Here is a 72,089-nt window from a genome sequence, read left to right on the forward strand (position 1 = left end):
ATTTTAGTTTTTGAGTGCTATTTTTGTGATATAAACTTAGAAAAGTGCTATTTTGGAGATTTGCCCTTGTTTTATATCTTAGTTTTTTAACTTTATAATAAAAAATATTGTTTTCAGATAGCAAAACAATATATATAAGAATTCTCTTAATTTTTAAATATATTTTCACAATTTTATTATATTAGTTTATAATTAATGATTTAATTTAACATATAAATTTAATATTATTAAAATAAAATGCGTGTTTTATTATATATAAAATTCATTACAGGTTTTGTGAAAATTAATAAATACTTAGTTAAAAACTAATAATAAATCAGTGACCTATATAAAAGTTTAAAACCTAATAAAATATGACAAATAAGAAAATAAGAATTTTAATATAACATATAGATTTAAATGTTATTAAATCAAAATTCGTTTTTAATTATATATAAAATTCATTACGGATTTTGTGAAAATTAATAAATACTCAGTTAAAAACTAGTAATAAATGAGTGACCTATATAAAAGTTTAAAACCTAATAAAATATGACAAATAAGATAATAAGAATTTTAATGTAACATATAGATTTAAATATTATTAAATCAAAATTTGTTTTTAATTATATATAAAATTGATTACGGATATTTTTTAAATGAATAAATTAGTGATTCAGCTAAAAATTATTAATAAATCAATGACTAAGCTAAAACCTAATAAAAATATGACAAATAAGCAAAATTTACTAAAATCATGAAAAACATGACACATAAGCAAAATCAAAATAATTATATATTTAATTACATATTTTATAGTTATATTATTTAAATTAATAAATTATGGACTCAAATAAAAACTACTAATAAATTAATGACTCCGCTTAAACTTAATTAAAACATGACAAATAAGCAAAATTACATAAAATTATTGAAATCATGACAAATAAGGTAAATCACTTCATAAATAATATTATAGAGATGCATGGAAACAACTCTATTTCCAAATAAATAATGATAGCAGTATGTAGATTCAATAATATAAAATTAAACGTTTAAGTTCCTTACTAACAAAAGGGTTAGGAATTGAACCAATATGTAAACGATTTATTGAACCAGTAAACATCTTATATATTAAAATAGAAGTCACAATCTTAATTCATGTGTGATTTTTTAAAAAATTGACCTAATGGATCTATTCTTATAAAGTCGTGTTACATTTAATTTTTAATCTTATCATTTAAATTTTGGGCTTACCAGAAATTTTTATTGGGCTATCAATAATTGGATTTAAACAATAGGATCCACTGGATTTATATATAGTATAAATTAAATATATATAATTTAATTTTGTAATGCTATATTTCCATATGTTAAATATTTAAATATTTGCCGATATTAACTTTTAAAATTATAAAGATTTTTTTTAAAATAACAAAAATCATATTATCTAACAATGATTAATCTTTACTACCTTAAAGGCTTAAACCAATGAAAACAAATTTTAAACTATATAGTTTATTTTAAAACTTAAGCAAAAACTAAATGTTTAATTATTTACTCGATAATATAAATATATGAAGCGAAAAGTTTAATTTTTTAAAAAAATTCTAAATTTGTGAAATGTTACAATATCTTTAAATATGACAATAAAACAATATTTTACTAATCTTTATATATATATAGTTACGATTTTAATAATGAAATAATAATCCGAAAATATATATATATAAGAAGATACAAATACATGTGAAAGTTTGAAATAATATATTCAGTGAAAAAAATATACAGTAAATTTATGATGTTTTAAAAATTGATAGACACATATTTATTATAATATATACTAATTTAAAATTGAAAACAAAATATTTATATAAAAAGAAATGAAAACAAAAATCTGTGCGGTTGCGCGGATCGAGATCTAGTTCAATATTATTTGGAAAGTAAATGGGTTAACTAACATAAGTTAAATTTCTAGGAAAATGGAGATACAATTAATGGATTTGTAGTCTCAAATCAGTTCTTTGAGAGAAAATATGTATCGGGTTTCTCTAAAACTTTTGGACAAGTAAAACCCTGCAGTGTGTCTGTTACTTTGTCCGAGTTCTAAATAATCAAACACAGGTCGACCCACGTTTGCAATCGTGGACTCGTCCAGGTTAATTTACACATCGCCGTCCAGTTTGTTGACTTTTTCATTTATATATAGTCAGTAAAATCTGTTTCAACTCTTTAATCTCTTTACTGAAACAGAAATTTGAACTTACCAAATGATATAAAAAATTAAAGAGAACAAGAAGAGCAGGGTAACAATTTTATAACATTTCAAACCCATAAACAAGTGTGGACTTAAATAATAGCCCATATTGTTCAAACCCATAAACAAGTGTGGGCAATTCCAGTTTGTAGGCTCGGCTGTTTTCATATTAATTTATGATCGAAAACATATAAAATTTACACCAGAATTACTTTGAATTATTTAAAATATAATTTTTTAAAGTATAATGGATATAAACTAAAAAACAATTCACAAACTTTCTGAATAAAGTTTTTGTCGAGGAATGTAGACATATTTTTCTATAAAAATAACTTCTATTTTTGTTCAAACTTTCCATCAGTAACATAGTTATCTCCAAACACCTAAACCCAAATTGCTATACGGGGTATATATAGATTGTGAGAAACTATGCACATCGCCTTTAGTCCTTTACAGACCTAACCTATAGTATTAATTCAGCAGTAATAAATAAAACCCTTAACTTAGATACAATAAAGATTTCAGAAGTTTTGAGAGGCCATTAATGGAGGAGCACGAGAATCTCGCGTTATTGCTCTTTTACTGTTTTCGTGTTCATATTCACAGATTTCTGAGGTCATCATTATTACTAGTTGCTTGATAGTCTAATCTGAAATTTACTTCAATATTAGTAGTTGGGTCAGATATTTATATCACCCATTGGCAATTGATTGTTTTGTTCAGCATTAACACGAACGTGTTAGTGTTGTCCAAAAAAAAATAACGTGTTCGTAATATCATGATTAACCCAGGTTCTTAGAGTGGGGTTTTTACCGGAAATTAAAAAATTATTTCTTAGTAATTTTTAACTAAAAAAACTAAGAACTGGTTTTTAAAGTCCTTATTTAAGAACGTGTTCTTAGTTTTTTTAGTTAAAATTTAAAAAACAGTTTCTTAACTTCCGATAAGAATCTCATCCTAACAACTCCGGTATAATCATGCTCTAATACTCGTAGTATATTATAGGGAAATTTGATCCAATAACCCAAAAAAAACTAGTATATTTCACCTACTAACCGTATCACTGCTCTTTTTCTTCTTTATCTTCCTATCTCTTTTAGCTTCTTATTAAAAATTTAATATTTCCCCCCCCCCCCCCCAACCCCCCCCCCCAAATAAATTCATTTATCAAATCACTACAAGAAAACATAATCTTAACGAGGGCGGTTTTCCTCGTTATTTCGTCGTAAAAGAGTCTTTACGACGAATTAGCGAGGAAACGCGTTTGCTCGTTACACGTCCGTCGTAACACATATTTCCTCGCTAATTCGTCGTAACTTAGCGAGGAATATATTTCGTCGTAAAGACGAAGTAAAACGATTCGTCGTAAAGACGTCGCTACAATTCCTCGTAAGGACGTCGCTACAATTCCTCGTAAATAACTCGAAAACAGTTCCTCGTAATCTACACGTAAATACCTTGAAAAATTTTCCTCGCAAAATACACGTAACAACCACGAAATGATTTCCTCGTAAAATGGTCGTAAACATTTCCTCGTTATTTCCTCGTAAATAATTCCTCGTAAAATACTCGTAAACTGTTTCTCGTCATTTCCTCGTAAGATTTCCACGTAAAGAGGTCGTACATTAGCTACGAATTTACTTCGTTTTTATTATTTTACAGAATTTTAAAATATAATTAAAAAATAATTAAAATTATTTAATTTAATAATAAATTAAAATTCAAAATAAAAATAAATTCATATGAAAATATTTTATAAATAAATAAGTTTTGAATTTATATAATACAACAACAAAAAAAAAACTAAGGGTCGCCCGCCTTGTTCTTGTGGGTCCTCTCGTAAAGTTCCATAAGAGACGGGAGATGTCCCGTCTCTTTGGCCTAAAAAACAGTTAAGAAAGTTTGAATAAATTAATATAATTATTAAAAAAATTATTTAATAAAATATTTAATTACCATTTCCAAACGGACACCGGCGTGGGGTTTTTGGCCCGTAGTGTGAAGCATCGGCCCGTTCCCGTGCTCATCGACCGTGTTACGGGAGTTAGAGCAAGCCTGGGCGATTCTAATCGAATCAGGAAGGCGCCAATAACGGATGAGGCCATCCCACACGTCCGTGGTGAGCTCAGCGGGTTTGCCACGCTCATACCCCTTCACGATCCAGTCACCCTTCCAGTTGGAGACCGTGTCCAACAAGCGAACTTTCGCTTTCGCGTTAAACTTCTTCCTCACCCTCTCAGTGATCCCCAAAGCCCAATTATATTTTTGCTGTTGGAAAAAATAAATTAACAATTAGTTTTTTAGAAAGTATATATATAAATCATGAAAAAAATAAAATATATATAATTAATTAATAGAAACCTACAGCGTAAATTTTGAACCACGTCTTTCTGACGTAGTGAGGCGTCTTACTCCAGTTTGGATGTGCCATGGAGAAGTAACCCTTGATCGTGTCGGTTACGTCCGATGCAAGACATCCGTCAACCCCCACCTGGAAAATACAAATTTAAAATATAAATTATTTTTTAATGTTATAAAAGATATTTAAACGAATTAAAAAAATTAATGCAACATACCACAACGTTCCGTCCGGTCGGTCTGGGTCGATGACTGGTAAACCTTCTCTGCCTGGCAGACTGAGAATGTCCTCTACTGTGTACTGCGAGTAAGGAGCACTCGGAGGCACCATCAGATCAGGATGAATATCAGCGGCCATCGGAGGTGCCATCGGAGGAGGCACAGGAGGAGGCATCGGAGGAGGCACATGAGGAGCCGATGGTGCACTAGAAGAAGTAGACCCAGAGACTCTCTGAGTGTACTGAGTCTCGGGGACAGTCTCCTGGCCCGAAGAACTGGGAGCGGAAGAAGAGGCCGGGTCTAAACGACTACCCGGCTCACCGAAGATCTCTCTGTAATGGGCAGTAAGTCTTCCTTTTCGAACCTGGAAAAAAAATGAAATTTTTAAAATTAACATCAACAATATATTTTCCAACATTATCCACCTAATCAACACTAAATAACATAAAATTCGCAAACCTATCTAAATTCCTTATACTAACCACCTAATCTATCCTAAACTAACCAAATTAGAGAGGAATCAGAGAGGCTTACCATTGCTACGAAATGGAGAGGAAGTAGAGAGGAAGTAGAGAGGAAAGAAAGAGTGAGCGGTCGGGTGTATATATAAGATTACATATCGTCGCAAATTCGTCGTAAATTTACGACGAAATAGCGAGCAGTTACAAAGGCCCGTGTTTTTTTTTACGAGGAAATGGCGAGGAATCACAAAGGCCCGTGTTTTTCTTTACGTGGACTTTACGACGATTTTGCTTACGTGGAATTAACGTGATTTATGTTTAAATCTTTTTACGTGGTCTTTACGACGATTTCATCCTACGTGGAATTAACGAGTGTTATGTTTAAATCCCTAGAACCCCAAACCCGAAACCCGAAACCCAAACCCCGCCCCAAAAAAACCCAACCCGGAAACCCCAAACCCGAAACCCCAAACCCCATATTCCTTATTTTCTACTTCATATATTCCAAACCCCCATCTTTAATTTTCTACTTCATATATTCCAAACCCCAAACCCGAAACCCGAAACCCCAAACCCGAAACCCGAAACCTGAAACCCCAAACCCCATATTCCTTATTTTCTACTTCATATATTCCAAACCCCCATCTTTAATTTTCTACTTCATATATTCCAAACCCCAAACCCGAAACCCCAAACCCGAAACCCGAAACCCTAACCCCGAAACCCGAAACACCAAACCCGAAACCCGAAACTCGAAACCCCAAACCCGAAACCCCAACCCCGAAACCCCAACCCGAAACCCGAAACCCGAAACCCTAAACCCCAAACCCGAAACCCGAAACCCCAAACCCGAAACCCGAAACCCCATATTCCTTATTTTCTACTTCATATATTCCAAACCCCCATCTTTAATTTTCTACTTCATATATTCCAAACCCCATATTTAATTTTAGGTTTCGTCGTTATTTCCTCGTTGTCTTACGTGGTTTTTACGACGATTTAATCCTACATGGACGTTACGACGATTTCATGCTACGTGGACTTTACGACGATTTCATCCTACGTGGACTTTACGACGATTTCATCCTGCGTGGACTTTACGACGATTTGTGCTTACGTGGAATTAACGAGTGTTATGTTTAAATCCCTAGAATCAGAAACCCGAAACCCGAAACCCCAACCCCCAAACCCCATACCCGAAACCCTAAACCCGAAACCCCAAACCCGAAACCCGAAACCCCAAACCCGAAACCCCAAACCCGAAACCCAAAACCCAAACCCCCATCTTTAATTTTCTACTTCATATATTCCAAACCCCCATCTTTAATTTTCTACTTCATATATCCCTAGAACCCCAAACCCGAAACCTGAAACCCCAAACCCCAAACCCCATATTCCTTATTTTCTACTTCATATATTCCAAACCCCCATCTTTAATTTTCTACTTCATATATTCCAAACCCCATATTTAATTTTAGGTTTCGTCGTTATTTCCTCGTTGTCTTACGTGGTTTTTACGACGATTTAATCCTACGTGGACTTTACGACGATTTTATGCTACGTGGACTTTACGACGATTTCATCCTACGTGGACTTTACGATGATTTAATCATGCGTGGACTTTACGACGATTTGTGCTTACGTGGAATTAACGAGTGTTATGTTTAAATCCCTAAAATCAGAAACCCGAAACCCGAAACCCCAACCCCCAAACCCCATACCCTAAAGCCGAAACCCCAAACCCGAAACCCAAAACCCCAAACCTGAAACCCCAAACCCGAAACCCGAAACCCGAAACCCAAACCCCCATCTTTAATTTTCTACTTCATATATTCCAAACCCCCATCTTTAATTTTCTACTTCATATATATATCCCTAGAACCCCAAACCCCGAAACCCGAAAGCCCAAACCCGAAACTCAAAACCCAAAACCCGAAACCCGAAACCAAAAACCCGAAACCCCATATTCCTTATTTTCTACTTCATATATTCCAAACTCCATCTTTATTTCCATTCCAAACCACAATTCCCACATTTGCTTATTCATAAAACAAACTCCCGGCATTACCTTATTCATAAAACAAACCCCACATTATCTTATTCATAAAACAAACTCCCTCATCTTATTCATAAAACAAATACATCAATCGGATACATCGACATTCTCGTCATCACTAGAAACATCATCATTTTCATTAAACTCGTCTTCAACAGCTTCGTCTGTGGCATCATCGGTAAGATCTTCGTACTCATGATTATGCGGATCAATGAGAAGGATGTCATCAATTTCTTGTTCAGGTTCCTCGACTTCATTTATATGTTCTTCTTGCAATGGTGGTTCTTCTCCACTGATGATTCGTCCTCGAGGTGTAACTTTGATCACTGCTAACCAATTTATACCTGAATCTCTCATCCGAGGGTATGGAAGGAAGCTAACTTGGTCTGCTTGTGAAGCTAAGATGAAAGGCTCGAATTTGTTGTACCTTCTTCCACCATTGACATCAACTACACCGAATTTGTTAGACCGAACACCTCTGTTGACGACGGGGTCGAACCATTCACATTTGAAGAGGACGCATTTCAGCTTCAGTATCCCTGGAAATTCGACTTCCATAATCTCCGTCAAGATCCCGTAGAAATTTGTTTCCCCTTTCACACATATTCCATAGTTACTGGTCGCCCGCTGTCTACCATAGTCATATGTATGAAAAGTATAGCCTCGTGTGAAATACATCTGTGATGTGGTGACCTTTACAAGTGGAGATTGAATTACTTCGTGTAACCACTTAGGATAATCTGCATCGTCGTCGTCATAATCAACCTGCAAAAATAAAGAGAATGTTAATGAAATACAGATAATGTATGAAAAAAAAGTTTTAGTTAATACCTGATTCCGCAACCACTTAATGAAGTGATGATCTTTCCTTTTGTCTACGTCACTTGTGGATATACCAGGAAATGTTTCTTCGACTTGAGAAACAAATAGGCTGTAAAATCACATTTTATAGGAATGAATCTCTCGCAATTATACAATTAATTATACTTATATGTGTTTCGAAGTGTCAATATATGTTACCTTTCAAAATAACGCATCAATGGATCTTCGCAATTGAGTAGAATATAGGTGTGTGCACTATGAGCGTCTTCTTCACTCGACCGCCAAACCTCTTTACACTTCCCACCGAGTCGCCCAATCTGGCTAAAGATGTCTGGAACACCAGCAACTGCATATGTTGGCGCAACACCACCATCATCATATCTTCTTGGAGCTCTTCTCCGTGTACGTACTTTTGACGCAAAGTAGTACGATGTGAAGTGAGAAACTTCTTCCGTCAAACTTCCAGCAATTATAAAACCTTCAACTTTGGCGAGGTTCTTTGCTTTTCCCTTCAAATATTTCATTGCTCGCTCATACTGATACATCCATCCGTAATGTACAGGTCCACGAAGCAATGCCTCATATGGGAGGTGGACAGCTAGATGCTCCATGACGTCAAAAAATCCGGGAGGAAATATCTTCTCCAAGTTGCACAATAAGATGGGAATGTTCTCCTGAAGCTGTTCCACAATTTCTTCTTTAAGAGTGCGTGTGCTCAGATCCCTGAAAAATGCTCCAATGCCTTTTATATTCAAAAAAAAATTAAACACATTGTTAGTCATATATTATTTTGTAAATTATTGTGATATAATACACTACGTACCTGCAAGTGCTTCATGTACGTTTGTTGGAAGTAGCTCCGCAAATGCAAAGGGCAGTAGTCGTTGCATAATTACATGACAATCATGACTCTTCATCCCGGAGAACTTTTGACCCTTTTCAACACATCTAGAGAGATTCGAAACATACCCATCGGGGAACTTCACTTCTGATGCCACCCAGTTGAACAACACCGACTTTTTTTCTGAAGATAATCTGAATATCGGAACGGGAACTTGTCCATTGCTTTTAATATGTAACTCGCTTCTTGAGCAAATATCCGGCAAGTCCAACCTCGATTTTATGTTGTCTTTTGTCTTCCCTGGGACATTCAATATTGTATTCATGATGTTCTCAAAGAAATTCTTCTCTATATGCATCACATCGAGGTTGTGGCGCAGAAGAAGATCCTTCCAATATGGCAATTCCCAAAATATACTCTTCTTGTGCCAGTTGTGATGAACACCGTAAGAATCTGGCATATTACGAGGGACATGCCAATTACCACCCCAACGAACTGTTTCGTTAGCTCCGTAGTAGTCGATTTGCGCTTCAATTTGTTCTCCAGTTAGATATGGAGGAGGAGTGTCTCTCACAACCCTTTTGTGCCTAAACAAATTCTTGTTTCTTCGGTAAGGATGGCCAATGGGAAGAAATCGACGGTGACAATCAAACCAACTTGTCTTCCTACCATTCTTCAGTTGAAACGCATCTGTCGTTCCATTACAATATGGACAAGCTAATCTCCCATGTGTAGTCCATCCAGACAACATCCCATAGGCAGGGAAATCACTTATGGTCCACAAAAGCATCGCTCGCATCGTAAAATTCGTCTTCGTTGAACAGTCATACGTCCTCACCCCTGTTGACCACAAATCCTTCAACTCTTTTATCAGTGGTTGTAGGAAAACATCCAGGGACCTTTTTGGATGGTTCGGACCAGGTATTAATATGGTCAAGAATAGTAACTCCCGTTGCATGCACATTTCCGGTGGCAGGTTGTATGGAGTAAGAAAGACTGGCCACAATGAATATTGTCTCCCTGACATTCCGAACGGACTAAATCCATCTGTGCATAATCCGAGATACACATTCCGGATATTGCTAGCGAAATCTGGATGTACTTTGTTGAAATATTTCCAGGCTCTTGCATCTGATGGATGAGTCATCTCACCATCCGTCTGAGTATGCTCGGCATGCCATCTCATCTTTCCAGCAGTCTGCTCTGATTGATACAATCTTTTCAATCTGTCTGTAATTGGTAGGTACCACATCCTTTGGTACGGTACCCTATTACGTCCCCGTCCTTGCGGCTTGAATCGTGGCTTCTTGCAGAATCGACATTCTTCTAGCTTCTCATCATCTCCCCAATAGATCATGCAGTTGTCGATGCAAACATCTATCATCTCCGAAGGCAACCCAAGACTATAAACCAGTTTCTGAATCTCATAATAAGAATCAGCAGACACATTGTCTTCTGGCAAATACTATTTAAACAAGTCCGCCCATTCGTTCATGCAACTTTCAGGTAGATTGTGATCAGTTTTAATATTCATCATTCTAGCAGCTAACGACAATTTAGAGAGACCTTCTCTACAACCACTGTAAAGTGGTTGATTCGCCGCGTTTAACATTTCGTAAAACTTTTTTGCATCTATATTAGGTTCTTCATCTCCATCATGAGCTACGAATGCATCAGCTACCATATCATGAACCCTATCATAATCTACCATCTCCTCCTGCTGGTAACTATGTTCATTATGCAAATGATGATCAACCGGTTCTTTTTCCTGAAAATTGCTATTACTACTACTAGCTTCATTCTGATCATAATTAAAACCTTCTCCATGTTGAAACCAGATATAGTAATTTGCCGTGAAACCTCTATTTATTAAATGCTTCCAAACATTTTCACGGTTTGCCAGTTTCGAATTGTTGCATTTCCGACAAGGACAGAACATCTTACCACTTTCTTGGGCGAGCGGTGTTGAATCTGCTTGATGCATAAATGTCTCCAGACCCGCAAGGTATTCTTTCGTCACTCTCCCGTTAGCATCTCTATGCATATACATCCACTTCCGCAACTCGTAAATATTCCCGGAGCCAGCCATTTTTTTTTCTTTCACGTTTTTTGTTGTTGGTGTGTTTAAAATGATGTTTAAACATCCATATTTATAGGAAAATTCGAATCTGGTAGTTGTAATTTTGCTATGAATTTACTACGAAAATTAATTAGGTGGGCAAAAAAAACGTGTAACACCTATAAAGTTGGTGGATTCAAAAATTTCCTCGCTAAATACACGTAAACTATTCCCTCGTAAATACCACGCAAAGTTTACGTCGTATTTACGAGGAAATTGTTTTTCCTCGTAAAATACTCGTAAAGTTACATCCACTTTACGACGAAACAGTTTTGTCGTTACGTTACGAGGAAATAACGATGACTTTAGTTTTTCACGTAAATTCGTCGTAAACTCGACGCAAATTTACGAGGATTGTTTTTCCTCGTTAATTTTCGTCGTTAAGCATGTGTTTTCTTGTAGTGAATTAACCCTAATAAATGTGCCTTACAACTTACAACTTGCAACTTACAAGCCTAGTTGGATCAAGTGTAGTACGCAGATCAGCAGATGGAGTTGCATATTTTAGTTATTGGATTTTTGGTTGCGAACTTTTGTGGATGAATCAGTGTTTCTAAATTAATCAAACCAAACTGAAGCGAACCACCTTGTCAGATCGGTCAAATTCTTATTTCAAAGAGCATATGGGTTGGTTTGATTCCACAAACCATCATATACATACATGACCAGCAAACATAGGCTAATCCATTTAACTAATTTAAACAGAGACATAAGATATAATATAGGTTAATAAATAAGAATTGCTTAAACAAACACACGTATATATGATTTCGTTATGCTCAAACATGCATGTCTGTGGCCTAAAACAGAATTGATATGTGATTACGCAAAAAAAAACTTTATAATCCGACTAATGATCATAACTTTGGATTTTGTAGTAGTACCAAGCACCAATTGGTACCACCCACCAGGTGTTTGAAACGAACAAAGTGGCTTCTGATAAAAAAAAGAACAGGTGGTATATTTAGTTACAAATTTTTTATTTATTTTTTGTAACTGTAGTTACAAATTATTTTGTTTGGATGATGAGATAAAAATAATTCTATTCAAACTTCTCATTTCTTTTTTCAGTTGTGTGTACGCAATTAAATTAATAAACATCTTCTGTTCGATTTGAGATCGTTGAAATTTGATATTTATTTTCGAAGTTTCAAAATTTTAAAAGAGCTTCATGTGTCATACATGAATAATTTAGTTAAATAACGTTTTCGAAGTTTTGAATGAGCGTACAACAAATTGTATTTGAGGGAGTGCTTAAACTATTAATAACCAAGTGTCTCGTCTAATTTTGGCTTAGTCGTCTGTCACTTACTAACGACACAATTTTAACTTTTAAAGGATGAAAAACAAGTTTGTTAAACTATATATCATGATAAAAAAAAAAAAATCACAAAAATATATTTGAGATTTTTCTTTGTAAGTTATTTAAGATATAAAACTCAAAATGATGTTTAATAAGTATGTATATAAAGATATTGTATTTTGATAAAAACATCAGTTAGAATGATTAAAAAATTAGAATATTTATATTTTAACTATAACATTAATTTGTATTTTTTGTATATCGATTCGGCCTTTTTGGTCCAAACAATACTTTCGTGATTCACACAGTTTATTCTTTAAGTGTCTGGTTGGATTTTACATATATTGCCTTGTCTTTGACCGAGTATTCCAGCTATTTAAATGTTTCCAGCAGTTAAATAAAGTTCTTAACATTGTTTAGTTGAAGGCTTGAAGCTGATAATGAACCAGAAATTTAGTGGGACTGTAGAACTGAGTAGGTCACTAGATAGAACTAATAATTACAAATATTTAAAAGGATGGATCCTAACCGAAGGTGTAAGAAGCGTTCGCCCACAGTATCAATAGAAAAAACAAAGTCATGAATCATGATGAATAAGAATACACAGAGGAAAAAGAAAAAACAAAGTCATCATGAATAAGTAAATACAGAGGAAGAAGTAAATTTGGTGTAGTAAAATGGTACATTGAAGTTTCTGCCTCACCATTTATTACTCTGTTTCTAATTATTACGAATATCAAATCCCAATGCGCTCGCATTTCTTTTACCGTCCAAGGCCAATATGTTCTCTCCTTTTCTCTGAATAGTGTATCCATTGTAGAAATACATGGAAGTATTGAAAAAATACTCTTGTGGGCCAGTAAGGAAACATTATGGAATAGAAGTATTAGTAATATACTACTACTACGGGTATTGCATTTTCCTCTTTTAACTAGTAATATACTACAACCTAAAAATGAGAAAGGAAGTTTTGATTCTAGTCTGAAATATATAAACGTATGAAATTAGTAACTTTTAAACGAATAGTGCTTTCATTTAATACAATCCTGTTTAAGAGAAATGCTTTCATTATTTTTAGTCTATTTGATGTTGCATACTAGTAATATATTGCCCCCTCCCCCCAACCCCAATTGGGATTTTTTACTGAAACCCCACTATACGAAAGATCTTTCAGTAATTGAAACACGCTAAATGGTAGTTCACTCGAAATAAATTACAGGAAATAAGTATATTTTAATAATGTAGCTACGTTGTCAATTTAATTATGTTATGCTTCTTCGTCTGTATTAGCAATTTCAACAAATCGATGTATACAGAATGCTTCCAGAATAGATCATACAGCCTGAATTTGGGAACAAAAGTATTAAAATTAAAGACTGATATACAATTCGAGATTGGTATTCAAGATATATACCAGCGCACACGGCCAAACTCTTGGTATACAGTTAGTTACAATCTTGTTGCTGAATGCTCATCTTCATCAGGCTTCGACATGTTAATACATCTTAATTAAGGTAGCACATGATGTACGCAAAAAATATGTCGTTAGTAGTTTTGAGCCACATTGAAGACATACTTATTTGACATGTTTGGATACTAGTCCTTAATGAGCACACTTCTAGTGGCTGGTCCACCCCCCCCCCCCCCCCCCCCAATAAACCATCACACCAAAACTTTGGCTCCATACCAAAGCCAAATTTGGTTTTCTGTTACCCCAACAAATGCATACTACAAATAAGTAACACCGTTCAATTTTTTTTTCCAGAAGTAGTATTTATCTATTATAGATGGGTAGATGCTAGGGCTGTTCAATATGGCAAAACCAAACCGTACCGAACCGAACCAAACCGAAATAGATAATATGGTTTGGATTTGGTATATACCATACAAACCGAATGGATATGATTTAAAAAAACCGTAGGATTTGGATATGGTTCGGTATATAACCGATAAAACCGAATAAACCGAATAAAACCGATAAAAAAATAGAAACATGTAAATATGTATATATTTTATAACAATGTATGAAAATCATAAGTTAAGTTTTTTTGCTAATAACTATTACCATATTTTTTACAGTAATAAAATAATCCTGATTTGTAAAACACTTGAACTATAATTAAATAACAATTCATCGCAACCATGCTTCTTATTTTCTTAGTCTTCTTTTGATCTTTTTGCTTTAATTTAGCATTGACTAAATTGAAATAAAGATTATAAATTTGATGATAACAATTAGTGGAAATTCTTCACAATTTTTTTTATCTATAAACGAATAGAGTTTCGTGTTTAATAGAAGAAACATGATTTTGATGAACGCTAAATATGAAAGAATATAATAACTTATTTTTTGTGCTTCGTGCTTCTGTTTTATTTTTATTTTTTATTTTTATTATCAAAATTTGAACTTTGATTTTAATTATAGATTTTATTATTTTATTAGATGATAGAAACATTTTTTTTTATTTTTGTTCTTTTATTTAAACTTATAATATTTTTTAATAAATGAATGTGTTGACAACAAGACTCTAAAATTCATATAATATGATCTCAAAATAAAGAATTATGTTTTTTGGTATAAAACCGGATAAACTGAAAACCGACAGTATATAAGCCGAACCGAACCGAAGTAAATATAGATTTAGAATTGTAGTTATATTTTACTAACCTAAATACCAAAAAACCAAAAAAACCGAACCGAAACCGAACCGATATCCGGATTGAACACTCCTAGTAGATGCATACATAAAATTAAATCTATCTCTATTTTAAAACTATTTATTTTAAAAGGAAAGATAAAGATTGATTGGAGATGTTGTAATTGGGGGTGTTCAATCCGGATATCGGTTCGGTTTAGGTTCGGTTTTTTTTTCGGTTTTCGGTATTTCGGTTAGTAAAATATAACTACCATTCTAAATCCATATTTACTTCGGTTCGGTTCGGTTTATTCGGTTTTATACCAAAAAACATAATTATTTAGTTTGAGATCATATTATATGAATTTTAGAGTCATATTGTCAACACAGTCATTTATTAAAAATATATTACATGTTCAAATAAATGAACAAAAAAGTAAAAATGCTTCTACCATCAAATAAAATAATCAAATCTATAACTAAAATCAAAACTTCAAATTTTGAAAATAAAAATATGAAACAAAACAGAAACGTGAAAGAAAAGTTTTTCCACTCTTCCATATTTAGTGTTCATTAAATTAAAGTCATGCTTTTTCAATCGAACACGAAACTCTGTTTAAATTTTTCATTAATTATTGTCCATCAAATTTATAATCTTCATATTAATTTAGTGAAGACTAAAATAAAGCAAAAAGATCAAAAGAAGACTTAGAAAATAAGATGTCTGAATTGCGATGTATTGTTATTTAATTATAGTTCAAGTGTTTTACAAATTAAGGTTCTTTATTACTATAAAATTATGGTAATAGTTATTAACACAAATTTAACTTATGTAACAAATAGATTTTCATGTATTGTTATAAAATAGATACATATTTACATGTTTCTACTTTTAATCGGTTTTGTTCGGTTTATTCGGTTTAATCGGTTATATATCAAACCATATCCAAATCCTACGGTTTTTATAAAATTATATCCATTCGGTTTATATGGTATATACCAAAACCAAACTATATTGTCTATTTCGGTTCGGTTCGGTACGGTTCGGTTTTGCTATATTGAACCGTCCTGGTTGTAATGGGCTATTTTGAGAAAAAAACGATATATAATGCTTTATTTACAGATATTCACAAGACGTGTGTGATTGTGTGGTTCATATCTACAAAAAAAATATAAACCTAAATATTATCTATCGCCCATTTCGTACATTCATCATTCTTTGACAGTGTCTTACGTGATAGTATAAATTACCTTAAAATTTGTTACTACGATCTTACGTTTCCGCACATCCGTACTCTAAGGATAAATAAACAAAAAGAGTTCACGTGGATTTGTTTTCGGAAGGTTCACGTCATCATTGTAATGAGAGTCACGAGTGCACAAAATCTTTGAAATATCTGTTCTTATTCGATTTTGGCCGATTACAACTAAAAAAATCAACATATAAGCATGTAGTGATATTATATTATAAATTCCAACATAATTATTTGTATATTGGCTGTAGCCAGAAAATTTGTTGCCATGTAGCGTAGTTCCATAAGATATTTCTAAACTGCTTTGATTTAAATATTTGATATAGTCTTTTCTTAACCGAAGCTTTATGCATCGAAGTTCATATTTGTCCTGGAGCATCTTACCTATAACAAGATAACTAAAAGGGAATGCAATTAAGCTTGCGTGTTATGTGTGAAATTCGGAACTCTTCTCAAGACAGTTATCTTTGTACATTTACATTTTACTTGTTAGTTAGCATATGAAACCATCTATCATGCTATAGACTATACAGGTTGCCGAAAAGTTATCCAAGTCGCATAACATAATCGCATACACCATCTACATATAACCTTTCTTGTTGGTAAAAATGTAAAATGTCAAAATACAACTTCTTGACCCAGAAAGAGAGAACATCCAGACACGAGTTTTCTTTGTATTGCAAGTATTTTGTAACGGAAAACGGCCATTTCCTACCCAAAGTATAGTCATATGTTCAATTCATACCCGAAGTATATGACAGTGCCAAAATATACCCCATCTTTTATATATTTTTATTTTCATACCCAATCTATTTGTTTTGTGCAAAAACCTGTCCGTTAAATGTTAAACGTCCGTTAACTCATTTTTTTAATATCAATTATATTAAAACGTTAAAACAAAATTTAGAGGAGGGGGAAATCGAACCTTTACCACATGACAATAGCAAGGTAGCTTAACCACTGAGTTACTATAATATTTATCAATTTTATTACAAACTATCAATACGTATCTTATGAAAACATCTCTTTTTCATTATCTGATACTAATCGAAGATTTTTATCCGCTGTGAAGTCTGAGATTACAAGATTGTGTCCATCGGGTAATTGAAGGAAACCAGACCATAACGCTTTGGATGTTAAGGAGTCGGAGGTTACCAGACTTCAATCGAAGCTTAAACGACGCCGAGACCATCGGTTCCGGAGTCCTAGATGGTGGCGTTGGAGCCGTTAGTGAGGCGGAGGGAGCCGACCCTGACTGGTTGGAACCGGATGCGTAAAGGACGGAGCCGAGACATATGGTGGAGGAGAATAAGAAGAGATGCTTACTGTAATGTTAACTAGAATAAGAAATTTTTACATCTAGAAGCACATTTTGTCTTATCAATTACACTACTGCAAGACACATTATGCTTGTAAAGCACTTTCTAGTGTTAAAAAGACCAAAAACTCCTTAACTGAAAAATTATATACATTAACATTTTTTTACCTTTTTTTTGTCTCTCTCGTTCTTTCAACGTGATTTTATTCAAATTTCATCTTCCAATGATTCTATCACCTTTTTTTTTTCTCCCTAACACAAAAAGAAAAAAAAGACAAACCGAGAGACTACAACTTGTAAAAAAATGAAAAGATGTAGAAAAAGAAGAAGATAGTTTGAACTTTTCATCTTCTAAATCCTAGATTCTCCGAATTTGTCTGATCTTTTAAATCTTTTTAATTGATTCTCGTTTTGTTGGTTTCTTAGTGTGGTTGTGGATTTCAAAATCCAGATCTGCAAAGTTACGATTTCAGAATCCAGATCTGCAAAAGATGTGGACGGATAGCGTGTGGATGGGGGTTGCGTGGATAAGTGGTGTGTGGATAGCTGGAGCGTGGATGGGTTATGCGTGGATGGTTGAACAAATCTCTGGAAACTAGTGGGATTCTTTCCACAAAGAAGATTATCTTTCTTACCTTTCCTACATCGAACACAAACTATAAATTCATGTATTTGATGAAATCTAATCCTCACTTTTTAAAAAATTATGTCCATATTTTCTTTGTCCACAATTCATTCATTTATATTATTTTTTCGTGGATGACTTATCCATCCAATACTATCTACAATATTTTAATTATAAAAACATTTTCTATGTTTTTATTTTTAAATTTCTAAAGTATATATAAATGGATGTCGAAATGTAGAGGATGAAAAGTTAAAATTTATTACATCAAATTTATTTATTTATATTTATTATTATTTGAGATAAAAACAAATAAGTAAATGTGGTTGAAATTAATAACAAAACTCTTATCAAGGGCATTATTGTCCGATCAAATAACAAGTGCCAAGGAAAAATGCCTCAAATGTTGAATATGTCTCTGAATGTAAGACAAACTCAGAATGTCACCATGGGTGTAAACAACTCCTAGAATAATATTGTCAATTATTTCTAATTGTCGCACTAGCGTAATTGTTGAGTTTATTATGTGTGTACTGACTGTGTGTCTGGGTTCGATTGGCCCCTCCTCTAATTTGTTTTAAACGACGTCGTTTTAATATATAATTGATATTGAAACGACGTCGATTGGCCCCTTGCTGTAATGTTAACTAGAATAATGTGTTCAAAAAAAAAAAAATTGATATTGAAAAAAAATACGAGTTAACGGACGTTTAACATTTAACGGAAATAACAGGTTTTCGCACAAAATGAATAGATTGGGTATGAAAATTGAAATTTATAAAAGATGGGGTATGCTTTGGCACTGTCATATACTTCTGATACGAAGGGAACATATAGTCTAGTAAACGGCCGTTTTCCCACAAGTACTTTTACCCCAAAAAGATGAAACTGTAAGATAGTTTGACGTCAGATAGATATGTATTATTATCTGAGTATACATTTTTAATAGTCTAACAAAAATTATATAATCTTATGTCTATTTATAACAATATACGAAGAATATTTAAACTATAGTTTATAAAACGAAAGGTCATTTTACATAACATTCTACCATTGTAGTCGTTACACCTGGTTCAAAGACAAACAAGAGAATCCCAAAGCTAAGATAAGTTAAAAAGCCCAAACCCAATAATATGTTGACACATCGGTTCTAGTTGTTATGGATAGTCAACGTGTCAATATATTATTGGTGATGGCATGATACTTAGTTAAAACTTAAAACTTAAAAGAGTTACATTACATCGATCAGTGGTAATGGTGATTATGGTAATCACGTGAGGCCCGTGACGGCCCATGATGACGGACGAGCGGAGACTCTTGTACGCTACCACGGCGTTTGACGGCGGCTGAGAACACTCCTTCCCATATTTCGGAGAAGGCGCGGATGATGATGCTGTGGTGGTAAGGCTCGTTGAGTGAGAGGAAGCAGTTGAGAAGCTCCCTGAGATCGTCTTTGGAGTAAATCTCGTTCTCGAGAATCATCTGAAGCATAGACTGGCGGAAATCGAGGTAAGGGTCGTCGGAGTCTTTCTCGACGGCGACGGCGGCTGAGGGTGTGGCGGCGGAGGAGGAGGAGGTGTTGTCGGAGAACCAGTGAGTAGTGGAGGGAATGGCGGAGGAGGAAGAGACGGTGGTGGTGGTGGTGGAGGAGGAGTGGCCGTGGCCGTGGCCGTAAGAAGAGGAGTAGAGGCTGGGCTTTTTGGAGGAACGGTTGAAAAAAGAAGACAAGGTTGGGAACTTACAGTTGCTGCAACCGATGTCAACAACAGAGACTGCCTTAAGGACCATCTTCTTCTTGCTTTTCACCGCCATTGTTGTCTCTTTTGTGACTCTGTCTCTCTCTGACTGTAAAGATAAAATAGATTTGAGAGAGAGTGTCTGCTTGGGATTGGTATTAAAGGAAGCATGTGGGGACTGTGATGGTTTAATGAGAAGTAAACTCTTAACATTAATATTTAATTTGGTATTCAGAAACAATTTGAGATTTATTTTGAATTTGTTGAATGTTATATTGTTATTTTAAACATTAGTATAGGTCTATAAATGCATGACAGCATGGGCATTAATTTGACGTTTACTTACTCTACTAATTTTTTAAAAACATATTAGATTTATTGAGTTATTTAATTTATAATAAACTATTTTATCCTGTCAAGTAATTGATAATTTAGTATGTGTCTCAGAAGTCAAATCTATATGGCTGGCCAGCATATACGTCATACATAGTAGATATATCTGATTTTTTCTATAAAAAAGTACAAGATTAGTATGCTTCCAAAAGTGATGTACATTCTCCAATTCGTATAAAATACTGAATTAAAATATTTTGATTATTTTAAAATGTTATTAGTTATAATTTTAACCTAATTTTCCCGTACTTCAAAAGTTTTTAAAACAGATTACATACTCACACACGAGTACGAAGATCAAGTTTTTTGTATGACCACATATTCAACTTGTTTCTCAATTTGGGTAAAAAATGGCAATCCAACATGCAAAGGCAAGGGGAGTGAATGAGATTTAATATTCAGTAGTCCTAGCCGTAAACAGTTAAATCGTTAACATGGATATTAGACGCCGCGAAACAGTCAAATCAGTGACATGGTTCCCAAAAAATTCTTGATTTTGAAGTCTATAGTTCTCGTTTTCTCGAGCTTCTTATAATTCTGATTTGGAAATAGACAAAAAAAAAACAGGATCAAAAAGGATACAGATGTTCAACAATATTAGGTTCATTTCACATGTTTTCCATGTCTACAAACGAAGTAAGTAAATTTTTAGAGCTCTTTTAGAGTAAATTTCATAGCTCTTTTAGAGTAAATTTTTTTTTAATCTCTTTTACACATTAAAACAGTTACACTTGATGTACAAAGGTTTAGATTGAATAAATTTACATTCATTCAAAAAAAAAGAGGATATGCACTACTGAGAACTCTTTCTTGTCGATCTCCGACCCCCGAACCCTCTGGAGTCTGGACTTTTCCAAAATATTTAAATGGGTTAGTGGGCCTTATGAGATTGATAAATCGCCATTAGATTAACCCAGATAATTTGTTACCGCGATCCATTTAAGCCCAAAGGCCGTAGCTTGATACTCACACTATCCTATAAATTACGAGAATAACCTTCAAAAACAAAGTTCGGAGGTTAACGGTTAACCGAAAAACCTGTTCCTCGTGCCCCCCCAAAGATCCGAGTAGCGTATGTGGCAAGAAATAAACCGTTTGTTTTTTTTAATTGCTTTTTCCCTAAACAATTATAAGCATCTCATATATATATAAGACATTGTTCTCTTCCATCTTTTTTCTTCTCTTCGAGTTTCAAAGTTTCTGTTTTTCTTTCTTTGCTTAAATCGGAGAGACACCCTCTCCTTTAATTTAGGTTTGTTATTAACTTAAATATTTATTTTATAATTTCTTGTAGTATACGAAATCCATAACCAATAAACATAGTTTTGTATCATTTGCAGTTTTAATCCTTCTGGGTTCCTCGGGAAAAGAACAAGTCCACACATTCTTCTTCATACGTTCAAGAAGCAATACGAGGACGAGATCTTCCTAACGACTTTGATCTTCTTCAATCGGTTCGTTAACGATTATTATCTGCTAAAAAAATTATCATTTGGGTTTGCTAATCGGTTCTGTTATGTTTGTAATGGAATGTACAAACAGGACATAATTCTGAATTGGTTGAAGATGTTGGGAGATCTCATCATCAGATTCCTTGTGTATGTCCCGCCCTATCTTATCTTGTTATTTATTTGGTTCATCATAATTGGATGTCTTGATAGATTATGTATGTATATATGATTATAAAAATGGTGATATATGATGGCAGATTAATATTAGGGTACACATACCCAGCTTTCGAATGCTTTAAAACGGTGGAGAAGAACAAAGTTGATATCGAGGAACTCAGATTCTGGTGCCAATACTGGTACTTATAAATCGCATCCTTATTATGTTTATAACATTCATATATAAATCCACTGCGCATGTGTTGTAATGATGTTAGTTTGGTGAAAGTTAGATTTCTTTTGATTTTTGGATTGTTTAATTTTGAGAAGTTAGAAGACTGCGAAATTCGGGTCAGGTTGGTGTTGCTTGTTAGAAAATATCTATAATTAATTTCAGATAATATTTCCTACAAAAGTCTATAATATATTTTAAAAGAAATGTCCATTTTGTTTCGAACTATTATATAATATACAACTTAGAAACTAATGGTACATTTCTATTAGAATAATTTTACTGAGACATCAATGTATGGGATGCACATTATAGTTTCAACTCAGTATAAATTTAAAAAATTGTTATTTTACTAAATATTTGTGTTCAAATATTTAGGATACTGTTGGCGCTAATTTCGTCGTTCGAGAGGGTTGGCGATATATTTATCTCATGGTAATAAATATCTTATTCATGTTTACCAAAAAAATATCTTATTCATGCCCTAATTTATAATATATCATTCATTAAATAATTTGCAAATGCAATTATTATTTTGCAGGTTACCGTTATATGGAGAAATGAAAGTGGTCTTCTTCGTATATCTGTGGTATCCCAAAACTAAGGTACTAGACATTTTGCCTTGTTGGATAGTACTTATATTATATAAATGGTTATCCACTAATTATATAACTCGAGAAACAATGGATGAAGGGAACGAGGCATGTGTATGAGACGTTGTTGAAGCCATACATAGCTCAGCATGAGACAGAAATTGACAGAAAGATTATGGAGTTGCGAGCTAGAGCTTGGGACTTTTTCATATTCTATTTCCACAATTTTGCCCAGGCTGCTCAATCCACCTTCATTCAGGCTTTTCAATATGTACTCGCCCAATCGCTCCGGTTCCCTGCTGCAGCCGCAGCTAACCAACCGGTACTAACCCATCGGTTGCCTTAAAATATCGTCTCTCAGTTCACATATGTTAGTACTACTTGATAATGTCTGACCCTTTTGTGTTACTTGTGAAGCCGAACGTGAACGTTAAAACGCAGTCACCGGTGGAGACAGAGAGTGAACCGAACTCACCACCCGCCCCTAGAGCGTTGAACAAATCATTATCAGCGTTGCGATCGCTAGAGAAGCAAACGAGCAGGGGGAGGAAGTGGCCACCACCGACACCACCCCAAACACCAGGCCGAGAAGCAGCCAGAACGTTCAACGGAGAAGGAGTCGACATTCCAGATACAATTCCAGGATCACCCATCACCGATGCCCGAGCCAGGCTTCGACGTTCTAACTCCAGGTCTGAGGCCGCATCATAGTAACGTACATAAACGTGGAGCGCCCTTTCTAATTTGTTATGTATAGGCAAAGAAAAGTGAGTTTTGAAACCGTCTTAAAAACCAAACAGCTGAACTTTGTATGTTCTTGTGGTTTTGTAAATTTAAGCAGAAGTATTAATACAAATATTTGTGTGTCGGTTAACTAAACCTGGTGTGCAGCTCATTTAGCAGATAATAAAGATGCAATTGAATGGTCAAAATTTATAATCAACTAGTGTACCAATATATCTCTCTGGAACTTACATTAACCAGTACTTCTCTACATTGTCACTCGTTACACCACTCCAGCGATAAATGAGATCATAATTTTAATCGTATAATTTATGGTACGCACCTGCCATTGGTCCATACACGTTTCTGTATTTGGTCCCTCCTTAGATTTGATTGGGGCGCCAAGAGTTGTTGAGAAAGAAAAGCATTTGGGATGAGATGCATGTTTGACCTTTTTGCATCATCTCGGGATTGAGTCAATAGCGGTTGGGGATATGTCACCGATTATCGGTGGTGGAGTACTCACATCGGCTATTCCATAGTCCCAATCGATACCAGCTTTAGCATATGAGTTAAGGATTGCAATATATATATATATATATATATATATACATTGAACACCCATAAAGAGAGAAACAGTTTTTGAAAAATCGAAGGATACAGTCTGTTTTCCAAATATCTGTCATGCTAATGTCCGCATTGGAGAGAAGCCAGTAATCCGTATCATCATTCTGCAAAATATAACACATCAAGAGGTAAGCGAGTGTCATGCCAAAATTTCAGGACTTCTATAATTTTTGCTGAGTAATTTTTTAAACTAATCGAGGATGTCTTACTTCGACTTCAGAGGGAGTAATCTTAAGCATTCCACCTACCTGCTCCTCCAAATAGTTAAGATCAGAGGTCTCGCCGGGTTGAGCATTTGCATGGGTTTGAGACAACTGATCCTCAACGGCAGTTCCTGTGTTATCAACAGTTAAGGCTTCTATGTTATGGTTTTCTGTAGATCCCGAGCAAGAAGCAATAGGCAAGCATGGTGGTGGTGGTGGTGGTGCAGCAGGGCCATTTGTGTCTTCAAACTTCTCCTCAAATTCACTGAACATGATGTCAAAGTAAAAGACATGTAAGCAGAAAAGTGTCTTCCTTCTATCATTTGAATTCCTCGACATATATTCATAACGAGAAAGAAAAGTACCTAACAAGGTATACGTCAATAGGACCCATTGTACTTCTGAGGATGATCCTGTATCTCCTTTGAGGGTGGCCAACCGCCTGTCAATGTAGATAAGAAATGATAAATACCAGATGTCTTCCAAAGTTGCTGAAAGAGTCTAACCTCATCTGGATCAGGGACTTCCAAAGTTGTGCCATGAGGAGCTTTGACGGCTATCAGTGTCTGGTTCTGCGGAGGCAGCAACGTGAGAGTTGAGATATAAGTAAACAAGAAAGTTTTGAGATTGGCAGACGACATAAAATAAGATGGACAGACCTGGAAACCGGGTAAACTCTTGATGTCCTCTTCAGTTACAAAAAGCCATCTGAACAATGGGGATAGACTGGTTAAGTCCCCATCATAAGAATAGCATTTAAGTAAAAATTAGCCTATGAAACAATAGATATACGGAGATTTATACTTCTGATTTTTTTCATTTTCGCTCAGATCTCTTAATCTTTGCTCCGTTTCTCTGAAAACAAGTTACTAAACGTCAGCAATGGTTGAGTCGATAATCACAACATCCCAAAACTCTTAAAATGAATGCTATGAAACCTGATTTGGTTATCTAGCGCTTGTTCCTCGAGGGAAAGGTTTTCAATTTCTGCCTGCAAGAAGAAAACAATCAACCGAGGCCAGAATCTAAGTGCATGCCATTTCACTTAAGTGCATAATAAATTTATCAAGTGCATTGTGATATACCGCACCTGTACGTCAGAAACATCAGCATCCACATCGCCAGGCCTCAAAGCATCAACTCCCCTGGTCAAGTTTATTAATCCACAGGTGAGTATAGATGTATTTAAGTGATTGAAGAAGTATCCCAACAAAGACATGGTTCGAACTGCATAAGCATATTAATTATATCATAAAAATCCTCACTTCCAAAGGATTCGGTTCTTCAAAGGCTTTTCAATGAGATCAATCCCCTCCAAAACGTTTGTAATATCATATATACGACGTTTCTGCACCTCCAATGTCTCTGCAGCTTTGTTCAGGTCCAGCATTCCATCTTTGGCTTGTTTGATAAGATTGACGAACTTTTTCGTAAGGAGACCTGCGCAGGTTTACGTCATCAGCATCTTCATATTCACCACACCACCATGGATAAATCTTAGAGATAAATAGGAAACAGTGGTCTAATTAATTACCTAAAGAACTGTCATAACGGCAACTTCCAGAAGGAGTTAGTGTGGCAGGAGAACCTGCAAATTTACCATGAACCCAATCAGCTCTTTGAGCTGCTTGTTCCTCCCCAGGCATGAAGGATAATTCAAACAAGAAAGAGTAGTTCTTTCTTCTTACCAATATTTGAGATGGGTGTTTGGGGAATGGACTGGTTTCCTTTGGCTTTTGACTTGATGTTGACTCTGTCTCCTTTTGCTGAAACCGGAGTTCGGCAGGGACTGCTAGTGAAACCATCAGAACTCGTGAATCCATTACTAGTAGAAGTGGTAGTAGTAGTAACCACATCCATAGTCGACTTTCTCTTCCGTGACTGCAAATATCGTAACTGTTATTAACTTGAAAGAAGTTGGTCCATCCCCAAAACAACAGGCAAAGAGAGATACCATCCAAAAGGTCTAATACACAATTCATCACAAACTTTCACAAGAATGGAATCTACTTCAACCATTGTACATGATAAAAAAAAAAAACCACCAAGCTTCATGTAACATTACTTTGATACTAATTAGCATACGCTCAACACTTTGTGGATAAACCAACATTCACTGGATACTCAACAAGGAGAGCAACTCGCACACAATTTAACAGTTGGGGAAATCAAAATTGCACAATAACAATTGGAATAAAATGGTTGACTAGATTCGCGTGTCAAGTTCGTGTAATTCGATTCGCACACAAATGTACCATCGTGAAGCTAAACTGAGGTTAAAAATTCGACAAAGCTTCGCGAAGTTTCCGCTAGTTAAAATCCAAAATCGAGAAACCCGAGGCGAACTCACAGGAGATCTAAGAACGACGGCGTCCTCCTCCCGATCTACGAGTCCTCCACAGCCATTGACGAGGTTGTTAGCGAGGTGCGAAGGGGTGAATCGGTGGTAGTTATCCGAGGGATGGAACGGCGGTTTCGTTGAGGCGAACGCTAAGTGTCGACGTATTGGTGGCACCACGGGCACAGATGCCGCCGGATGCTGCGGTGGCGGCGGCGGCTGGCGAGAAGAACCAGGGGAAGATCGTACGCCGCCGGACATGGATCGTTTTAAAGCGGAGTTCGATTCGAAGATCCCGGCGGCGACGGCGGAGGAGGAGAGAGAAGGGGGAGGCGAGGGTTTTAGTTAGAGAGAGAGAGAGAGAGAGCAGAAAACGAGGGAAGGGAGGAGTTTTGTGTTGGGGGGGGCATAGAGATGTGGAGGGAAGCCTACACCTCCTCCAGCGAGTGAAGCCTTTTAATTTTCGTTTCTATTTGTGCCCTTCTAATTTTATATTGTTTTCGATTGACCCCACTTACTTTACGTCAATGTCCTTTGTAACGGTATAATCAAATTCTTCTTTTTGGATAGATGGACAGATCTACTTCATTTTGAATCTCATCTATTCTATAAAAGAAAGACACTAAGATAGAATTTGTTCATAATACATGTGCTGAATCTCTTTCCGTTATATACTTATACGTAAATTATACTAGAAAACATAACTCATTGTTTTGAAATTGTATTTTTCTAAGAAAGAAATATTATTAATGATTAGTGGTTGTGCACAGAAGCGTAGTACAGAAGTGTTGATTATTTTGTTACTTGAAAAGAAAATCATAATCCAGTGTCTCCAACGCTGACTGGGATATTATTATTGCAATTCTTCATAGGAGTAGTGTTAGGTATCGTTTTGGGGTTTGTGTTTGTTATCACGAGCGTCGTACATTAAAGCACGTTTGAGGCCAAGAAGATAATGTATATACAGTCGATATAAAGTTAAAGCCCAAAATCGAATTGTACCTCGAGAAACCAAATGCTCCCACAAAAGAGAAGAAAAACATGTGACTAGAGATCAGATTATAAGCCAATGTCAGGACTTAAAAGGCTATGGATCATCATGATTCTTACCTAATTATCCGCGGTGATCACTATAATCAGTGGTACACAGTCATCCTATGCAGATCAGATCTCTAAACTTGGATCCACTTGCCTGTGAAAGTGCAATTTGTTGCTAGATCTATGTGTTGAGTGAGTGCATATATATAAAATATGTATCAGCATATAAAGTAAAGAACACATAGAAATTTGTTAACATGGTTCGTTTCCTAGGGACCACGTCTAGAAACCATTCACTAAAAAATGCCGTAACCTACAATTGCTATATGGTATCCAGCACACACTTGTGCCTACCATTCTTATCTAGATTACAATGGTTTAGAGTAACTACTACTTAATGTCTTTTCCGACGAGTATAGTTCTCTATAAATAAACCACCAACAGATCTCACTATTTGTCTGGTGGGACGCGCCACACACCTGTGTGCCTCTGTCAGGAATACCCTAGGAGCATGCCTTTTTCTTTGACGGCCTCCTGGTATTTATCTGATTGCCAAAACCCTAAACCTAGGACTTTAAGCAATCTTTCCTTTTCTTCTCTTAAGAATAAGAAAGTTCTTCCTCATCTTAAATATGTTGGATCAAATTATAAACCCAATGGTTTTGATAAGATTAGTGAAAAGAAATGATATGGGCTGTGCATTATAAAGCCCAGAATGTCAAGGATGACATTGTGCAAAGTCCCACATCGGGGAACCAAAGCACATGAGAGGAGTATATATATGTCTTAAGGATATGAGGGTGTAAACGGCTGCAGAGGAAAGGATGGCTCCCCACGCGCGCGCCGCCGCCGCCGTCCGGCCGGCCGGCTCGGCGTGGGCGTGGGCTTGGGCTTGGGCTTGGGCTTGGGTCTTGGGTCTGGGTCTTGGTGGATTAAGCCCAAAGTTTTGCCATTCAATACAAGGAAAAAACAACATGATTTTTTATTTAAAACGACAAGTAGTTTGTCTAGAAAATAAAAACGTCATGCATTTTATCCTCTCGAAAGTTTGAAACAAGATAAGAGAGAGTCTTGAGGAAGAAGTTTCGGAACTCAACTTCCCTCGATCTCCGCGAGATTCTCGCCCACGTGCAGCAGCTGTTGCGGGAAGTGGGTCTTCTCCGTCTCTTTAAATTTCGCCTCTCCTCTTCCTTCATTTGATAACTTTTTCCATATCGAAATCCAACAGCAAAAAACCCTTACCGTAAGTCTATATTGCGAGAGTGTTTCGTAGATTTTATAGTTCGATAGGGCGATCACGAGTGAGGCGTGATTCGTCTGCCATGGTTGTATCCTGGGACTTTATATTCGTACAGTCCCGTCTCACTAACGGAGCGAATATTTTGAGTTAAGGAAAGATATCATATCTCGACTCCATGTCTCTTTGTGAATACGATTTCTTATCGTTCTTGTATTCGCCTTTTACATTCATTTATTTCCTTAACATCGCTTTTATTTTATCGTTTATGTCAGTCCGGTTTTCCGGCTTCTACAATCTTAACTCAAAATCGCTTTTTGTCTAAAGCTCGGATCGGGTTGAAGAACGATTTATAAAAACGGGTTTTGGAACCGTGTTCGCGATTTGCTTTCTAGCACTTCCGCGAAACGTTTTATTCTTATTTCATAACGGGGTTTGTGATTTGCTTTCGAGCACTTCCGCGAAACGTTTGTTCTTATTTCATAATCGTGTTTGCGATTTGTTTTTTAGCACTTCCGCGAAACGTTTATTGTTTATTACGCTTTGCGGATTGCTTTCTAGCATTTTTCGCAAAACGTTTTTGATACACTCTTAAAACGTTCTAAGTCTATAAAAATGGTTTCTGCGAACGCTTCTATGCGAGTTTGCAAAACGTTTTCTCAAGACTTATATCGATATGATTTGGTTCAAACACCAAAAATGAACATCGATTTTAGACTATTATTTTCTTTAAAATAATATGTTATTTGTTGAATGGAGTACTAATCCGTTTTTCATGTTTTCTCTACAGAGAAATGACGAACGATAACACCCCCATTGACACCACAAATGTCAATCAGACTCCACTCAACGTTGCAGCCACTGATGCAACTGTGACAACCGTTGGAAACATCACAGCGTCAACCGCTGCAACAACAACAAGCACTATCCTCCCTGCGGGAAATGCTGCTGATGAAACCACTCGCCGGAGTCTATTCGGTGCTGGTCTTTATCAGACGGGTTCAGTTTCAGCAACTGCAAGTGGTCCGGTGGCAGTTCAAACTCCTCCGGCTGTCCCTAGTGTGTTCACTCAAGGACTGATGCCAGACAAGTTTGATGGCAAAGGCTTCAAAACGTGGCAGAAGAAGATGATGTTCTTCCTGACAACGATGAAGCTGGACAAGTTCATCCAGGAGGACAAGCCCCTTATTCCTTATGGGATTGATGATGTTCATAGTCTTGCAACTGTTGACATATGGGTGCATTCCGACTTCATCTGCAAAGGTTACATTTTGGGTCGTCTCATTGACCCATTGTACCGTGTCTACTTTGAGATCCCCACGGCGAAAGAGCTATGAAGATCCCTGGACAATAAGTACAGAGGTGAGGACGCTGGCTGCCAAAAGTATGTGGTCTCTAAGTTCCACGACTTCAAAATGGTGGATTCAAAACCCATCATGGATCAGGTGGAAGCGCTTCAGCTCATTTGCCATGAAATCGCTGCTGAAGGAATGTCTATCTGCGAGACATTCACAACTTTCAGCTTCATTGAAAAGCTTCCTCCAAGCTATGCGGATTTCAAGAACTACTTGAAGCACAAAAAGAAGAAGATGGGGCTTGAGGAGCTCATCATGAGGCTTCAGATGGAATCCATAAACCGAATTGCTGACAATGTCACTGCTAAGGAACACAGTGTCAACATGGCTGAGCACAAAGGCAAAGGAAAGGCACACGCCCATTCTCCTGCAAAGCCTTCCAAAATTGCTGCAGCCCTGAAGGCTTCTGGAAAAAACTTCAAGAACAAAGGCATTGAAATCAATGCGAATGCGAATGTGGAGAAGTTCAGGGGGAAATGTCACTACTGCCACAAAGCGGGGCACAAGACCGTTGAGTGTCGCAAAAAGATCAAGGATGAGAAGGCTCAAGCAAATCTCACTGAGGAGGATCTCGTTGCTGTGGTGACTGAAGCCAACATGGTTGAAAGCAACAACCCCAAGGAATGGTGGTATGACACTGGTGCAACCACTCACATTTGCACCAATAGGGCAATGTTCAACACCTATGAGAAGAGCAAAACTCAGGATAAGCTCAAGATGGGAAACACTGCAGTCTAAAAGATTGAAGGACGCGGCAATGTGATTTTGAAGATGACATCTGGACGTGAGGTCACTCTGACAAATGTGAAGCATGTGCCTGACATGAGAAAGAACCTGGTCTCGGGAACCTTGCTCAGCAAGAATGGATTCGCCACAAGTTTTGAGGCGGACAAGCTCGTGATTAAGAAGAATGGGATGTATTTGGGAAGAGGGTATGTTAAGGGTGGACTTGTCAAGTTGAATGTAATGACAGTCCTTCCGAAAGTTGTAGCTCCAAAAGTTTCAATGAATAAGAAAGAGCCAGTTGCTTATTTAGTTGAGTCTTTTAATATATGGCATGAGAGATTAGGCCATGTAAACTACAAATCTATACAAAGATTAATGAATTTAAATCTAATTTCTAAATGCAAAACAAGTAAACAAAAATGTGAAGTATGCGTACAGGCTAAGCTCACAAAAACGCCATCACCTCGTGTTGAAAGAACTAATAAACCTCTAGATTTAATTCACACCGATTTATGTGATTTAAAATATACACAAACTAGAGGTGGGAAAAAGTACTGTGTGACCTTCATAGATGACTGCACAAAATATTGTTATATATATTTATTACATAGCAAAGACGAAACCTTAGAAAAATTTAAAAAATTTAAACTCGAGGTCGAAAATCAGCTTAAAACAACTATTAAAGTAGTTAGAAGCGACAAAGGAGGCGAGTATGATGGTCCATTCAATGCATTCTGTAAAGAACATGGAATAATCCATCAAACTACAGCTCCTTACTCACCAGAATCTAATGGAGTTGCTGAACGCAAAAATCGAACTCTAAAAGAGATGATGAATGCAATGTTGCAGGAATCTGGGTTACCCCAGAACATGTGGGGGGAAGCGTTGCTAACCACTAATTATATCCTCAACAAAATTCTACACAAGGTAACTGGCAAAACTCCATATGAATTATGGAAAGGTAATTTACCTTCGTATAAATACCTCAAAGTGTGGGGGTGCCTGGCAAAAGTTGCGGTACCACCACCAAAGAAGATCTCTATTGGACCTAAAACAGTGGATTGCATCTTCATCGGATATGCACATAACAGTAATGCTTATCGATTTCTGGTACATAAATCTGAAATATCAGACATTCAAGAAAAAACAGTCATGGAATCAAGAAATGCATCTTTCTTCGAAAATATTTTTCCATATAAGGAAAAACAAGGTTCAAAACGAACTCGAGAAGAAAGAGACAATGACAAAAACTCAGAAACTGAGACAAACGTCGAGATTTCTATAAATGATATTTCAGAAAATTAAGAAAAAGATGAACCTTGAAGGAGCAAAAGAGCTCGGAAAGAAAAAACTTTTGGAGAAGATTTCCTAATGGCATTTTTAGTAGAAAATGTTCCAAAAACTTTGGCAGAAGCCATGGCTTCACCAGAAGCTCCATTTTGGAATGAAGCTGTCAGGAGTGAATTTGATTCAATCATGCAAAATTATACTTATTACATAACGGATTTACCACCTGGCTGCAAAGCATTAGGGAATAAATGGATAATGACACGAAAACGTGGTGGAAAATACAAGTCTAGGCTAGTAGTTCAAGGATTCCGACAAAAGGAAGGCCTTGACTATTTTGATACATATTCTCCAGTGACGAGAATAACATCAATAAGACTGATGATAGCTATCGCAGCCTTAAGAGACTTAGAAATCCATCAAATGGATGTAAAAACTGCTTTTCTAAATGGTGATTTAGAAGAGGAAATTTACATGAAACAACCTGAAGGTTTTGTCATTCCCGGACAGGAAGACAAAGTATGTCGACTTGTAAAGTCACTTTATGGGCTTAAACAAGCTCCTAAACAGTGGCACGAAAAATTTGACAATACAATGATGTCAAATGGTTTCAAAATAAATGAATGTGACAAATGCATATACTACAAAACAACCAAAAATGCGTATGTTTTGCTATGTTTTGCTATGTCTATATGTAGATGATATGCTCATTATTGGAAGCAATAAATACATTATCAATCAAACAAAAAACATGCTCAAAGGAACATTTGAGATGAAAGACTTGGGATTAGCAGATGTAATTCTCGGGGTTAAAGTCACAAGAAATTCAAACGGAATTATCTTAACCCAATCTCATTATGCTCAAACAATATTAGAAAGGTTTAAAAATTACTCTAATAGTACGGCAAAAACTCCGTTAGATCCCCAAATGCACTTGACAAAGAATTCAGGTGAAGCGGTTTCACAAAACGAGTATGCATGTGTGATCGGAAGTCTCATGTACTTGACCAATTGTACTAGATCGGATCTGGCGCATGCAGTAAACGTACTTAGTCGATATACGAGTAATCCAGGTCATACACACTGGAAAGCTATAACGAGGGTACTCAATTACTTGCGCTACACCAAAGATTTTGGACTTCACTATGGTAAAGAACCAGCAGTTTTAGAAGGATACAGTGATGCTAACTGGATATCAGATTCTAAAAACTCAAAATCCACGAGTGGATATGTCTTTACACTAGGAGGAGCAGCAATATCATGGAAATCTACCAAACAAACAATGTTAGCCAGATCTACCATGGAATCTGAGTTCATAGCCTTAGACAAAGCAGCAGAAGAAGCCGAATGGCTTAGAAATTGTTTGGAAGATATTCCAATGTGGGAGAAACCTGTGCCAGCTATACGCATACATTGTGATAGTCAATCAGCAATAGCTCGGGCTCAGAATAATCTCTACAATGGTAAATCTCGTCACATCAGAAGACGACATAAAACCATTAGACAACTTATCTCAACTGGTGTAATCACAATAGACTACATCAAATCGGCAGACAACCTAGCGGATCCATTTACTAAAGGTTTGCCACGAGATGTTGTTGCTAAATCATCAAAAGGAATGGATTTAAAGCCTATAACGAATGAGGATGCTTGATTGCAACCCTACCTATCATGACTGGAGATCCCAAGACGTAGGTTCAAAGGGAAAACAAAATCAAACAGAATCTAACCAAAGCACTTGAGACAAAGTAGTCTCTTCCCAGCTCCTAAGATGATAAAAGTGCTAACATATGTGTGAAGGATAAACATAAGCTTTTAATGATTCCATAGCTTCTAAGCGGAGTATTACTCAATACTTTTCATGGTCAATCACCTAATGAGTGTGAAATGAGGCCGTTTCTAGGAGAATGAATGCAAGGCTATATTCTCTAAGTTCACTTATGAAAACCAGGAATAGTTCAGGGCCACAATGAACACAATAGAGAACTAAGTTCTATGAGAAAATGAAGCTGCGTTATGCCTGTTGTCTCGGTATACATAAAACACCGGTTGGTTCAAGACATCATGTTCACCTTCTGGTAAAGTAAACCCGACAGATATTAACCATGAGTGGTTCAAGGCTTAAAAATGCCACCAACTCAAACACAGTGAATTTTTCGCAAACACTCTCGATAAGTCAGTCTAGTATAGTCAGGATTAAAATAAGTATAGTTTTTTAGAGTCTATCGAGTCTGCATTTAGTCTGCATATGTTTAGAGTCATTTCTATTCATATGGGGGATTGTTGGATCAAATTATCAAGCCCATTGGTTTTGATAAGATTAGTGAAAAGAAATGATATGGGCTGTGCATTATAAAGCCCAGAATGTCAAGGATGACATTGTGCAAAGTCCCACATCGGGGAACCAAAGCACATGAGAGGAGTATATATATGTCTTAAGGATATGAGGGTGTAAACGGCTGCAGAGGAAAGAATGGCTCCCCACACGCGCGCCGCCGCCGCCGTCCGGCCGGCTCGGCTCGGCTCGGCGTGGGTCTTGGGTCTTGGGTGGTCTTGGGTCTTGGGTCTTGGTGGAGGGCCTCCGGCCCGATAAGAATATTCTTTTTGGACCAAATTAAGCCCAACGTTTTGCCATTCAATACAAGGAAAAAACAACATGATTTTTTATTTAAAACGACAAGTAGTTTGTCTAGAAAATAAAAACGTCATGCATTTTATCCTCTCGAAAGTTTGAAACAAGATAAGAGAGAGTCTTGAGGAAGAAGTTTCGGAACTCAACTTCCCTCGATCTCCGCGAGATTCTCGCCCACGTGCAGCAGCAGTTGCGGGAAGTGGGTCTTCTCCGTCTCTTTAAATTTCGCCTCTCCTCTTCCTTCATTTGATAACTTTTTCCATATCGAAATCTAACAGCAAAAAACCCTTACTGTAAGTCTATATTGCGAGAGTGTTTCGTAGAGTTTATAGTTCGATAGGGCGATCACGAGTGAGGCGTGATTCGTCTGCCATGGTTGTATCCTGGGACTCTATATTCGTACAGTCCCGTCTCACTAACGGAGCGAATATTTTGAGTTAAGGAAAGAGATCATATCTCGACTCCATGTCTCTTTGCGAATACGATTTCTTATCGTTCTTGTATTCGCCTTTTACATTCATTTATTTCCTTAACATCGCTTTTATTTTATCGTTTATGTCAGTCTGGTTTTCCGGCTTCTACAAAATATACTATTTAAGATGTTTACCCAACTCAATAGCCACGTCTTGGCTTGTATAAATCGAGTCCATGTTGTCTACTTCTGTATTTCAGTAGTGGCTTCACAGCTTAGCTTCTTGAATGTCTTCATGTACCACTTCATGTACTACCACGTCTTTTGACATATATCATGATCAGTTCTGATAGCTTCTCAAACCAGTCAGCATTGCATCTTCAGACTGCTCGGGCTCGACAATAAGCAAGCCAAAAAACTTGATTCCACATTTTCGTTATACCATCTACTTTGTAAATGTACATTCTTTCTCCTATCAATAAATTATCTCTCTCACACACGCGCGCGCGCACACAAAATGTAGGCAGAAACGACCAGTTTTCATTCTCTCTCTTTGCTTGGGCTCTGCCAAGCCCACTAGCCCGTTTCTATTATTTTGGTGGGGCGTGGTCAGAAGAAGCTCTGCTAAAAATGGTCTCTTACTTTCCTTTTCCTTTGCTCCTGCTACCAAGTTTTTTGGAGGGCAGCTTAAGCCAGGGATTCTCTCCTCTTTTGTTAAATGCTACTTTGCAAATTTTGATATAAAATAATAAAAACAATGAAAAAGTTTATTGTTTGCCCTCTCTACTATCAGTTCGTGCAAAGAAAAAAATGTCGCTCCCTTTTGTTACCTACCAATATGACAATCAATGATCCTCATTAAGTTTTAACTTATAATTTTGTTAGAAATAAACCAACATAGATGTCTCCAGTCCTTAGCAAATTAATACTACTAACTTCTTCTTTTTTTGTCAACAACTTCTTCTTTTCTTTATTCACCCAAAATTCACAAATGTGTAGTATGCTGGGCTTCTCTAGTCAAAGTCAAATGTTATCAAGTGTCTTAGTGCAATATTTAAGACCATTTCTATTTTGTCTTTCCTCATATCATTTCGTGTTCATCGATCCGTAAAAGAAGTCTTACCTATATAATACATTGTGAGAATTAAGAGGTACACTTTACATTTTGGATCATAAATCTTGTATGGTTAACAACTCCAAGCATAATCCATTTTTGATTGGGTCAATTTCGGCCTTAATAAACTCCAAATACTTTATTAGCTGAAAACTCCAAGTATATCCAACGTTAGTCAAAAGACTCAAAACCAACCGTTAACAACTCCAAGAATAAACACTTAGCCGACCACAAACATGTTGCAAATACAGAGTACACCACCGAGGATGCTTGCTTGTATCTGACCTTAGTAAGTTTAAACACCACCATCCTCCTTTGATATTTAACATTTGTACAACTCAAACACTTGTTTTCACTCTTCAAATTCACACATATATCCTCATTATACAAATATAAGTTACATTTTTTGAATCCAACAAATATTAAAGACCATATCTTAAAGAAACAATCTGAGGCTTAATTTCCAAAAAGAAAAAAAAAAAACTGAAGAAATGGAGAGCAACTCTCAAAGTATGACGCAATGCAAACAACTCTATTCACACTAAAGCTTTTGAAAAAGAAGAAGAAGAGATAAGAGATTTATTCCAAGATCCAAAAGCCTTTCTTGCTTTTATCAGCTTCCCACTGCAACTTCACTAGTCATAATCTCAGCCTTCACTTGGATGTTGTTTGATTCCGGTTTAATCTCTTCCGGTTTAGCAGCCACAGCCACAGCCACAGCCACGCAAGAAACCATCTCCTCCTCTGCTTCTTCTTTCTTCTCTTCAGGTTTAGCAGCCACAGTAGAAGAAGCCTTATGCTCCTCTCTTCTTTTCTCTGCTTCTTCTTTCTTCCTTTCTTTGCCCTTCACTGACTCAGTCTTTGGCTGAGACTTTGTTATGGGTTTCTTCAAGCTAGATGATGATGATAATGGTGAGTCTCTTGGTTTTGTCACACGAGGAGCACCAGTCTCACCTCCTGTTGCATCACTGCTACTCTTTCTGCGTCCTAGCTTTGGAGATTTAGGACGAGTAGTTGGTATCTACAACATTTTCACAAACCACACATCGATAATATAACAACTGTGATTCAGTACAAGTATTAATGATCACACAGGAAGAGAGCAAAGAAGCAAACCTTCTTCAATTCAACCTTAGGTGGAGGCTCTTTGTAGAAACTGGGCATGGGACCAGCCTTGAACGTCAAGCTCTTCCTCAACCTTTTGATCTCTTCTTCCTGACTCTCCTGAACAAATTACAAAAGACGCCAGACTAATAAGAAAAAGTCTGCATCCATTACAGAAGATGTGTTTAACTAACCTTTGACTTAGCCTGCAAAGTTGTCTTCTCTACTTCCTTAGCTTGGATCTTCTCTTCTAGTTTCATATAGAACTAAAAGACCAAACCCAAAACGGAGACAAAAGTTAAGAGGAGACTATAATCTGCTCTAGAAAGTTCCAAATAAAAAGGTTGTAAGCATAGCGTAACCTCCTTCCGTTTCTCAGCACGTTCCTCCAACCTGAATGAAAATCCAGAAGCAGACCCAACGCTGCTTCTTCTCCCACGAGGTGTTGAAGTTCTGTGGAACATCCAAACATCATACATATGTGATTAACAAACATAGAGGAGAACATGAAGATAATGACATACGAGGTGGTAGTTGAACGGGTGTCATCATCTTCCTTGCTTGCCACTTCACCTTTCAATACTTTCTCTGCCACCCTGTAAGTTACAGATACATTCACTCTTTAATGTACAGTACTTCCACATCCAACACAAAGAGGTAAGCATGTGGGTTCGGGTGGTACAGTTCGATTTAAATCTTACCAACCCGAAATAAAATTCGGTTCAGTATTTGGTTAGTTCGGTTTTTGAGAATTCTGCCAATGTTTTTGATTAAAATTTCGGATAAGTTCGGTTAAATTTGGTTCAAAATTTAGTTAGTTAGATTAGTTTAGTTCAGGTTTTTGGTATAGGTTTGGTTATATATTTTTGTATTGAAAGAAAAACCGATGATCACCGAACTGAACCGAACCAAACCAAACCAGAAACCAAACCAGAAACCAAACTTTTTTTAAACCTATTGAATCGAACCAAACTCTTAGCCGAACTACCCAAACCTTTGGTTCGGTTTGGCGATTAGGACAAAAATCCCAGGCCTACAGAGAGGACTTACACAGCGGTTGATGGGGCATCTTCAGTGTTCTTGCGTGCCATTTCATCTTTAATGGATTTAGAACCTTCATCTACCACCAATCTGCAATTTCATATTGGCTTAGTTGGCTTTTATATATACACATATTTGAAATAAGAAAGCAATTTGACTCACTTGGAAACAGGGACTTTAGCTGCAGTCTTAGAAACGGGTTTCACAGGCTGACACAGTACAAGGAGAAACCAATAAGAATATTGCTTATAACAAGACATATTGAGACCACAGCTCAGTGTACTTACCACAGTTTGTTTTTTGATGGGAGCAGATACTAAACTGTTGCGCTTGGTGGAAACACCGCTGCTTGGAGATGCAGTTGCCTTTGGTCTTGATCCACTTGCAACTACAGGTTTAGAGCGAGCCTTTGGTGTTGTTGTTGCATCAATGCTCTTTCTAGTGATATCATCACGAGCTCCTCTACCTGGAAACGAAGAGCTCTGAGAAAGGAACCTCGGGCTCCTTGAAAAGGTCCCTGTCTTTTTCTTAACAATTTTGTTAGCTGTTTTACTCTTCACTGAGGTCCCAGGCTCAGGGAGGCTAGCTTCCTGCAGAGAAGCACAACACAAGAGAGAGAGAGAGAGAGAGAGAGAGAGAGAGAGAGAGATGTTAGACTACTGACAAAAACACGAGTCTTGTAAGAAGCATTATACGGTTATACCTTTACAGGAACATTTTCATCAGTTTTCTCGGTGGATAAGTCAAGAACATCAGGTATGTTCTTGTCTTTGGAACTCTCAACAACAACAACATTCTCTTCCTCTTTCTTTGTTTCAGTAACATCAGTCACATCCTGGACGGGTTTCTCAGACGCCATTCAGACACAGAGCAAATGTATATGTATGCCTCTCAAAGATGATGAAAGAGAACTAAGCTCAGTAGATCTTTAATCTCTTAAGGAGCCACCCATTGTTCCATCTGATCCTAAGAACATAGCAATGCTTGTGATGTCAACAATAATTGAAAACAACACTCAAAAAGACTTTTCCTTTTATTTTTTTATTTGTCCGCACTTGATAATTGGTTAAAGCAGAAGTATCAAATCGAATTTAAAGCTTGTTTAAACATTAAATCATAATAATTCACTTGCACCAAAAACGCTTAACTATGATCATCAACTATTCACCAAAAAGGTAAAACTTTGCTAACGTCAATTCAAGATTAGGACAAGGTAAAGCAAAGCCCACGAGTTGAAATCGAAAATCTAGATTTGAAACAAGTAAGAATCAATCATACAAGTTCCTAAGACAAAAGTGAGAACACACTGAATGAATAATAAGCACAAAAAGTCCAGATATATTACCTCGTTGGTTGATTAAGAAAGGTATATGCTTTTCTATCAAAAAAAGCTTTCGTATGGTTGTGTCAAAGAGAAAGAGAAGAAAGAGCGAGTCTTGTAATGTATCTGGGTGAGAATGAGGAGAAGGAGAGAGATGATGGGCTTTTTCAACGTCAAATGAGAGAAGATGTAGACAAAACGATGACCAAATGACCGAAACGCCCCTAGTCTTTTGGAAGCTCTTTGACCTTTTAAAGACTCTTCGCCGAATAATAATTGTTTTTAAAAATTGTTATTGTTATAAGACGGCTAATTAGTAGTTTTATTTCTATATAATGTTATCATAATTTTTGTTGTCAACAATCTATAATATGACGAAGCAGTTGCCTCACACCTGAGACGACACGTCAGTATTTTGGTGGGTTCTATTTTTAAAAAGTATGAAAAAATGTCAAACTTGGATTATTAAAATATAAACACCAACATTTATACTACTAAACTAAGGGATACTTTGTACATTAATGACTGAAAATAATATATATTTATGAAGGTCGGAAACCTTTGCTTCTTCGGTTTTCTCTGTGGGCCGGGCCTACAAGTGTATTATGAGTTTCATTTTTAAATAAGGTTGATCACGTTATATGAAAAAAAACAACAATTATAGTTTTTTCATATTGTAAAATGTCTTCATTTAACATGAGATTAGGGTTCTTTTCATCATTGTCTTAGACAAGTCTGAAGAGTCGCATTGTGTGTCTGTTCGTAATCTATTTTTTCACCGGTGAACTCTTCATCTCCCCATCTTAAATCGCTTGATCTTAAATGTTCCTGATGTGTAGCCTTTCTTTAAACCCTATATATATGATTCTCATCTTTGATGAACCCAATTTGCATCTCCACAAAACTCATTGATTCCTCTTAGCTTTAACGATGTTCTAGAAAATGTCTTTCTGCCTCTCCAGTTCCTCAAACTGGTGTTCCCGGCATCCGTCACTCAACCTTCGAGTCTCTCTGTGTTGGTCGTAGTAGTCAGAGCATAGCCTCTAACCTCCTCGCTTATGGGATTCCCTGAACTTCAAAAAAGACAGTGAGTTTATGAGAATCACGGTTCTCTTCCTTGATGAAAAGGTAAGTTAATCTTCGATTTATCACACTTATTTAATATAATTGTTTTTAATTGATTTTCTGATTCTTTGTTAAATAATATTATTTGCAGATTCCGTGATTCATGGATTTATTCCCGCCGGACGTGCTAATCATTACATGCCATCTTTGAAAGCTGGTTTCATTGTGAAAGACTGAAAGTCGATCGTTTTGAGGTGTCTAGGTGCTCAAGCATGTACAAGATAATTGATCATCCATTCCTCATTCGTTTCATTTCACCAACTATTATTGATGAAGTCATCACGGGTGCTCCTGAGATCAATCTCCAATCATAATTAGATTGTTTGACAATTTTCAAGCGATTGCGAACACAAACCTAGAACTCTTAGGTATATTATCATATTGCATCTGGGTTTATAATATGTTTTGTTATCATAACTGATATTTAAACTCGCAGATGTACGTAGTTGGGCAAATCCGTTCTGTCCAAGGCTCTGACCTTAGCAAAGAAACAACTCGAGTCGTTATCTGTCTCCTAATTGATTCGTAAGAGTCCAAGGCTCTGACCTTAGCAAAGAAACAACTCGAGTCGTTATTCGTCTCCTAATTGATCCGTAAGAAATAATCAACACACAATTCCCTTTATACTATTATCTATATTGTGCTAACATCAATAATCAAAAATATTTCCTACCCAAATTCTGTGGTCGTCTATTTTTCTCTCTTAGTTATCAAACTAATTTTACACAAATCTTTATTTTACAGATTAAAAGAAACCATAACAACCCAAATAATCAAAACATCAAAAACTAGAATTCCAAAAAAGACGAATCATTAATGATCACCTCTCTTTTTTGTCTAATCTTAGAAATAAACTTCAAAACAACTATGTCAAACCAATCACCTCAACTAAAACTCAACGACACATACATCGAGTCAGTTAAACAAATACAAACTACTCGGCCAACTATTTAACAAGAAATCAAAACTTACTTTTGCAACGAAGAAAACGAATACGACAATCAAGATCAATGAAATTACCTAAACAAAAAAGCAGACTAAATTATGAACTCTGATAAATATATAAACTCTGATAAATACAACTAACAATGATTTTTGTTTACATATTACCCATCAAATAAAAAATAAACAAACACAGCCACAACAAGAGATACAAGAGACAATCCCGACAGACACAAAGACGGCAACAACAGCTCCACCTGCTCACTCCTCTTGTCTTATAAAAATAGCTTACATGTCCAATGTCAACAGGCCATTGCTATTATCTTCTCATGAAAAATACATAAATTCGTTTAAAACTCATTAAAGCCCAAATACTCAGAACTGTCACTCATTTTATAGTTATTTCTACAAGTTTTCATGTATTTGTTTTAAAGGTCCGGTAAGAGCAACAAGTTTAAAAATAAAATAAAAACATATGACAAACATAATAAGAATAATAAAAATTATTACTTAATACATACAACTTACACGACTAAACTGGAGAAAAAATATTCAGAAACAAAAAGTATTTTCAACAACTTTAATATAAAATATGTACTCTCAACAGTACAAGAAACAAATTAAAAAAAACAAACAATAAGTCTCAGTGACACAACAAACAACAATACAAATTATATCAATCATATTACTAACACAATTTAGTTCTTCATAAGTGGAGAACAATGCATACACAGTTCATCATCACAACTCTAACCCTATAACAATTAAAAAAAACTTGAAAAACAACTCAAAACGCAAAATTCACAACTACAATAACCCTAGCAAAAATATTTAAATGAAACAAAAATTCTGTCCACAACTCCGCGGAGACCATGCCCCTAGTGAATATAAGAACCAACTTCATCGAATCAGTACACCTTCGTGATAATACTAACTTAACACAATCGCAATTATAAATTAATTTTAAGCATTACATGCTAACTGGTCTGTTTTAATTTTCTTAAAATTTGTTGGAGGAAGAAAATTTTAAAAAACTAGTTACTTGCTTAAATTTTTTTAAGAAAATATAAAATAAATCATTATGTATATCTTCGTACATTTCATTACGTATATTGGTATACGAGAGTTTCAACTTCCATATGCAATAACTAAAAATTAATATCTTACAGTTTTTTTAATCTCATTGTTGTAACTCCACCATATTTTTCAGAACCATCCATATTCCGAAAACAAATCAAAATCTTTAGAGACTGCCTAGATTATCAAAGATTTTACAATAGTTAATTACTCAATATGTGTGTGCAATCAACAACCAAAAAGTCATTAAACGGTCCAGGAGTGAGTGAAGGGTAGAATGGTCAATAGACCAGAGACGGAGCCAAATAATTGAGATTAGACAAAGCAGCACAGTGTCGGAGAACGTGGGGGAGAGGAAGAGTGAGGGTCTCCCGTTACAGCGAGCCCATTACAAACAAACAAGCCCCACGACATACCCGCCGCGTGCGGACCCCACTCTCCCGTCCGTTATTGCTGACGTGTCACGACCATTTCACATGATTGGTCCTCGTATTTGGGCCCCATCCAGCCCCGCTTGAGCTGTCTCGTTCTTATTACCCAAAAAAGGACTGTTCCACGTAGGTAGTGAACTGTGATTTCCCACCGTCAGATCTTTTTGAGATTGTGATCACCGAAACGGGCCCCACAGTGTTTCCATGTTTTTGTTTCGGTCTAATGTATTATTCCTTTTTTACAATAAAGTAATTTCTTGCACAAGACAAACAATAAAGTATCATAATGAAGTTAAGTTTACTCCAATTTTATTTTTTAAAAATAAAATGATTAACAAAAATATTCGAAAGAAAATAAAACGATTAACAAAAAATAATTGAATTACCTAAAATAGAGTTAAATAATAAGATTGGAAAAGTTTATTGTTAAACAAAGTCAAAAACAAAATGAGCTTAGAGTATCTCCAATGTATTACTTCATTTTCTATTCCAAAATAGAGTAATTCCAGTTTTGCTTCAATGTATTATTTCATTTTTTATTCCAAAATAGAATATTTTTAATATATTATGTTTTATGTTTATTAAAAAAATTAGTAATATCACCTTTTATTTATATTATTTGCAAAATAGTTCATTTTCATATGTATGATCTTTTATGTTTTATACTATATATCTTTTGTATGGTGCTTATCTTTTATTTTTTATATGTATGGTCTTTTATGGTTTATATTATATATATATTTTGCTGCATAAAATAGTTCATTAGATGGATATTTATATAATTAAGAAATATTAACAGTAATTTTTATAATATATATAGTAAAATAATATTTATTTATTTATTTATAATAATATTTTATTAAAAATATTTAAATATGGATGACTATTTTATAAATAAATAAGTTCAACTCCATTTTGGAGTAATGAATTGGTTTACTTCATATTTGGAGTAATCATATCTATTATTCCATTTTAAAGTGGGTTTTAGAGTAGGGCTGAAGATGATTTTACTGCAAAAAGGAGTTTGGAGTGGGTTTTGGAGTAGCGGAAGAAAAAATAATTAAATACTTAAAAATTTAGAGGTAAATATTTAAGACTCGAAAAAAATTACTTTAAACCAAAGTCAAAAATAAAATGAGGTTATAAATGTTCTCAAAACACAGTTAACGCAAGAAGAAGGAAAACTGATCACGTTTGCATTATCTAGCAATTTTAATTTTTTTGTAAAACCTCAATTGTTTCAGAGATATATTGTACGAACATTCCTTTGAAACCTAACTAGTGAAATAGATAATGTATGTTAAAAAGTAGATAGCGGCGCATGAGGAGCAACTTTCATGGGAGTTGATTGAAGAGATTGATATTATTCTCTCGTGTCTGCTTCAGAGTTGTTTGCAAATGCACAAGACGTTCATCGATAACCATACGGAAACATTTTAATTCATCATAACAACGGAATCCAAGAATTATTCGGCACCTAGAAACAAGCAACGAGTACACTACAAAGATGAACAAAAGCAACAAAGAAACAAAAATCTAGCTGCACGTATATATACAGAAAACATGCAAGTAACAACAAATGAAAACACTACAAAGATGACAGAAAGCAACAAACAAACAAGAAGCTAGCTGCTTCATATACAGAACCTGTCATGTGATACTAAGAACTTACAGCTAGTTAAAGTACTCAATAGAGAAAGAAGAGGTTTCTTGAGGCATAAAAGACTAACCAGCAGAGCAGTTATCCAAATACTTACCCAGGAAAATGCAAGTAACACAACACTCTAAAGATGGCAAAATCAATACATTTCATAGAAATCATGGAATATTTGTTGTTAATCTAAAGCTATAAAACCTTACGGAGCTATAATATTTTTCCTGAAGAAGAAAAAGAACTTAGCAGCTCATCTGTCGTGTTTTTATTAATTCTCTGTGGGCCTTTTGTTCGTCGTGAAAATTATGATTGGCTTGAGCCAACTTGTTTGTGTTTTGCCGTCCACTCTACTTCGATTTTAGCATTCATTCCATTCCAAAACATCAAAAGATTCAAAACTATAGTATTTGTTACCAATGGATATAAATTATGTTAAGGAAGATATATACAACATACAAATAAATGGGATTATGGGAGACTACATGTGCATTTCTCGAAAGCTAAGGTGTGTGATTAGTGTGAAATGTAAATATATACTATCTTAAAAAGTGTTTCGTGAATAAACACACAATTCAAACTAAAAACTAAAGTTATATGTGGAAATGAATTTGGTGTGATATTTTTACTCTTAAAATGCTTGACTTTAATTCCAGACAGTTGTGATTCGATACAAAAAAGTCGTTTCGAGTGTTTCATTTCTTTCTTTTTGTCAATGTTTTAGATCTCTTACTCTTAAAAGTTTCTCATATCATATAACGTATATATTGACAATAGAGCCCAAAATTTAAATACGAGCCAAGAATTAATGAAGAAACACACATATCAAGTCCCTCTCGATGATATTCAACGCGACTTCAATTACACTTTCTTCGTACGTATGTAAAATTCAATTTGACAAAAAAAAATCAAAGCAGTTTATCCAACAAAAATGTGAAATAAATTAATACTTTTCCTTCCTTTTACATGTTTTGGGGCTTCAAATAATATATACAATGACCAACCAAAAAAGAAGACTTGTATAGGAAGTAAAGAAGAATATCCCGAAGGTTAGGGCTTGACTTCGAATTATAATAATTAGGACATCCTGGTGGTGGCCACGGAGGAGGCTGAGTGGACAACCTCGGCGAGGGGAGTGGGGTGAGGAGTAGGAAGCGGCGTAGTCCTGCAGACAGGACACGCAGGATTGATTCTAAGCCACATGTCGACACATTTGAGGTGAAAGAAGTGGTTGCAATCTGGGAGCTGACGCAGCAGATCATTCCCCTTGTAGTCTCCCAAGCATATTGGACAACACGACGACGTTGAATTTCCTTTTGCTTCTGAGTAGATGATCTTTGGGTAGCTCTGAATAGTCTCATCGTCCAGACCGTCGATGATGAAGTGGTGATGCACACGTGCCCAATCTGGTGATGTTGAAGAAGAGAGCTGGCTACGTTTGCAGAAGTAGGAGATGAGGGTGATTGTGGTGATGATCAGAAGGAGCACCCCGACGGAGAATCCAATTCTGTATCTGAATCCTACGATGTCTTCTGTGCCAAGGAGGTGGTTGTAGCCCGGCATCACCAGAGGCGGAGGCGGAGGCGGTTGGAAGGTGTTCATGGCGATTGCGGTAATTGTGATGGTTTTTATTGAATGTGTTTTAGAGGAGGAATATAAATAATACAGAGGTTTGGTAACATATTTGAATATGACTGGGTACTGAATCATCTTAAGATCATCTAAGTCCACGCTAAGAGGAATACAGTGTCATTTTCAATCCAACACTAAAACATTATATTAATACTATTGTTTTTGCACTGAAAATTTTCTAACCGGTATTAAAGCTCATATTATTTGAGGGCAATATACATATGAAAATTTTGTGTGGTAATATTCACAAATACTTTATAAAATAAATATTAAACATAACAAAATTTAATTAATAATACCTTGATAAAAATATTTTATGATAATACTATAATAAAACAATGTAATTTAGCACTAATAATAATATTGTAAATATAAGTTGTATAAGAAAAAACACATTAATCTATATATTAAGTTGCTAATAATAATATTGTAAATGTAAGTTGTATAAGCTCAAACACATTAATGCTTTATTTTACGTCATGATAAGACCCAAATTAGATAAATACTGTTGATTTAATTAACTCTTATTAAATTAAAATTCTTATAATTAATAATTTTGAAATCATAATATTTTATTAATTTATAGAGTTATTAGTTTAAAATATATATATATATATATATATATATATTAAAATATTAGATTTAAAGAGTTATCAATTTTTATTTTACTTGATATATTTTTAATGTATTTTGAATACATATCATAGAATACAATTAAATTTTTATATACAATTCGGTAAATAACACTGACATAATAAAACATAAATTGTAGATGCAATTCTTTTATAATAAATAAATAAATAATACAATATTTAATGGGGATTTGAAGTGATTTGTATTAAAATGACAAATTCACTGTTATTTAAACATGAATTTTAAAAAACACTTTAATTGTTTCTAGAGTGTTTGAGGGGAATTCTTTAGTTATAAAAATGAAAATCCAAATCCCACTATTTTAGATGAGATTCTAGAGAGTTTTAACAAAAACCACACCAAATTCTCTAATTCTCCTGCAATCATCTACAAACTTATTAAAAATTAAATCACTTTAAATTCCTAATTGAATACACCCCTATGTTTATATAACATTTAATTCGAAAAGAACATAGATGAATTTGTTTTTAATATTAGTTTTTCTCTTTTCAAATGGGCTCTCTCCACTAACCTGAAGCAGTAAAATGATTTGTCCTCTGAAAAACAATTCTCTAAAGATGCCACAATAAACTTTATTTTCGGTTATAACAATATATAATTGTTTAGTTACTACTCGAGGAAATTAAATGTAAACATTTACAGAAATTAACATCTATGTCACCTAAGTTTAGATGTTGACCAAAGAAAGATTGAAAAGGACGGTAGCCAAAATCATACATTTTTTTTTTGTCGTCCCCAAAATCATACATAAAACTATGATAATCGTCTTCTCTATTTTGACACTCCACTTCACGGCCTAATAAGATGCTGCACCAGTCACACCCTATTTGGTGGACAGATGTTATAATAACCTTAATGCGCCATTTCATGCCTGCTTGATGCTATTTTCTTTTTAAAATACGAAACAAAACGCTTATAATGATTGAAACATCAAAACAAAACGTATATACAGGTGTATTTGAATTTGAATATATATATATATATATATATATATATATATATATATATAAGGATGAAGACAAAAACCGGATATAAACGTGTACATCATACATTTTAAGAATGGTATTCTTATATAAATTTTATCCTAGGGCCGTCTCCAGCTATAGATTTTAGTAACTGTTTTTCTATAAATTTTAATATTTTTTAATAATTTAAAGACCATAGAAATATGTATATTGACTGTTCAAAATTTAAAATTTAAAGACTAATATTTATACCTTACTGAGCTATGCCGAAGACCGGTCTTTCTAGCTACATACTACAATGCTTGAGCTATCTTACCTAGATTTGAAAAGTTCAAAAATGTATAGCCAAAGGTTTTTGGTATTGTTTTGTGACGTTGTTACTTGTTAGATTTACATGCTTGCTTGAGTTTTAGGTATGGCACCGTTGGAAGGAGCGTTTCGAGTCTTAGTAGTTCAGAACTTGAGATGTACATCTATTTATAGTTCTAGCATTAGTACGTAGTTGATAAATGTTTATGTACATCTATTTATAGTTCTAGTATTAGTAATTTAGAAGAAAAAAAAGATCAGTGACATATCTGTAATGTCCCGACCGCCCAGAGCTACTGAGCCACACACGCCCGCTTTCTCGGCCTGTGTGTCCCATCCCGTTCCAGCGATCGGTTCGTTAATTTTCCAAGGCTCAAAATCATTGTTTACTGAACTTGCAATCACCACCCGACATTTCCCCGTGCTTTGGCCTTACTCGCACACTATCGCGAATCACTTCCCGATAGGTCACTCATCCTTCCACTACTCCAGCTCAAGCACGCTTAACTTTGGAGTTCTAAACGGATGTGTGACGGAAAAAGTAAGTCAACTTTGGTGACATAGGTAGCCAAATCAATTCTCTTAAGCCTTTCTATATATCACAACTCAGGATGTTACAATTCACCTCCTCTCAAAGAATGCAACGTACTCGTTGCGCCCCACGACATGTCTCAAAACGCCTCTCAGGTCAGAACTGAGATGGCTAACCAGCTCTGATACCACTTGTAACGCCCCGACTGCCCACAGCTAATGGGCCACCCACGCACGCTCTCTCGGTCCGTGGACCCCATCCCGTTTCAGCGATCGGTCCGTTAATTTTCCAAGGCTCAAAATCATTGTATACTGACCCTGCAATCACCACCCGACCTTTCCCCGTGCTTTGGCCTCACTCGCATGCTATCGTGAATCACTTCCCGATAGGTCACCCATCCTTCCACTACTCCAGCTCAAGCACGCTTAACTCTAGAGTTCTAAACGGATGTGTGACGGAAAATGTAAGTCAACTTTGGTGACATAGGTAGCCAAATCAATTCTCTTAAGCCTTTCTATATATCACAACTCGGATGTTACAATATCTTTGGGTGATGATTTTAATAGATTTTTTTAATGTAGTGGTAGATTCATTTGATCATTTGATATATAGTTGAATGTTGATACTAAACTAGGTTTAAGTTTCTTTTTGTGTACAGTGTGAGTGTGACACACATTACAAAAAAACGTCGGCGATCTCCCTGCTTCTCTACCCCACCGCGACCGGACGCGCCGGTGGACGTGGGGAACAAAGATGCTGGGATCCGTTAGGGGGAGCCGACGCTTGCGCTAGCAACATGCTAAGGTACTGGATACTGTTGTGATATTATATATTTAGAGTTAGATAATCATGTAATTAGTTAGAGATAACTCTTAAGTTAAGTCGATATTTTGAGATAAGCCTTATCGGCAATCACCAAAACCTTATCGACAATCACCAAAACCTTAAGTTAAGTCGGTATTTTGAACACTACTCATTTCTCCACTTTGGCGCCTCGCTTGTTAGAAATCGATACTAAACTTCTAATAGGAATATAAAGTTATTTTTAATATGAGAATTTGATGCAAATAAGTATTTGAAATATATTCAAATATCTTATTATTTATTTTTTTGGAATAAATTTAGATAATTACCTTTTATTTGTATTTTTCATATTTTAGTGGTTTTCCTATTTAATTAAGATTAGAGTTTTTCTAGATTTAAGGATTTATTATAAATAGGCATTGAAGCCTAAAGTTGTATTTAGACTTTGATAATTAATAAACTAGTTGTTTTGCTTTATATCTTGTTCGATTTGATTAAATTCATCAAGCAGGAAGTTGGTCTCAAGAAACTATCGAAAGAAACTCTTGATCGATCCAAGAACAGATCTCTAAGAACCCCAAAGCTCCTTGATCGACCGCTCAACCTATTTGTCCGCTGCATCAGGTTGGTATCAGAGCTGCGTTTCTTTGGTTTTTCAATCGAAGAACGATTCTGGATGTCGAACATCAATCCTATCCAGGACGAAAGTCCCTTTATTGAGAGAGAAAAAAACTATGAGATCTATCGAGAGATCTTTGGTGATCCAATCTACGACGTCTATGAAGATGATCTCCGCGTTGTCGACTTCGTCTTCAATGACGATTCTTTTGCAAATCCCGTCTGTGCAAAAATCGTGCAGAACGAGATCCGTGCAAAGTTCGTGCATGACGAGTTCCGTGCAAATTTCTGGTCATTTCTTGGACACCCTCTATCTCTGTTTCTTCGACTCGTTCTACACCAGGAGCAATATCACTTCTCCCCCTGTCGATCATCATCTCAGCCTGCGTTTCATCATAAACTCCAAGATCCAGTCGAGGCAGAACACTAGTCTCTGCTTCTCTCTTCTCTGTCCACGGAAAAATAGTCTCTTCAAACACCACGTCTCTAGATATCACGAACTCATCCTTCTCCATGTCGTACAACTTCCATCTCTTCTTCCCAAAAGAATATCCAACCAAGATACACCTCTTGCTTCTCATTCCAAACTTGTCTCTGTCTCTTCTTGTGTGATGCACAAAACATAGACACCCGAACGTTTTTATGTTTTCGTATGAAGGCACTTTCTTATACAAGACTTCGTAAGGCGTCTTTTCACCAAGCACCTTCGTCGTATCAGGTGCGCTGCTGTCAGAACGCTTTCTCCCCAAAATCGAACTTGTAGATTGGCTTGGAACAGAATCGAGCGTGCGACATTTAGAATATGACGGTGCTTCCTCTCCACGCGTCCATTCTGTTGAGGAGTATTTACACAAGATGTTTGATGTAATATACCCTTCTCCTCAAAATACTTTGTCAAGCACATGAATTATGTTCCATTATCGCTTCTAACCGCCTTGACCATTTACCAAATTGTCGATGTATAAGAGATATAAAGTTTGGCAGTACTCTTTTAACCTCGCTCTTCTCAAGCAAGAGATGGATCCACACAGCTCTGGAGAAATCATCCACGATTGTTAAAAAATACACAGCCCCACACGAAGATGGTATGCAATAGGGACCCCAAAAATCAACATGTATCAAATCAAAAATTGCTGAACTTTTATTAAGACTTTCAAGAAACACCTCTCTAGTCTGCTTTGATTGAAAACAAATATCGCATCCACCAAACTTGTTTGGGACGTCTTTAACACCAGAAATAAATGGTAAAAAACTCAAAACACCATAAGCAGGATGTCCTAGACGACGATGCCACACATCTTGATCTTCATAAGCTTTAACTCTGTGACCTCTCTTCACCACGACATCCCGATAAGCATAAACACCATCTTTGACTTCACCGGCTCCAATCAGAGTCCTCGTAAAATAGTCCTGTAAAATACGCAAAGTATTTGTAAACACAGCTAAGCAACTAGTCTGTCAAAGCAACTTTGCTACTGACAACAAATTACTGTTCAAATTTGGGACATATAGAACATTTTTCAATGCAAGGCTCGACGACAGTCTCAAGTTACCACTCTTAATAGCCATGACATTACTACCATCCGCAAAGCTCACTGGACAAGGAATGACACTGTGGACGTCACTGAGAAGTGTAACATCCCCTGTCATGTGATGCGATGCTCCGGTATCGATTATAACCTCTCCTGTTTGAACCATACCGTTTAACCTCTCTAGTATTGGGGTTGTCTTCTGCCGTTCAAGTAGTGCGGTCAGTGAATTCCATTGATCGGGAGTGAGATGCGGTATCGGTGAGGTTTGGTTTCCTGATGTTCCATGTGAAGAAGTGCCATGAGCCTGCACTGCATTCGCTCGCAAGGAGTTAGTTTTGCTGCGTCCTCTTCCTCCTCTACCACCTCTTCCTCCAGACTGGTTTCTCTATGTATACCACTCAGGGAACCCAATGATCTGCCAACAATCTTTCTTCTCGTGTCCAGGTCTACCACTGTTAATGCACACCACAGAGGATCGGGTTCTTGCTCCCCCTGTTGCAGTATCTTCTCCCTCTTTCAACACCGCATTAACTGCAAACCCCACCGGAGTTTCTTTGGACTCACTCCTAGCTCCTCCTAACCTTTTCTCCTCTCGCACCACTCTCTGATAAACAGAGTTAAGGTCCAGTAGCGTCTCCAAACCGATAATGTTGGTGCACACATTACTGAATCTTGCTTCATCCAGTCCCATGAGAAACTGATGAACCTTTTCTTCCTCATATTCCTTCGCATAGATCTCAGCCGCTTTGCACGTACATGTCGGGATCGGTTTGCAATTCAACAACTCCTCCCACTTCTGAGATAACTTCCCAAAATACTCCATAACACTTGATCCTTCTTGCTTGCACGAAGCCAACTCTGCCTTGAGCTGATGTACTCTTACGGTGCTTCCCACCGAGAAGCGTTGCTTAAGCTTTGCCCACATCTTGCAGGCGACAGGTGAAAAAGGGATTGTCGACCTCAAAACGGGAGAGATCGACGCTCTGATCCACCCTACTATCATGGAGTTTGCCGTCCTCCACATCTCTGCCTCCAAAGGTTTCTCTGTCTCATCAGGAAACTTCAAAATCCCATTTACAAACCCGATCTTGCGCTTAGCACGTAACGCATTCTCGAGTTCTGATGCACACTCGGCATAGTTCTCTCTAGTCAAAACCACCAGAGTAATAGCCGTCCCAGGGTTTTCTGCTGGAGCCAAGTAATATGGCGATATGGTTCCTTCAACTGGAACGCTTGGTGAACTCACAAACGATTTTCCATCACTCATCTTCTTCCTCTTCTCTCGTCAATAAACTCTACACAAAATTAATTTTGGTGCCTCTGATACCATGAAAGTCAAAAGAAGTATGAGAAGATAACTTGTATTCACATGAACTATCGATACAATCATATATACATCTCGACATCTCCGAGATATACTCAAATATACTGGACTCTTATCGTAATCTATCTTATACAACAGAATATCCTTATCTAACTCATATGTCGGACCTAGATACTCAAATATACTGGACTCTTATCGTAATCTATCTTATACAACAGAATATCCTTATCTAACTCATATGTCGGACCTAGATACTCCTAGATCATCTCCTTAACACAAATGTTTCAAGACGATAACCATGATCCCGCTGTTCCAATTTCTGCCACATATATAATATGTCCCAACTATGTCTATGTCTGTCATTGTCCAAAACTGCAACGTTAAGTATTTTGACTATATGCGGCCATGAATTTATATGGACAGACTGAAAAATATGCTTTAAGTTTTATCTGAAAATTATTGGTTGGTTTGGAAACTACGTACAAAAGGTTTTGGGAATTTTGTCAAAACCACGTACGTTGAATATTTGATAAAGTTGTAAAAGGAGAATAATAGTGAGCGGGTCAAAGGTCTAAAACCATAGTCGTAGATTACGTGTCTCTGTTACGTCCTTGAATATTTAACCGATTTTATAATGACATGTGACTCATTTAGTTTTAAGTTTAAGCCATACGTTTGAAATTTGCTCTATGTATCTCTCTCGTTAAGCAGTATGATACAGCGATCGAATAGAAACGTCTTCATTTGCGGCGTCAAAATTGTTTGGTAGTTCACGCCCGGTCTATGTATGCATATCTAATGCATGCACAAACAAATATACAAGGGCGCGTGAATACTGAAGCAGTGGAGAGTATATTTAACCTGAAACATTGATGCATGGATACAGATAAAAAAAAAAGAAAAAAAATTATTAAATACTATGTGGATAATAATATTGTTCACGAGGGTAGACTTAATGTTGCAATAAATTTGGTTGTTGCAATTACTACTCCAAGTCCCGTGGAAAGGGGTAGAACGATGTACTCCATACGTGTAAATTGAAGAAGCATGTATCGAGTGAATTACATATGGCGCATTTAAATTCAAAAACAAGAGGGTAATTAAGGTTCGAACCAGTGTTTTAAAACCGGACCGTCTAGCGAACCGGATTTTTTTTGGATCATGGGTCATTGTGGTTCGACCGGGTCTGAATCGGGTTCGATCGGGTTTACTTAGATTAAACTAAATTTAATGATATTTTATAAATAGTATGCATATTTTAAAAAAATTAGATTATATCAAATAAAATGTTTAAATAGCCATAATGTGTATAAGAACTTAAAAATAATAATTAAAATCTAAAATCAATATGAAAAGCATATTTAAACTCTATTCGGAGATCTTATCACTCTAAATCTTCATCACCTTTAAAAACAATTATATACACATTAGGTAAGAGTTATATTTTGAAATACAAATTTCAAAAACGTAAATGTTTCAATTATTTAAAGTCTTCAAAACAAGTGATCAAACAAAGTGAGAAGTAGACAAAAACAATATCTTGACGTGAATATTAAACTTTGTGAATCTTGTAATTTATGAGTTGTAGAGACGACAAAAGAAAAAGACGAGAAACGATATTTTATCAATCTTTGATAAATCTTATTTTTACTCAAAAAGGAAGAAAAATTAATTGTTTCATTAACAAAATTTTGGCTTATATACAAACCGGGGTTTGGCCGAATTATTGGATCGCCGGTTTCCGGGTTTTTGACGGTTCGATAGAGATTTTTAACTGGTTCGATTTTAGTTGAGTTTTAGCATTAATCCAACCCGGATTATTTTTGGTTCATGGTTCAACCCGGTCCGACCACTGGTTCGATCCGGGTTTAAAAACACTGGTTCGAACCCACAATATATCTTTGTACTTATTATTGGGCCATCAATGCTTTTCGGAAACTCGTCTATTTTTACTATGTACTAGTTTCGTGTCCGCGCTACGCGCAGATTACATCTTTACGATTAAAATTTTATTTTAATTACTTTGTAACATAATATGTTTGAAATTGTTTTAGAAATATATATTTTAGTATTTTTATTTTGTGATTAATTTAACTATATATATTACAGAAATAAATTAATTTGGAATAGTTTGTTGCATAAATTTTAGTAAACTTTTATGTAGGCCATCTTTTTAATTTTTGAATTCTTCTTATGAAAATGGTTATGAATAATGTATTCAAAATATTTTCTTCAATATTTATGTAGTACTTTAAATAAAAGCAAACATATAATCTGATGATTAAACAAAAAAATTAAAAGGATACTTGAGATAAAAAAATATGAATGAAAAAAATACAGAGAATGGTAAGTAACAAACAAAGAGGCAGAATCACAAAGAATCATTTATCACACACCTATGATAAAATCAATTATGTGAGGCTGTGAGATATAGCGTTTGGCTAGACTATAGATAATAAAAATATAGACTTGATTTGTACGCAATAATCTCAATTGTTTTGGTACTGAAAAGAGGTCAAAAGATTTTTGAAGAGGCTTAGATGGATTCAACCTCATCTTTTGTTGTTTTTTTCCCAATGCCTCAAATAATCTTTTAACTGTTTTATTCTTTCATGGATCAAATAAAACCAAACCAAGAGATATATATGTTTTTTTTTTAATTCAGTACTTTTGTATGCTTTAATGATGTCAGTGATGATGAACATAAAATGTTATTTCACATATAGATATGAAATATATGGGAATCTAGACATTATTTTTTTTTATATGAGTTAGCCTTAACCGAAATCGACATTGCATTATTTATCAAAAGGTTTTGTTGGTGTAGATAGGTTAAATAATTTTGCAAATTCGTCTTTGAAGTACATCTGCAAAAAAGTAAATATAATGTAGTCTTTTATTTTTTTATATAAAAATAGCTTTTTATTTTTGTTACAAATTCAAAATTTTACACCTCTTAAATAATGGCTATGGTATTCACCAAAATGTGTGTATATATTTCTTTAGAAAAATTCTGAATGCTTTTGTAGGCCAAGCAATGTAACAAATAAAATTATTTTAATTTATATTTTATCAAAAAAGAGAAAATTTATTGTGGCAAAATCTTTTTGCTAATAAGCGATGTTTGTCAGTGCTCCGTAACAAATTTATCAATATTATTATTCTTAAGTTACAATAAAATAAGATTCTCATCGTAGTACATCACTTCATTTCTGCTTTTTAAAATTTTTGGGTATAACATACAATAGCTTTGGAGTTTGGAGGACCATATCACAAATTATCTTATCGTGTTTCTTTTTCCCAGCCAAAATGATTTCAACTTTACGCAACCCTTTGACCATCATCCAACAAATCTAGCTCTTTTCATGATCTCTTCTCTGCTATGTTAGACATGATGTAAAGAACAAACCCGATACTTGAATGCATAAATTCCTTCTTCGCACGTGCACATGAACACACTTCTACTTTATTTTCACGCACAAGAGAACACTAATCTTGTCCGAGTCTCTTCGAACCCCTTACCAAAAATCCAATTTTGTCGGTTACCCTTATTCATGCCAGAATATTATGCCTCACAAAACATGTAACTTCCCATTATTTCTTCTTAAGACCTCTCCCTCTAGATATAATTGAATTCCCCAAATGCTAAGGTCCTACCATTAGCTTTTGATTTAAGAGAAAAGCTTACAAAACTAACATCTCTCTTACCTCAAATAGTTCACTTTCCTCTTACGAAAATCTAATTTTCATTTACATAAGATAGATTTGAAGTAACCAAACCTTGTAGTTTCGTAATGTTGGGATGATTAAGTCCCAAGTATCACAATATGTCTTACGATGGACCAAACATTATCTGGTTCAAAATTGTCGAACCTAGCCTTCTTGGAAGCCACTATTCTTCATGTTTCAGGCTCTGTGCACCAAACACGCTACTATACATCACTTGTCCGATCTGCTAAATCAGCAGAAAGAATAACATAGCAAATCATATCCTAAAAATTGAAAAAGAATCAGACCGACAACAGTTGAATGTGTGCATAACGAAACACATATTTTTTGAAAGAAAAACGTAAAGTAACAAAATATTAGCTGAGAATAGCAAAATACTACCCTTGTTCGAGTTGCCAGACGCTTGCACCTACTTCTCCTATGTATGAGAGAATCATTTTTTTTTGGAGCGAAGTTGAGAGAATCATAACAAAAAAAAAGGAAAAACTCAGATTAGATCAATCAAGTCTTAAAATTGTATGTATCCACACAAAATTAAAAGTCTTACGGCGGTATGTGCTTTCTTCTCGCCCAGTTTCTTGTTGTTGCCGGGGAAGCAAATAAAGATAAATCAAGCAAAGGTCCATGGAGATGAAAATATCAGAGAGAATTTTAGTTTGACACTATGAATGTCATAACCTTTATTAAGCTTTTCAAAAGCGTTTGATCTAAACTGGAACCAACCGTGGATAGCCTCACCGGCGACTTTGGTCAGCCACATAAGCCAGCCGGTGCCAACCTGCTGTGGGAAAAGCTTTGCTAGTGTCAAACTTTTAAGCATCTAATCCTATGAGAAGTCAGAGAAGCGATTTGTAAATTACCTCAACCGAAGGAACAATGGTTCAACAGAGATCAGAAGCCATGGAGATTTGGCGTCTTGGAAGTAACGACGGGTTGTGAGGATTCTATCTGACTTGAACCTAGCCACTATTATATAGCGAGGATGGGGAGGGTAAGGGAAGGTAAAGAGGTGTCGATCTGATGGCGTTAGTAAATTTAAGAAGCAGTAAATAATTTGTAACCGGCCGGTGAAAATTAATTCATCGAGAGGAAGAGGACGCAAAAGAAGACGACGAAAAAGAGATTGTATCAGTGACATGACAGTTTAGTTGGCTCTGAATATTTCTCCTGATATGGCTTGTCTAAAATTGCTTCAATTTAGTTCCTTTTATATAGTAGAGATCATTCGTATAAGATTTTGCGATTTTTGCAATGAAATCGCAAGTGGACAACGATGAATTCATAAACCCTTACACAAACGAGAGAGAAAACAATGTTGTGAATATCCCTTTTATTTAGATTACTAATTTTTTGAAAGAGCTATTAGAGCATCTTTAGAGGTGGAAAGCAATTTGGTTTCTCAAAAATTAATAAAATATGACCTTTTAATTATTTCATTTTGTTTTGTTTGCTTTTCAGCAATTGACCATTCTTATAAAGACATGTGTAGAATAGAGTCTCTAAATTTTTAAGCATAGTACGTTGAAGAAGAATAGATTGTCACAAATTTTATCTCTTTCCTACTTTTTTAATATTATATATATATTTAGTGGATAGAGACTCTTTGAGGTACTACCACTAAAGATACCCTTCCAATCTTGAAGACCTATATATATACCTCAAAATCTGATACAATAATGAAGAATAGAAACAAAAAAAAGTATTTTTTTAACCCCCGATCAATGGCGTTTCTCATGTTAGCTCGAGAGACGCTCCATTACGGTACACTATCAAATTACGTCACATAAAATAACATTTAAATTAAATAGTACAAATACAACTGTTTTATTTATCAAGTCGAAGACTTTAGGTTTGTTTATTTATTTATGAATAATGAATCTCTCTATCTACTATTCAACTACAGCTACAGCCTAGCAGCCTACAAGGTATGGTCCAGTCTGGACCCACTTTATGTACTTTTAAAAGCATCTAGATTTTGTAAAGCTGCTCGCAATATATGACTACTAGTATGTTTTTAGTAATTAAACCCCTCGGTATCGTAAAAAAACCTTCAACTAAAAATTCTATGAAATAAACCCTTAACTTTAATTTCGTTAACATATGTTACCATCCGTCTAAAAAACCGTGACGGAAAGTGACATATGTTAACGATTTATGAGTTGAAAGTTTATAATATTGAAAACTTAGTTGACGGGTTTTTTTACGATTCAAAAATAGTTGATGGGTTTTATCACTAAAAGTCATTAAATAGTTTTAAATTTTTATTATCATTTATACATTGTTTTATATTGATATAAGTCTTTAAAACTAAACTCTAAACCCTAAACCCTAAACTCGATTTATAAAGCTTCATAAATATTTTAATACTTTTACATATGATTAATCCGGTAATTTCACAATAATTTTATAAGTTTTTACAATTTATGCTATTTGTTAGGATAAAATAATCTAACATTCTTCGTGATATTACTGAAACATAAAGTAATACAATAAATCAAGAATAATATATCAAATATATTATTTTATTGATCAAGAAAACAAAAATATAACATATTTTTTCAGAAATTAATGAGAATAAAAATAATCATGCATTATTTGGGGGGAGGATAGCGGGAAAATATGAGCCGGAGGACGGAAATCATGAAAATATAAAAAATGCGTCATACTCTAAATAGAAAGATTGACTTCATAGATAAATTATCCTCAACACTACTTAAAACTTAATATAACTTAGAAATTTTAAATTATTTGATATTTTACAATGACGATATAAACACACAAATTTTCTTATATCACTATTGCCAAATATCAAATAATTTAATATTTTGAAGTTATATTAAGTTGTAAGTATTACTAAAAATTATTAATTTAGGATGTATAAATTAATTTTATAATAAATTAATGTATTAAATTTATAAATTAGTTTTAAAGGCTTATATCAATATAAAATAATGTATAAATGATAATAAAATTTTTAAACCATTTAATGACTTTTAGTGATAAAACTCCTCAACTATTTTTGAATCGTAAAAAGATACCGCTCAACTAAATTTTGTCACGCTCTGTCACGGTTTTTTAGACGGGGGGTAAAATACGTTAACATAATTAAAATTGATAGTTTATTTGAAAGAAAAATAAAAAGTGATCACTATTTCTTTTTCACTATACAACACCCATTTGAAAACAACGGGAATGTCTTTACTTGTTTTTTAACTGTGTTTATGTGATGTGGGTGGGTGGCATGGTTCAACACTAGCATGCTCCTGGTTATCTTCGGTGTCAACTTATTTGTTCTATTTTTCTTTGAGTTGCTACTATCCCTATATATTATTCGTGAAACATTACAACTTCTTTTTGTAGCCACGTGTCATCACTAGGATGATTCTTAGAATTATTAGAAAAATATGTTGGTCCATCTAATTATATAATAAGTTTTTTATTAAACTAACCATAAATTCATTATTAATGCCATTTATTATTTTCTTAAATAAAGATTACGGAATTGCCTAATGTGGCTAAAGTATATATGACAATTAATGATTTTGAATAATAAAGATCTGATAAAAAAATAAGATATCTTCTATCAAATTTGTTTAATTTTAAACTATTAAAATAATTTAAAAAAATCACAATAACCATATTATAAAAAATTTAGATTTTTCTGAATATGTTATATTTTGAATTTTAAAAAATGACTATAAATTACTAAAACTGTTAAAAGTCTCACATTCAAATTTTGCGATCCATGGTTTAAAATTTTTGTTATGACAAAATAAAAATGATTACAAAATCATATAAATAAAAGTCTAACTTAATTAATCATTAAGATTTAAAATATAAATGTATATATATCATTCTAAATTAAACTATAAACCATATTGAATAAATAAATATTTTAATTTCAAAATTTACTTTGAATAATTATTTTTGATAAAAGTTTTGAACTAACATTGATAATTTTTTTAAATTATAAATTACTAAAATTATTAATCCCACAATAAAAATTTTGTTATCAGTAATTTAAAGTTTTTGCTATTAAAGATACACATGATCAAAAAAACATATGAGTAGAAAGCATCATTTAATAGACATTAATATTAAAAATATAATATGTATATTAATATCATTTAAATTTAATTACATATCCTATCAAATTTTTTAAAAAATTGTTTGGATTAATAAATTTGATTTATACATTCGCACTAATTTAATTATATATATAATAGTTACTGAGTTTTAATTATTCAATATATATTTATTATTTCATAATATGTAAGAACATATAATACATAAAATAATTTTTATATATAATGTTTATTCCGCGCGAGTTTAATCTAGTTGTAGTATTATACTATATAATATTTCACATAATATATATTCGTCTTCATTCTCGACCTGCGTCTCTAATTTCCCTGGTCAACGATAATCTTACCCACTTTTTATAACCAAGAGTATTTTAGTCATTAGAGCAGGGAATAACCATGATTCTTAGGAGTTCTAAGAGGTGTAGGGTCCACAAAAATTATAAAACCCACCTCTTCTTTCTCTTCTGCAAAGAGTCCGTAGAGTTTTTGTACTGTTCGCGGGTTCCACTGACACGTGGCGATCCGCGATTGGTCCATTTTTAATTTTTTTTTTAAATCAGATAAAAAAAAATAATAATAAAAAAAATTAGAACCCACGACTCTCCCCTTGGGTTAATCCTGCTCTTAGATTCAGTGCAAACGCATATTCTATTTAAAACCAATGGTATACTAGTCATTAGGTTCGATGCAAAAGCATATTCGTTTCTCTTTGAATTTTTATTTTCAAAGAAAGGCATTAGTCTAACTGAAAGAAATTAAGAATGAAATTCAACCCGGTGCCATCTGAAAGTTTTAAGCATAGTGTTAGTTTTTGCCTTTGTATTCTTGTACCAACACCATGTGCACTGATTGCATAAAACATACAGGGATTTTTGTAGTTAAAACGAGAAAACATGCGTAGGATTAATTAATAAATTTAATATTATTAATAGATTTAATCGAAATGTGAATATTATTAACCTGATCTATGCATCTTATTTATCACTAGCCATGAGGAATTATTGTAGTCGAAAACTTATAATAATGGAAGCGTTTTCACAATTTTGAACAAGTGAGAATAGGCATGTAACATGCGATTTCATTCATATCTTCCCAATTTTTATTACGAAAAAATTTGATGAACAATTCCCTCTATTATCTACATCTTGAACATCAAAAGTATAAAAAGAAAACCAAAAAGATTGGACTCATTCCAACAAAATATGAAGAATAATTATCATATAAGCGTTCGCACTTATATATGAGAATCAGACTCATTTGTACGACTGTACGTTGTCTTCTTGGTTTTCATCACGAGGGATATGCAAGAATCATGTTTCTTGTGAGACAAGGCGATTCCTTCCAAGCTCTAGCGTGCAACTTAAGCAACTCCTTTGCCTTGTCTTTAGTCTTGCTTCCACAGCTAACCTGAAGCACAAGACACAACTTCGCTACGACCCCCAACTGTAACATCTCGTTTAGCAAAGCCGGCGTCGCACAGAACCTCCCAACCGAAAACAAAACCCTAACAGCTCTATCGCTTGCTGTCTGAGAAACTCTAAGTATCTTCTTGCACACCACTGCTATAGCTGCTCCGTGGTTCAAAAACTCGGCTCTTCCTTCCGCACACTGACACAATAGATCAAGAACCACCATGGCCATCTCTGGACCTCTCCTATCTGATGAGAAGCTCTCGTCCATGAGAAGTTCTATTATCATAGAGATCACTCCAGCTTCCACGGCCTTGTGTCTGTTCCTTCCCCATGGACATACGTTCACCAATATATGCAACGCAGATTTTGTCGCCTTGTGAGAGATCCGGTCGTCCAAGATCTGCACGACCTCGGTGAAAACCGCTGGCTTCAAAGTCATGATCTGCATTGGATCCGCGACTTCAAGAATGTTTTTTAGAAGGAAAGTCGCATAGGCTCTTGACTCGTATATCCCTCGTTGCATGATCTTCATCAACGAGTTTACAATATCGTTACCTTTCTTGCTGTTTAAAAGATTCTTGAGACCTGTCTCTGAAGTGTCAAGATGGTAGAGTAAGCTGAGGGCTTCGTCGGTCAAAATCATCGAAGAGTCTTTATTGCTTACGACGGTGGCCAAGAACTCAGGTACTCCTGCCGCCTCCAAACAACGCTTGTTGCTAGCGTTCTCGGAAACGATATGACGAAGTCTTTTGAGACACTTGGCTAGGTTTTGATGAGAAGAGGCTGAATCTTTTAAGAGCTTTTCGATCTCAGATTTAGAGATAGGAGGTCTTGGGGTGGGGATCCTCTCTACGCCGTGGGATGCGTTTAAAGTGCACCAAGATTGGATCAGACGGCGAAGAGTGTGGTTCGGGGTGAGATCTGCGTCGGTTATGTCTTGTTTGGTGACCGGACACGAGTTCTTTTTTGCTGAAAAGAGCCATTTCTCGATGCTGTCTCTGTCGTAGGTTATTCCGGTAGAGACTATCACCGGATCTTTCATGATCTCTAGAGAGATGGGGCAAATGAAGAACGGAGGAATCTCGATCTCTTCATCCATCGAGAGGTTACGAGTTTGACGAGAGCTCTAATGAGTTATATTGATCAAAGAAGGTAAGGAAACAAACACAAGAGTATACTATATATATGTATCTTGCTACGAGGTGTAGTATTTGGATTTAGGGAGGATGTGAATTGGTTTGAATAGGTTAGGAAGAAGAGAGAGAGGAGCTTGGAGGCTTTAAATATAGAGGAATTGGCAGAAATTCACAGCTATTAAAAAGTCAATACACGGAAAATACAAATACTTTTTCATATATACTCTTTGTAAAACTGTCCTTATTTAAGTTTATTGGTATTATATTCTAATGGAACGAACGAGGAACATAAATTTGACTTCCTTTTTTTCTTTACTCACATGCCATAATTGATTGTTTCTTCCTATCTTTTTAGGTTTTACACATTTTTTTGCCACCCCTTTTGACTTCTGATTTTGTTCTTGGGGCGTCGTAAAAGGAAATAGTAACGGTACAAATATGCTAGTTCCATTGTATAAACTTTTGGATAATTTAGCAAAATCGTTAATAAAGGTTTGATGAAATTCTTGACACAATCTGTTTCTTCAATTTGAACTAACTATAGATGTCTATAGCACGATACATCATACAATCAATTGATAAGAGGAAACTGTACGTCGAAATTAATTTTGAAAAACTATTTAAATTCTCATACTGAAAATATAGCCCATCAAACAATATGAAAATAACAATCGACTTATTCTTGGGTTCACCACCTAGAGGTTCACCGACCAATAGGATTGTGTTATTTCATATTCGATATATTTTAAAAACGAAAACAAAATATTATCAAATTATATTATTTTTTAAAAATTAAAAGGTAAGAAGAAATAAATAAAAAATTAGTACTAATTACAAAAAAAAATATTTTTAACATCGTCACCAAAACATTAAACCCTAAATTCTAATCCCTAAACCCTTGAGTCAACCCTAAACTCTAGGATAAATCTTAAACTCTAAATCAAAATCACTAAACACTAAAATACTCAAGGATTTAGGGTTTAGGATTTAGGGTTTAGATTTTAGGGTTTAGTGTTTTTATTTAGAGTTTAGGATTTATCCAAGGGTTTACCCAAGGGTTTAGGGTTTACCCAAGGGTTTAGGGTTTACCCAAAGGTTTAGGGTTTATCCTAGGGTTTAGGGTTTAGAATTTAGGGTTTAAGGATTAGGATTTAGGGTTTAGTGTTTTGCTGACGACGTTAAATTTTTTTTTTTAATTCTTTTTCTGTAACTACTATTTTTTTTTATTTTTTTTTAAAAAACATAATATAACTTGCCAATATTTTGTTTACTTTTTAAAAAGATATCGAATTTGAAATAATGAAATCCTATTGGTTGGTGAACCTAGAGGTTCACCCTAGAAGGTGAACCTAGAGGTTCACCCTAAGAGGTGAACCCAAGAATAACTGTCAATAAACTAGAAGGTATGTAGAAGAGTTTCTTGTATTGATCAAGGTCAAAGACCCGAAGTATATATACACGCTAGATGACCTAATGTCCTACGGTATGTACACCGATATTAAAGGAATATTAACATAATAGATTTCAAGTGAATATATGGGAATATCTTGGGTGTATATTCTCAATACCCTCCCTCAAGTTGGAGAGTGAAGATCACGAACTCCCAACTTGGGTAAGAAAACATCAAATTCCTTGCGTCCAAGAGGCTTAGTGAAGATGTCTGCAAGCTGAGAATGTGTAGAAACATGCTTGGTTGCAATGGTGCCTTTAATTATCTCATCACGTATAAAGTGACAATCATTCTCAACATGTTTCGTACGTTCATGAAACACCGGATTAGCAGCCATGTAGATTGCCGATTTGCTATCACAATGCTGAGGAATCGGAGAGGTAAAATGGATACCGAAAGTACGAAGTAGATTTCGAATCCATAGAATTTCCTGAACAGTGTAAGACGTAGCTCGATATTCAGCCTCACAGCTTGATCGTGATACGCAATCTTGTTTCTGTGTCTTCCAAGAAATAGGAGAGCCTCCTAGGGTGATGAACCAGCCAGTGAGAGAGCGACGAGTAGTACGACAACTAGACCAATCAGATTCGCACCAAGCTTCTAGTGTAAGATCCGTATGAGCTCGAAGTAGAATCCACTGTCCTGGGTTTCCCTTTAGATAGCGTACAACTCGTACGACAGCATCCCAATGGGCGACCTTGGGTTTTTGCATAAACTGCGTGAGAAGATGTACAGAGTAAGCAAGGTCAGGACGAGTAACAGCCAAATAGATGAGACGTCCAACAAGTCGTCGATAAGCAGCGACGTCTGCAAGGTCGGGACCTTTGTCCAAAGCCAAGGTCTGATTCTGCTCCACAGGAAATGCCACAGGTTTTGCAGCCAGTAAGCCGGTTTCTTCAATAATGCCAAGAGCATACTTCCATTGGCAGAGATAAATGCCAAGAGGATTACGAGAAAGTTCCAAACCAAGGAAGTACTTTGAAACTCCTAGGTCTTTCATATGAAAGCATTGCTTCATATATGTCTTAAAAGATGTCAATAGAATCGTTGTGCTAGCAGATACAACTAAATCATCAACGTAGACTAGCACTTGAATGAGCTCAGTACCGCGATCCAAAAGAAATAGAGAGTAGTCGGAACGAGACTGAGTGAAACCGTAAGGGAGTAGCGAAGAAGAAAGCTTTTCGAACCAGCACCGGGGAGCTTGCTTTAATCCATAAAGCGACTTTTTCAAAAGACACCTTGTTTTTATCCGAGCCACGGAAGCCAGGAGGTGGTCGCATATAAACCTCTTCTTTCAAATCACCATGAAGGAAAGTATTATGGACGTCCATTTGATGAACTTCCCAGTTTCGAGACGCAGCGATTTGAAGAAAAGTATGCATTGTTGTCATCTTTGCGACATGTGCAAATGTTTCTTCGTAGTCTTCACCTTCAACCCGACTGTTCCCACAGACGACTAGCCGTGATTTTCGACGTTCTAGAGTACCATCAGCGCGAAATTTAAATTTGAAAACCCATTTGCAGCTGAGAGCATGTTTCCCTGGGGGTAAGTCAACAACAATCCAAGTATTATTATCTTCAAGAGCAACGTATTCATCTTGAATTGAATCTCTCCATAGCTCATCAAGAATGGCTTGTCGGTAAGAGGTTGGTTCTATCAAGGAGGAGATAGCAGCAAGAAAGTGTCGATGACTCTCTGAGAATCGCGAGCAATCAACGTAAAACTCAAGTGCGTAAGGAGTTTTCGTACAAGAAGCAGCAATTGGTAAAATAGTTTGCAGAACGTAGTCTTGGAGCTTAAAAGGTATATTCCTGGTTCGAAGACCACGTCCAAGTTCTTGTATAGGAGGAACCGTAGTAGGAGCAATCTCTGTTGCAGTCGGTGGTAAAGAGGCATGTGAAGTCGGAGATAAGGGCTCAGGTGTCTCTATAGCCGTAGTATGTGTCTCTATAGCCGTAGTAGATGTCTCTATAGCCGTAGTAGGTGTGTCGGTGTCGCCCGAGTCAGTCGGTGGAGATAAGGGCTCAGTCATGGAGCCAAGGTCAATTGCAGGTTCCGATGTAGGCTCAGAATCCGAAGTAACCTCTGGTGACAGGGGTGTAGAGGAATCATGAACTATATCAGGTACGGATGGGGAGACAGAGACAGTAGGAAGTATCAGTTCCTCCGGAGCAGGTGAGACTTCTGGTAGAACTGGAGTTTCAATAGAAGATGCAGGAGCCGAGGACTTCGTTGCATAAGGAAATTTTGATTCACGGAAAACAACATCTCTACTTGTAAAAATTTTCCCAGTGTCAGGGTTAAGAATACGCCATCCTTTCTGTCCGTGAGGGTAGCCTAGAAACACTCCTTTAATGCTTCGAGAAGCAAATTTGTCTCCCTTATGATGCTGGTTGTGTGCGTAACACAGAGAGCCAAACACACGAAGATGACTCAATGGAGGCGGCCTGTTGTAAAGTAACTCATATGGTGTCTTACCATTGAGTAAAGGGGTCGGGGTCCTATTAATTAGATAGGCAGCGGCCATGATACATTCTCCCTAGTAAGTAACCAGAAGAGAAGCCTGAAAGCGTAGAGCCCTTGCGACATTTAAAATGTGCTGATGCTTTCTTTCAGCTCGACCATTCTGCTGAGGCGTTCCTGCACAGGATGTCTCATGCATTATTCCTTTGTCTCGAAAATATTGTGCCATACACATAAATTCAGTTCCATTATCGCTGCGAAGTTTCTGTATGTCCATATGAAACTGATTGTGAACCATAGATATGAAGTGTCGAATAGTCTTGGAGACATCAGTTTTAGTCGGCAATAAGTAGAGCCAGACACTGCGCGAATAATCATCGACGAGAGTGAGAAAGTATCGATCGCCAGATCTCGCTGGAGTTCTATAAGGTCCCCAGAAATCACAATGTACCATCTCAAATAAAGCTTTAGTTTTATTAGAACTTATAGGAAAAGGACATCTTGTCTGTTTGGCGAAGATACAAGTCTCACACACCTTATTTTGAGAAACACTATCAATAGAAACTGAAATAGGTAAAAAATCAAACACTTTAGAAGAGGGATGTCCTGAGCGATGGTGCCAAACATCTGAGGTCACAGACTTGTCTTGATGAATTGCGCCTGCAAACTCCATCCCTCGCAGAAAATAAAGACCTTCCGACTGCTCAGCCACTCCAATCAGCGTCTTCGTAATGCGGTCCTAAATCAGTCCAAGTTTATCAGTTATCTGAAAAATACACTTTTTCTGTCGTGCTAACTGAGACACAGAGATTAAATGACAGTGAAGTCCGTTTATGAACAACTCATTCTGAATCGTAAGATTAGAGCTCAAGACCGTGGTTCCTTGCTGTGTTGCAAGTGTAATTCTGCCATCAGGTAATTTGACAGGCAACGAGACTGTATCTCGTATTTCAGTAAGAGAGGCGAGTGAATCGGTCATATGGTTCGTAGCCCCTGAATCAATTATCCAAGAAAAGGTAAGAGACGTACCGCTTAGCGTATTAGGTGGTGTCCTACGCTCATTCAACATGGTCACTAGTGTTTTCCACTGTTCGTCGTTAAGACCAGTAAGACCAATCCGATCGAAGGAAGTGATCGTATTAGCGGAATGTTACAGAGGAGGGCCATGAGAGACTGCATTCGCTCGAGCAGGGTCAGTAGATGATGGATGAGTAGATGCTGAGGAAGATCCACGTCCAGTACCTGATGTAGAACGTCCACGAGGTCTGTCACCCCACCAGTCGGGATAGCCAAGAGTACGGAAGCAGTTCGATGCAATGTGACCTTTGCGACCACAGCTAGTGCACACAAGTTTCATTCTTTCCTCTTTGGAAACGTAAGCAGCGCTAGAAGATGAAGAAGACCCAAAGCTCTGGTTCGTACGAACCGCATGAGCCATCGTTTCAATCTTCTCATATAAAGTTCGAGTCGTATGTTTAGAATCCTCATCTTGAAGCAGAGCACTGTATGCAACGTCAAGTGACGGGAGAGGATCACGGGAAAGAAGATTAGACTTAACTGAACCGTGAAGCGATTCGTCGAGTCCTTTGGGGAACTCATGAAGCTTATCCTCTTCCCTTTCTTTCTCAAGGTCGATACCAATAGAGCAGCCGCAGTTCTTTGTATTACGATGCTCCGCTAACGCTGTCAGAGTTGCATCAGTTTCCCATAATATGCTTCAATGGACAGTCCATGTTGTCTGCAAGTCGCAAGCTCCGCCTTAATACGCTGAACCCTCTATCCATTGTTAACAGAGTATCTCCTACGTATATGATCCCAGTAGTCACTTGCGATCTCAAGGTGGGAGAGATTAGAACGGACTGATTCAGTAATAGTCGTTTTAATCCAAGACAAGACTAAAGCGTTGTTGGTCCACCAATCATCTAGATCATCAGAGTCTTGATATGGCTGTGAGATCGAACCATCAACAAAGCCAAACTTCTTTCTTGCCTTAAGTGCCATCCGCAAATTAGTAGCCCACTCATTGTAATTGGGGCCTTTGAGTAAGGGTTGAGATATCACCGATCCTGGATTGTCGCTGGACGATAGGTCATATGGTGATATTGTACGCCGTCGAACCTCGACGCGAGACTGCGAAGAGAAAGTTTTCACGCCAGATTCCTTGGTGACGTCATCGCCGTCGTTGCTTCCCATAGTTTCGAGTCAAAGAGAAGAGAACGAAAAATTTCAAAAGACCAAAGCTAAGTATTTGTGTTTAAAGCTCTGATACCATGTCAAGAAACTAGAAGGTATGTAGAAGAGTTTCTTGTATTGATCAAGGTCAAAGACCCGAAGTATATATACACGCTAGATGACCTAATGTCCTACGGTATGTACACCAATATTAAAGGAATATTAACATAATAGATTACAAGTGAATATATAGGAATATCTTGGGTGTATATCCTCAATAATAACTCATAACAATCACTATAAAAAAATCTTATAAACGCCGGATAATATAGAAGAACTGCATTATTACAAAAACGAAGGATATTTTAAATTATTTATCTGCATTTCAACGTCGTTTACAATTTCCACGACTGCAGTTACAACTTTCTAATTTTAAAAGATTGTTTTCCTTTGATTGTTTCTTCTTTTGTTACCGACAAAACCTAATTAAGTGCCATTAACGGTCGACTTTTAGACCCATACAAACTTATATCGTTATGTTCAACCTTTTTCTAGGCTCTTCTACAAAAGTTCGAATATTAACATCTCATTAAAATGAAGCCCTTTTACAAAAAAAAAAAAAAAAACATCTCATTAAAATGTCTTTCGTGATTTTTCATATTTCATTTACTTTGACAACTTTGTGACGTGCTATATAATTGTAAACGTCTGCCTATTAAAAATGTGAAAGTCTAACAAAATGGACAATATTTGATTATTTTTTATGAGAAACAACCACTATAGTCGATCATGTTCTTGTCGTATTATTGAGTTTCTGACAGCAAATGCTTTACTAAAAATAGTGTATGATTAAACGATAAAACCATATAAAACAATTAATCGATTCTCACTGATCAAAATTTCAAATCCAACTCTCAACATAAAACTTCAAAGTGGAGTTCAGAATTTCGAATATATGTTAATTAAATATTTATCATCATGAAATGTTAACTCTACAAATTAAACCATTTTTAGTTAGTGTCAATATAGTTTTAAAGTGAGGATCGTGAAGTGGTACGTATTGGGAAGAAATTTTCTACAAATCAATAATCAGCTACGAATAAGATCAATCAAATATACTTATATGTAGCCCAAAACGCATCATATTACGGCTGGATTCAATTCAGTAGCGTGGAGCTTCAAATTATTATACCAAACTCACACAAAAAGTTTTTTTTTTTAATACCACACACACAAAAAGTTAACACGGTTTCAAATATATTACCACTATATATATATGCATGAATGTGCATGCCTGTATGGCTGTATTGGACCTTCCTTAAAATAACAAAATATAATATTCTATATTCATGCAAACTAGTTCACTAATTTTTTTGACCACTCAGTCAAAAAAAAAAATTATTTGACCACACTCTTTTAGCAATATAAAATAATTTAATCTTAGACCATGTTTATCTCTGATCTTTAATGAGTTTTTAATGGTAATAAGTGATTTAATTAAATGAAAACAAAATAAATAAGGTATTTATTACCGATCCTTAGATGGGGAATTTGGTGATCGATTATTAAGGGATTTTAGAACCCACGTGTCAACACAAGAGGGAAAATATTTTTTTTTCTATTTTCTTTTCTCTCTTTCTTCATTTTTGCTCTTGGTCTTCGTCTCTTGGTTTCTCCGTCTGTGACGAAGGATCGAAACCGAGGACCGATCGAAACAACCACCAATCCTCCATCTTCGTTCTCGTCTTCTCCGTGACGAAACCCACCACCGATCGTCCGTCTTCTCTGTTTCGATCCTCCGTCTTCTCTCGTTTCGATCGTCGATTTGTGTGGGAATATTGACGGGCTACACAGAGACCTTACACAAGAAGCTTAATCAAATCTCCGGTACCTTTGTTTTTTCTTACTCCATGTATCCAGAACGTATGGTTAAGTCTTTACATTATACCCAACATGCCTCCTGGAAGCAACTATCTCTACTCAATTGATTTATAAGAAGAGAGAGCCATTGTTTTGTTTTCTGCAGGAAGTTTTACGAATTGGTTGCCTTACTTGTTGGGCGTGCTGGGCATTTTC

The 72,089-nt window shown here is 35.7% G+C and overlaps 6 protein-coding genes across 9 annotated transcripts; 1 reads left to right on the forward strand and 5 right to left on the reverse strand.

Moving 5' to 3' along the window:
• Window positions 1–19,245: 19,245 nt before the first annotated feature.
• On the reverse strand, window positions 19,246–20,311 carry LOC106449338 (transcription repressor OFP6-like). Its single transcript, XM_013891114.3, has one exon. The coding sequence runs from the start codon at window positions 20,057–20,059 to the stop codon at window positions 19,493–19,495; it is 567 nt and encodes a 188-aa protein (XP_013746568.1). The 5' UTR covers window positions 20,060–20,311; the 3' UTR covers window positions 19,246–19,492.
• Window positions 20,312–21,514: 1,203 nt separating this feature from the next.
• Window positions 21,515–23,519, forward strand: LOC106445599 (HVA22-like protein j). The gene is made up of 8 exons (XM_013887181.3): window positions 21,515–21,628; window positions 21,717–21,830; window positions 21,919–21,974; window positions 22,085–22,183; window positions 22,594–22,650; window positions 22,757–22,820; window positions 22,909–23,130; window positions 23,226–23,519. Exons 3-8 carry the CDS (start codon window positions 21,943–21,945, stop codon window positions 23,517–23,519), a joined length of 768 nt encoding a protein of 255 aa, XP_013742635.1. The 5' UTR covers window positions 21,515–21,628; window positions 21,717–21,830; window positions 21,919–21,942.
• LOC106392698 (transcription factor E2FA-like) lies at window positions 23,017–27,163 on the reverse strand. Of its 3 annotated transcripts, XR_007322414.1 has the most exons (14): window positions 26,712–27,163; window positions 26,050–26,242; window positions 25,896–25,949; window positions 25,627–25,801; window positions 25,452–25,506; window positions 25,300–25,352; window positions 25,166–25,216; window positions 25,021–25,069; window positions 24,868–24,933; window positions 24,727–24,803; window positions 24,368–24,626; window positions 24,193–24,262; window positions 23,875–24,089; window positions 23,017–23,547 (listed from the first exon to the last, which is right to left on the reverse strand). XR_007322414.1 is itself a non-coding variant. In XM_048754628.1 (13 exons), exons 1-13 carry the CDS (start codon window positions 26,958–26,960, stop codon window positions 23,992–23,994), a joined length of 1,410 nt encoding a protein of 469 aa, XP_048610585.1. In that variant the 5' UTR covers window positions 26,961–27,163; the 3' UTR covers window positions 23,727–23,991. The 3 variants fall into 3 exon arrangements, 2 of the variants coding, with proteins under 2 accessions (XP_048610585.1, XP_048610584.1); XM_048754628.1 differs by lacking the exon at window positions 23,017–23,547 and having other exon boundaries at window positions 23,727–24,089; window positions 24,407–24,626; XM_048754627.1 differs by lacking the exon at window positions 23,017–23,547 and having other exon boundaries at window positions 23,727–24,089.
• Window positions 27,164–36,864: 9,701 nt separating this feature from the next.
• Window positions 36,865–40,146, reverse strand: LOC106445597 (protein WVD2-like 4). 2 transcript variants are annotated; one of them, XM_013887177.3, is made up of 10 exons: window positions 39,991–40,146; window positions 39,349–39,611; window positions 38,933–39,235; window positions 38,808–38,854; window positions 38,655–38,735; window positions 38,129–38,200; window positions 37,967–38,057; window positions 37,799–37,870; window positions 37,617–37,724; window positions 36,865–37,521 (listed from the first exon to the last, which is right to left on the reverse strand). In XM_013887177.3, the coding sequence occupies exons 2-10, from the start codon at window positions 39,502–39,504 to the stop codon at window positions 37,114–37,116; spliced, it is 1,338 nt and encodes a 445-aa protein (XP_013742631.1). In that variant the 5' UTR covers window positions 39,505–39,611; window positions 39,991–40,146; the 3' UTR covers window positions 36,865–37,113. The 2 variants fall into 2 exon arrangements, with proteins under 2 accessions (XP_013742631.1, XP_013742632.1); XM_013887178.3 differs by having other exon boundaries at window positions 39,349–39,605; window positions 39,991–40,139.
• A 5,976-nt stretch (window positions 40,147–46,122) lies between these two features.
• On the reverse strand, window positions 46,123–48,458 carry LOC106449336 (RING-H2 finger protein ATL70-like). The gene has a single exon (XM_013891113.3). It carries the CDS (start codon window positions 46,900–46,902, stop codon window positions 46,270–46,272), a length of 633 nt encoding a protein of 210 aa, XP_013746567.2. The 5' UTR covers window positions 46,903–48,458; the 3' UTR covers window positions 46,123–46,269.
• Window positions 48,459–62,432: 13,974 nt separating this feature from the next.
• On the reverse strand, window positions 62,433–64,563 carry LOC106392160 (E3 ubiquitin-protein ligase PUB23). Its single transcript, XM_013832946.3, has one exon. It carries the CDS (start codon window positions 63,885–63,887, stop codon window positions 62,667–62,669), a length of 1,221 nt encoding a protein of 406 aa, XP_013688400.1. The 5' UTR covers window positions 63,888–64,563; the 3' UTR covers window positions 62,433–62,666.
• Window positions 64,564–72,089: the final 7,526 nt, after the last annotated feature.

The sequence above is a fragment of the Brassica napus genome, chromosome C4 (assembly GCF_020379485.1).
Source record: "Brassica napus cultivar Da-Ae chromosome C4, Da-Ae, whole genome shotgun sequence".
NCBI classification, from domain to species: Eukaryota; Viridiplantae; Streptophyta; class Magnoliopsida; order Brassicales; family Brassicaceae; genus Brassica; species Brassica napus.

Coding starts and splice junctions, on each gene's coding strand:
- LOC106392160 (XM_013832946.3), bottom strand. CDS start 63,887: ATGGATGAAGAGATCGAGATTCCTCCGTTCTTCATTTGCCCCATCTCT.
- LOC106392698 (XM_048754627.1), bottom strand. CDS start 26,960: ATGTCCGGCGGCGTACGATCTTCCCCTGGTTCTTCTCGCCAGCCGCCG. Junction 25,802..25,895: donor CCGTTATGACAGTTCTTTAG/GTAATTAATTAG, acceptor AAACCTGCGCAG/GTCTCCTTACGAAAAAGTTC. Junction 24,934..25,020: donor AGAGTTTACCCGGTTTCCAG/GTCTGTCCATCT, acceptor CTGCCTCCGCAG/AACCAGACACTGATAGCCGT.
- LOC106449336 (XM_013891113.3), bottom strand. CDS start 46,902: ATGATTCAGTACCCAGTCATATTCAAATATGTTACCAAACCTCTGTAT.
- LOC106445599 (XM_013887181.3), top strand. CDS start 21,943: ATGTTGGGAGATCTCATCATCAGATTCCTTGT. Junction 21,975..22,084: donor CTCATCATCAGATTCCTTGT/GTATGTCCCGCC, acceptor ATATGATGGCAG/ATTAATATTAGGGTACACAT. Junction 23,131..23,225: donor CAGCCGCAGCTAACCAACCG/GTACTAACCCAT, acceptor TTACTTGTGAAG/CCGAACGTGAACGTTAAAAC.
- LOC106445597 (XM_013887177.3), bottom strand. CDS start 39,504: ATGGCGTCTGAGAAACCCGTCCAGGATGTGACTGATGTTACTGAAACA. Junction 38,736..38,807: donor GCTAAAGTCCCTGTTTCCAA/GTGAGTCAAATT, acceptor ATGAAATTGCAG/ATTGGTGGTAGATGAAGGTT. Junction 38,058..38,128: donor ACCCGTTCAACTACCACCTC/GTATGTCATTAT, acceptor GATGTTCCACAG/AACTTCAACACCTCGTGGGA.
- LOC106449338 (XM_013891114.3), bottom strand. CDS start 20,059: ATGGCGGTGAAAAGCAAGAAGAAGATGGTCCTTAAGGCAGTCTCTGTT.